Genomic DNA, 60,948 nt, shown 5'->3' with positions numbered 1-60,948 from the left:
AAATAGCTCGAACTAATTCCACATCATAACCTACACAGATATATAATTTTTTTCTATGATATATTTATATATAAGCAACAAATGTACCATTATACAGTGAGAATATATAACAAACACTCATTGAACTCATTGACAAACATCATCACATCAGTTGACAGATACAAGAGGAGGACTGAGCTTGGCCAAAGTCTGTTTACAAACTAATAATAGTATTGCACAGTGCAGGAGCTGGAGGTGTCCCCTTGTGGCTGTAACGCTTGTTTCTGCAGGCTGTATGATGTACTAGGAAGTGCTTGTCCCCGCCTCCCTGTTTTATATACAGCCAGGGATGGCTCAGTGACAATAAAAGTATCAGCCAGAGGAATCGCTCTCAGAGAACGTTATACACAGGTTCCATATACAGTGCAGGTTCCACTATGGATCTTAAAGGGGATGTGTCCTTGCTGGTGTGGTTGGCTGCAGCCGTGGGACTGCTGACATTTGTGGCAATATCCACCCTTCCACTGCTGACCGAGTACATCAGGAAATGGAGGATTATGTTACCAATTCCAGGGGTGGGCACCAACTTCCCCCTGATTGGGAACGCTCTCCTGCTGAAACCAGGCGGTGGAGGTAAGTACCCGGGGTGTTGTAGTAGGTATAATGTCAGTGCGTGCTCTGTCAGAGAGTGCAGTGTAACCTTTATTATGAACCAGAGCCAGACATAACACAACAGCCAAGTGCTACTTCCTATTGTGACCTGCAGCTGTTTACAGTACCTGTTCACAGGAGCTTGCATTCATTGCTACTGAACCTGAACTTTATTTGTAAACATTTAATGTCCTGGTTGCACCATAACACGCCCTGTCTGTTGTGTTATTGGCTCCTATGAATGTTTTGTTTGTGTTGTCAGCATCCTTAGTTGTATGTATTAAAATAGCTCATAGTAACACGTGACATTTTGGACAGTGCAGTAGTGTAGTTGCAGCAAAAATGGGGTAGTTATTACCACGAAAACCTTATTAGTATTATATAAAATGTATCTAAAACATTATTATTATATAATATTATTATATAATAATAAAGAATGAAATATATTATAATGTAATAATTATATAAGGCATTGTGGATAACACACCCCTGTCTTTACCTCTTAGTTGTATGTTTTGTGCTGTGTAAGAAACAAGCATTTCTGTTTCCTGAGATGTTGCCATGATTTCTGATTTATTTATTTTATGTGTACTACCTTACCCTCCTCACGATATTTGTTGTGTTTTTGTAGCACATTTAAAGCAAGCTCTTGGGATCAGGAAAGAACACATTTTGTAAAGTTAGACTCTGACATAAACTCAGCAAGGTAGCCTCCATATGTTTTATTAGAAACAGTCCTTACATTATTATTACTATTATTATTCTAATTATAATGCTATATTATTATTATTATTATTATTATTATTATTATTATACTTCTTATAGAAAAGCATTTGATTGTACCAGGATCATCAAAACTGATGATTTTGTGGCTGCAGCTTGGAGACTGTCCTGACACTGAATTACAGGAAAGTTTAAATGTTTTTTATTTATTTATTTGTCTTTTCTCAGAAAAGGCAGTCAGTCTTTACACTGTTGAGATGGCACAGACAGTCTCTTGGACCAAAACCGCAACATTGAACTGTAGTGGTTTTGGTACTTCTAGTGTTTCTTTAAATGGGTCTACACAAAACAGGACAATAGTACTTAAAAAGGGCTCTCTGTATGGGCTGCCCTGCAGGGGCTCTGAACAGACTGGTTTGAGGGGTATATGTCTTGGCCAACCCCATCCTACTTTGCTGCTCTGTCTTTAATTGTCAGGGTTCAGGTTTGTCCTTGTCCAGTCCTGGTCCCAAGTTTGCAAAACCACACCTTCCCAGAAAATAAATGATTTTACATTACAAGATCAACTAAAGAGATTGGGTTAACCTGTTCTAGTTGGAAGAACCATTGCACATAAATGGTTAAGAATCTGGAATATGAGATCGAAACCTGTATGGGCCAAAGAGTACAGAACCTGGATGTTTGAGAGGTGATAGTCAAACTTAAAATTTTTAATATTTTGTCCTGCTGCCAGCTGTTATAAGATACTGTACAGGAGAGCACTTAAGATCAGCAGGTGTGGTTTCTTCTAGACTTGTAAATTCATTTTTGGACACATTTAACGCAGTTAGTTCATTCGCACAAAACACGAATGACTTAATTGCAATTTTACCAAAATGACCTAAAAAAAAAAAGTGATTGTTGATGTTAATGTACTTGTTCATTTGTCATTCTTTCAATTAAAAAGGGAAGCTACCACCTTTATAACAAAAACAGGGCATATAAGAAGTCTGAGCAGTCGGGCAAAGGCTCAGGGAAACCACAATAGCTTGCTCTTCTGTTAGTCCCTGCTCAGGTCTCAGGGAACCCTTGGTTTGGTCTTTATTTTGCCGGTTTGGTCTTTACTTTTGCACGTTACTGCTTTTCTAACAGTCTGCTGTAACTGCAGATTTGTCAGAGTGCAGATAGCCATATAACTAATACGATGGCTATTGAATTAGGCCACAAAAACCTTGAGCAGTCTGTCAGTAGCACCCTTGACAGTTACAGCTAAGCAATCATTCTGCTCACACTGCCGTTGTCTGCAGTAACATATTGTTTTATAAAAGTAGCAGCTAGCTATCACTAGACTTTTGCACAAATGCTTTTTACCGGTAATTGTTGCAAACAAATTAAATTCCTGATACTCTACGGCCAGACAAATCGAGTGACAATTGATTAGTTTGGTAGTAGATTAACAGGAATTTGATTCATTCATCGCAGGTGAAAAGGATTTGTGCACAAGTGTAGCTATCACTCAAAACTCACACCGCTGCTCTCTTTTTTTCCAAGCCTGTAGGTTTTATGAAGCAAGGACGCTGAATAAAGTTTGCTAACATTGAAATTCACAGATATTTCAGCTTAATTATAGACCATTGCATTGGACCAGAAAAAAGTATATATTTCAACCTCTACATCTTAGTACAGTGTATTGGTTTAACATAAACCTTCCTGACAGTGAACCGTCATCCACATAGCTTGTGCAGGTTATTTTTAAAGGTCAATTTAGTGTGTGACATACTTTCAATAAACAAATCCCCACTAATACTTAGATAACAAGGTTGTAGTCCAAAGTACATAGTAAGTGTGCTCCTGGTACCTACAAAGAAGAAATATATCTGACAGAACATTGTGTGGAAAAATGATTTGTTGCCGTAACCACCTCGGCTATGCTGGGCACATATCACTTGAAGGTACTCTACAGGCTCACAAACCACTTTATCTCAATTAAGTGGTCTGAGTGCCATGCCCCTGTCTTTTGTAAGGGAGACTATATTCACCAGAACAACTACAGATTAATGTAGTTATTCTTGTGAGTATAGACAATCCCTGGAGTCATTTTAATTTAAACACTGCCTATTCAGAAAAAAGGCAATGTTTACATTGTTGGCTAGGGACACCTCCAGTGGCAGTCTCTCAGACGGCTCTAGTGACTGTCTTACTGAGTTTAATTAATTGAGTTACTATTGATTGGTGCAGCGTGATGTTTTGCTGCACATGTACACTAAGCTCCCAATGTTTTCCAATTGGGAAATATCGGATTGGCTGAGATCATCAATCTTGATAATCTTGTCAGCCAAGGAGGCAGAGCTTCGGCACAAAGACCAGCAGATAGTTGGATATAAGGCCGAACTCACCTTAAATGGGACAACTACATAGTGGACACTTACATATGTAGAGGAACACCATAGTTTGTATTGCAAACACTATAGTGTTCCTTTAAACATGCTGATTGGTGTGCATACAAAGTATTGTCCTGTAGTATGAATTTATAAGCTGCTGTATGAAATCAAAAGGACATTATTATGTTTTTTTTTCTAACTTTCATTATGCACTTTATAAATTATTAAATATATAATCCACTCAATTACAATTTGCCATTATTTATATGTATTACCTGTTCTTCCCTGAGCCAGTTCTCAATATCTGGATGCCTCAATTTGTTCTCCTCTGTCCATGAAGTCTGCAGCTTGCTCTCCTACGGGATTCTCTTGACTGATGGATTGTGGGTAAATTAGCTTAGTAACTTAAATGCAACTTTGCATAAGCTCTGTCCCTAACTCTTTCTCTAAATATGTATACATTAAGGTTATTATAAAAAAAAAAAAAATGAGGAAGTACAGGGACAGAAAAAGGATTACAAAACCAGCAAAGTGACAGAACTACTTTAAAGAGGGTCTGTCACTTCCCAGGGTTTTTAACATCTTGTATTTTATATTTTACCTAGATTTAACAAGTTTTTGTAAGGTGTGAAAAATAACACCTCTTTATCTTATAACTGGGCATCTTCATCTTAGCACTCTCTCAATCATTGTTGCAAACTCTGTCCTTTGCATCTAGCAGTCTTCTTAGAGAAAGCATACAAAGACAAGGGGGAATTAAATTAGGTTTCTATTTCTCCTCGTTGTTTGCGATGTTTGCACTAGCTATGCAGTCTGCACTGGCTCATGATATTGGTTGCTACATCTTTAATATAAATTCAAAGGAAAATGAGGCATTTCATGCAAAAGGCTAGCTCAATGAAGCAGTTTTTTGTGTATAGATCATGTCCCTGCGGTCTCACTACTTATTTTTTTGCCATTTAGGAGTTAAGTCACTTTGGTTATGCAGCCCTTGTCACACCTCCCAGTGTATGGCTTGCACAGCCTTCATAAACATTTCCTGTAAAGATTCATCTAAAGTTTACACTTCCTTTATTGCAAATTCTGTTTAATTTAGAATGTCTTATCTCCTGCTAGGTAAATCATTTAAGGACCGCTGATGGTTCAGGACTGTCATCAGAGAAATCCCCTTGAGGGCCGATGATGGTCCCCATAATGGTAATATTTACATACCCAATCACGCTGTTCCCCTGCCGGCGATCAGCGTTGCTCCTGGTCTAGGGGGAATTAGGCCCCAGTGGCCATGTGATCGCTCAAACAGAGCAGTAACATGGCTGCAATAGACGTCCGAGCATCTGCCTGCAGGGGGACTGCCTGAACTGACAGGAAGTCTCCCTGCATGTGTAAAATAATAAAATAAAAATTGTTAATAAATTAAAAAATACAATGTATATATATATATATATATATATATATATATACAGTTGCAAGAAAAAGTATGTGAACCCTTTGGAATGATATGGATTTCTGCACAAATTGGTCATAAAATGTGATCTGATCATCATCTAAGTCACAACAATAGACAATCACGGTCTGCTTAAACTAATAACACACAAAGAATGAAATGTTGCCATGTTTTTATTGAACACACCATGTAAACATTCACAGTGCAGGTGGAAAAAGTATGTGAACCCCTAGACCAGGGATAGGCAACCTTCGGCACTCCAGATGTTATGAACTACATCCCCCATAATGCTCTTACACCCATAATGCTAGCAAAGCATCATGGGAGGTGTAGTCCAAAACATCTGGAGTGCCGAAGGTTGCCTATGTCTGCCCTAGACTAATGACATCTCCAAGAGCTAATTGGAGTGAGATGTCAGCCAACTGGAGTCCCATCAATGAGATGAGATTGGAGGTGTTGGTTACAGCTGTCCTATAAAAAACACACACCAGTTCTGGGTTTGCTTTTCACAAGAAGCATTGCCTGATGTGAATGATGCCTCGCACAAAAGAGCTCTCAGAAGACCTACGATTAAGAATTGTTGACTTGCATAAAGCTGGAAAGGGTTATAAAAGTATCTCCAAAAGCATTGCTGTTCATCAGTTCACGGTAAGACAAATTGTCTATAAATGGAGAAAGTTCAGCACTGCTGCTACTCTCCCTAGGAGTGGCCGTCCTGTAAAGATGACTGCAAGAGCACAGCACAGACTGCTCAATGAGGTGAAGAAGAATCCTAGAGTGGCAGCTAAAGACTTACAAAAGTCACTGGCAAATGCTAACATCCCTGTTAGCGAATCTACAATATGTAAAACACTAAAGAAGAATGGATTTCATGAGAGGATACCACAGAGGAAGCCACTGCTGTCCAAACAAAACATTGCTGCACGTTTACAGTCTGCACAAGAGCACCTGGATGTTCCACAGCAGTACTGGCAAAATATTCTGTGGACAGATGAAACCAAAGTTGAGTTGTTTGGAAGAAACACACAACACTATGTGTGGCGAAAAAGAGGCACAGCACACCAACATCAAAACCTCATCCCAACTGTGAAGTATGGTGGTGGGGGCATCATGGTTTGGGGCTGCTTTGCTACGTCAGGGCTTAGACGGATTGCTATCATTGAAGGAAAAATGAATTCCCAAGTTTATCAAGACATTTTGCAAGAGAACTTAAGGCCATCTGTCTACCAGCTGAAGCTCAACAGAAGATGGGTGTTGCAACAGGACAATGACCCAAAGCATAGAAGTAAATCAACAACAGAATGGCTTAAACAGAAGAAAATACGCCTTCTGAAGTGGCCCAGTCAGAGTCCTGACCTCAACCCGATTGAGATGCTGTGGCATGACCTCAAGAAAGCGATTCACACCAGACCAAGAATATTGCTGAACTGAAACAGTTCTGTAAAGAGGAATGGTCAAGAATTACTCCTGACCGTTGTGCACGTCTGATTTGCAACTACAGGAAACGTTTGGTTGAAGTTATGGCTGCCAAAGGAGGTTCAACCAGTTATTAAATCCACGGGTTCACATACTTTTTCCACCTGCACTGTGAATGTTTACATGGTGTGTTCAATAAAAACATGGCAACATTTCATTCTTTGGGTGTTATTAGTTTTAGCAGACTGTGATTGTCTATTGTTGTGACTTAGATGATGATCAGATCACATTTTATGACCAATTCGTGCAGAAATCCATATCATTCCAAAGGGTTCACATACTTTTTCTTGCAACTGTATATATATATATATATATATATATATATATATAGTCATACTAAGTGTATTTTTATATTAATATATGCATATATTAGTATAAAAATACACTTATAATTAAATTACACATGTATATAATATATATATATATATATATATATATATATATATATATATATATATATACAGTGGGACCTCGGTTTACAAACGCCTCGTTTAACATAATTTTCGGTTAACAAATGAAAATCGATTGAAAATAATGCCTCGGTTTACAAACTTTTTTCGCAATGCAAAGCAAGTTTCCCCAGGATGCATTGCACCTGGGAGGTTTAAAACACTGTCTCCTGCATGCTGGAACCTGTGGGTAGCACGTGGCGTTGAGTGTGGAGGTGTTGGAGCGGCTTTTGCATTGAGTTTTGGAGCCATTCTGGAAATTGTTTGCAGTTGTTTTGGGACTTTTTGGTGCATTTCTCAAGCTGTGGAAAGGTAGGGAGCTGAGCTTTGTCGTTTTATTGTGTGTTCTGCATTGTGGGTTGGTTTCCATGCAAGCTCATTTTGACTTTTTTCTGACCTCCAGAACAGATTAATTGGTTTTCAGTGCATTCCTATGGGAAACTGCGTTTCGGTTTACAAATGTTTCGCAATAAGAAACGTCCCGGAGAACGCATTAAATTCGTAAACTGAGGTCCCACTGTAAATATATAAGACTTTATATATTGTGTGTGTATATATATATATATATATATATATATATATATATATTATAAAATATAAATAATAAGTAAATAAAAATAAATAAAAAAAGAATAGTTTGAAAAAATTATATATATGTAATTTTATTCTAACTGTATTTTGATATTAATATACATATATTTATATCAAAATACACTTAGAATGAATATATATATCTCAAGGACAGTGGCGTACACTTGACTCATGGGGCCCCGGTGTGAAAATTGATCCGTCCCCCCCCCCCCCGTGCTTACTCTGGCGGGCCGGGGCCGCAGAGGTTGCAGGACTGCGACCCCTGCGACCACGGTATGTACGCCAGTGCATGCAGATGCACACACACTTAAAGGACCACTACAGACACCCAGATCACATCAGCTCAATGAAGTGGTCTGGGTGTCAGGTCCCTCTAGTTTTAACCCTGCAGCTGAAAACATAGCAGTTTCAGAGAAACTGCTATGTTTCACTGAGGGTTAATCCAGCCTCTAGTGGCTGTCTCACTGACAGCCGCTAGAGGCGCTTCCGCGATTCTAAGACACTGAACGTCCATAGAAAAGCATTGAGTAATGCTTTCCTATGGGCGGTTTGAATGCGTGCGCGGCTCTTGCCGCGCATGCGCATTCGGAGCTGAGAGGCGGAGGGATCCCCTGCGCCTAGGGAGTCCGGCGCTGGAGAAAGGTAAGTGCTGAAGACACACACACTCTCACGAACAGACGCATACACACTAGCTAACAGACACACACATTTACTGACAGAGACACACTCAGCGACAGACATACATACACACTCACTTACAAAACATACACTCTCACTGACAAACACACACTCACTAACAGACATCAAACAGACTCACTAACACACACACAAACACACTCAGTAACAGACACACACAGTAACACACTCACTGACACTCACTAGCAGACCCACACTCAACAGACATACTCACTGACACTAGCAGACACACACACTCTCACACACACTAACACACACACACTAGCACACACACAAACACACTCAGTAACAGACACACACAGTAACACACTCACTGACACTCACTAGCAGACATACCCTCAACAGAAACACTCACTCACTGACACTCACTAGCAGACACAAACACTCTCACACACACACTCACACTAACACACACACTAACACTCACACTCACACACACTAACACTCACACTAACACACACTAACACTCACACTAACACACACTCACACTAACACTAACACACACACTAACACACACTCACACTAACACACACTCACACTAACACACACTAACACTAACACACACTGACACTAACACGCACTAACACACACTCACACACACACACACTAACACACACTAACACTAACACACACACACACACACACTAACACTAACACACACACACACACACACTCACAATAACACACACACGTTTTTTTTTATTTAATCCCCAAGCCTCCTTACCTTTTGGGATTCCCTGGGGTCCAGTGGTGCTGCTGGGCTCCTGGGTGGCCGGTCACTGGGCGGGCGGGCAGTCAGGCTGGCGGGCGCGCGAGGGAGCATTCTCCCCTGAGTGCTTCCTCTTCAGCTCCCTCGCGCACCGCGTAGGGATGCCGGCGCCGGAAGATGCACGAGGGAGCTAAAGAGGAAGCACTCAGGGGAGAGTGCTCCCTCGCGCGCCCGCAGGACCGGCCGTGGGGTGACAGCAGGGCCAGCCTTGGGGGGCCCTGAGGTGGCCGGCTCCAGGGCCCCCCAGGAGAAGAGGCTGGCCCAGTGGCTACATACCAGGTCCCAGGGGCGGCCGGGCCCCCTAGTGGGCCGGGCCCGGTCGCAGCCGCGACCCCTGCGACCCTGGTATGTACGCCACTGCTCAAGGAAGAGACAAACCAGCTTCTTTCTTGGTTGGCATTTTAACAGAACTCTGACTTAGTTTATTGCAAGCATGTCAAACTCAAAGGCTAACACAGGCCATATAAACAAGGTTTAAGTTTACGTGGGCCGCAAAAAAACGAAAACTTAATTTTTCATAGAAACGTAGGTTTATTTAGAAAAGTACAGTATGAAAAACGTTGCCTAACACCAGACATCCTCACGCTCGTAGGGCTTCAAAGTAAACAAAGGAGTGAATTTGTACGCTGTTGCACAACGATAAAAAACACAAATTATGTTATCTTGTTGATTTTGAAGTCCTATGAGTGTGTTCTAAACTTTGGCTGAGATCATCAAACTTGATAATCTCAGCCAATCCAATGCTTTCCCATAGGATAACATTGGGAGGCTATTGTGCATGTGTTGCAAAAAGCTGCGCAACCAATCAGCATCTCCATAGGGAGCGTTCAGCACCTCCATGCAGACCCAATCTAGTACACTGTCCCCTCCCCCCATTCTAATACAATTCCCACAAATCCAATACATTGACACCAAATCCAACACACTGCCCCCCTTAGTTTCCCTAATTTAACACGCTGTCCCCCTTCCCCAATTTAACATACTGCTCTCTCCCAACACTCTAATACACTGCCACCCCTATCACCACTCTAAAACACTACCCCTCCTACCCCTAATTTAATACACTGGCCCCCTTCCCCAAATTAATACATTGCCCTTCACTTCCTCAAATGAATACACTGCCCCCTCCCCAATGTAATGCACTGGCCCCCTCCCCAATTTAATACACTGGCCCCCTTCCTCCCCCAAATTAATACAGTGCCCCCTCCCTCCCTCTAATTAGTACATTGACCTCCCCCCAATTTAACACACTGCCCCTCCCTCCTACCACTCTAATACACTGCCTCATCCCCACCACTCTAATACACTGCCCCACTCCCTCCCCCAATTTAATACACTGGCCCCCTTCCCCAAATTAATACATTGCCCTTCACTCCCTCAAATGAATACACTGCCCCCTCTCCAATTTAATACACTGGCCCCCTCCCCAATTTAATACACTGGCCCGCTTCCTCCCCCAAATTAATACAGTGCCCCCTCCCTTCCTCTAATTAGTACATTGACCTCCCCCCAATTTAACACACTGTCCCTCCCTCCCTCCCTCCCTCCCTCCAATTAATACACTGCCCTCATCCTAATTTAACATACTGCCCCCCCACCATTTTAATAGACTGCCCCCTCCCTCAAATTAAAATACTGCTTCTCGCCCTCCCTCAAATTAATACACTGCACTGCACCCCCTCCCTCACCACTGCTTACACTAGCCAATTTAATAGACTGCCCCCTCCCTCTCTCCCTTCCTCAAATTAATGCAATGCTCCCCTCCCCAATTTAATACACTGGCTCACTCTGTCCCCCGAATTAAAACAGTGCCCCCTCCTTCTCTCAAATTAATACACTGCCCACTCCCTTCCCCAATTTAAGACACTGCCCCTTCCCTCAAATTAATACACTGGCCCTCTCCCTTCTCAAAATAAATACACCCCCCCCCCCCACAATTTAACACACTACACAGGAAGATCTCCCAAGCAGGAGGTCACTCACAGTGCAGCAATTAACTTGATTAGCCCACAACATACATCTCTCACCTAACTATACTTCATGTCCTCTGTTAAACCACAGCTACATATACAGACACACACACACTGCTCGATGTTTAATACAGGTACACATTACACCTAGGTAAATGAAAAACAGTCACAAAAATGGTGGTGCGAGCTTGTGACTTGCGCCAAAAAAATCAGGCCACCCATCACATATTACTATTACCATAAAGAAATTAGATTTGTGTTGGAAACATGGCAGATAGATATGGCAACGCTACATTATGCAGTGCTTTTGACCCGTTTTGCATTTTGCTTTTTTACTATTCTTTATTTAAGAAGAAAACAAAAAAATTGCTGCACACAGGAATAAAAGTAGCAAGGTACACTGGAACTCTATGGTACAGATCAGCAGTCCCCAAGTAAAAAATTAGAAAATGCCATGCAAATCAAATCAAAAGGTTTATTGGATTATTATGATAAAATCAAAACATAAAGTTTTGGCCACAAGGCCCTACTCATATATATATGTGACGGGATTGTATATTTTGATTTTGTTTTAAAGAAACACTAAATCTTTTGCCTGTAGATTGCCTTTTCTAATTCTTTATTTAAAGGGACACTATAGTTAATATATAATTAAGCTAAAGTTGTTTTGGTGACTATGGTGCTCCTTTAACATGGACAGAGGTGATGATATAGGCATAAAGAAACAACACCAAACTGAATTTTGATAGCACATTTTTCATGATTAAGAGAATGAGAGAGGAAAAGGAAAAAAATAGACAACTACAATATAAATGTTCACTTGTTTTTCTTTTAATATATTTATTATGAAATTAATTGCTACCTGTAATATATTCAGTATCAAGTCAATTGCTGACACTCTACTTATCATAAATCAGAATTGCTTTTCTTTAATGATTAATAACTTTTTAATCGATGCTTAATAATGTACTATGTTCATTGGCTATGTTTCTTGCGGTGTGAGCAGCCTTAAAAATAGATCTGCAACGTTTCAGTCGCAAAGGAGGGATAGTCGAGAGTCCACTTGGACCAGTAGTAGGTTTGCTGTATGTTGCACATGTCCAGCAACTGTGACAAAATAACATGTACTTCTCTCATTAGACCTAATCAACCTATTCAGCATCTGATCTCTAGAGCCCTAAACCCAATACTCCCATTATAAGAAATAGAATATAGTTTAAAGGATTGTCAGCATAACAGTCTTTCTCAAAACAGATAGACAAGAGTTAACATCCTCTCTTGTAACAGAATACAGCCCTCAGTTATAAGTCTTACATCTCCCCTTACATCTTGGTAGAGAGACTGGGAGAGTCAAAACCAAGGCATTTGTGTAAAAAAGGGACTTAAATGACTGTTTATGGTTCACGTCTTTGTGGATGATTTATGTTTACTTGTTTCAGCCAGGAAAAGTTACTATTGCATTAGTAATCAATGCTTTTTTCCACTCTCTGACCAACTCACAACAAACTAGGACAAGCTGATAAAAAAAAATGTTTCTTCACATGGCGAAAATCAAATATATATCATATTTTAATAGCTGAAAAAAATAGTGGCAATTGTTGAACTGTGTATTTTGGAAAATAATAGAATCAATGTTGTGATGGACCACCTGGCACATACAATGACCCCGCATGTCTTATATCCCCAAACAGCCCGGATCTGAGCGCCTAAATTGTCAAAATATCGTTTAGATCCATCAACTACCAGGGCAAAGTTCTGACCCAGAATAGTTCCTGAGCGTTTGGTGCTTTTCCCGGTTAACTTTCGGGAGCTCCTGCAGACAAAATACGGGGTGCTCCGTCTGGCTTTCAGGTAGCGTTTGTTCCCTTTAGTCTCAGGCACCTTCCCTCCAAAACGTGGTTCAAAACACCGGACCAAGTTGCCCAGGAATCGCAAGGTCACCTAGCCAAAAACAGTTTCATAATACTTGCGGCTAAGTACTGCTGAGGTGACCGGGTACCACGAAGTCCTCATGCCAAAATTAGTTCCATAGCGGTCGTGGCTAAGTACTGCTGAGGACCGTTCGTGGGTTGGTTTATGCAAACAGCCACCAGGGAGCTAGCGTTCTGTTCCAATAGTGAGAAGGGAAGGTACCGAAGCAGGGGCACCGAGGGAAAGCTGCTAATGGTGGCTGGGCAACTCCCGAATGGGGTCTCAGACCTGGACCATAGTTGGTGGGCAGGAGTCCAGATTCCACATTCCTCCAGAAGTTCATTGCAAACGTCCGTGGAAAAGAGCGTTTATTACAAATGGTTTTGCGACAATGGGGTTTAGAAACAAAGAAAGAACATATTACTTGTAATGTTGCATACAAGTATTTGAAACATTGCTAAAAAAACTAATTGAATAAGCCAATACTCTAACAACTAATGTGGCATATGAGTCAGAGTTATATTTGTTCCTTTGTCCTTTTTAATAATATCTTCTTTAAAGGAACACCATAGGGACAGGAACATAAATGTTTATCCCTAATCCTATAGTGTTAAAAACACTGTTTAGGTCCCCAGCCCCCCTTAACTTCCTTAAAGATAGTTAAAACTCACCCTATTTCCAGTGCTGCACAGGTCCACTGGCTTAGGCTCTGCTCCGTTCCGCCACCTTGGCTGACATAATCAGAATTGATTCATAATGCTTTCCCATAGTAAATCAGCATCTCCTCATAGAGATGCATTGAATCAATGCATCTCTATGGGGAAAGTTCAGAGTGTCCATGGAGACGCTGAACATCAGTGCCCTAGAAAGCACCTCTAGTGACCGTCTAAGGAGTGGCCACTAGAGGTATTCCTAGGCTTTAATGTAAACACTGCCTTTTCTCTGAAAAGGCAGTGTTTACAGCAAAAAGCTTGCAGGGACATGTTATAATCACCAGAACAAATACATTAAGCTGTAGTTTTTCTGTATAGTCTTTAGTATCCCTTTAATTTACCATTAATTCTAGCATGTAACCCATTTCATTATGAATAACTATGCAATGTATATCAATGCAATTTATATTGACTTTAAAAAATTCTCTCTTCCAGAATTCTTTCTTCAACTTATTGAATATTCAGAGGTATTTAGAAGCCTTCCACTTTTAAAACTTTGGGTTGGTCCAGTCCCTTTCTTAATAGTATATAATCCAGAAACCGTGGAGGTGAGTATTGTTTCTATCACTTTAAAAATAGTTTGAAAAACTCAAACTTAACATATCTGCTTTAATTGTCGCTCTGAGCACCAAATAACTTCACATCATTGCACAGTTTATTATTAACATTTATAGAGCACCAACATATTCTTCAGTGCTTTAAAAATATAGAAAGGGAATGTCTGAAGGCACTTGTCATTGGACACTCTACGAAGATTTGCGGCAGGTGGATATTTATTGTTAGCTGTCTTATCCGAGGACACTTACTGGTAAGGTGGTCTAACCAGGAACCTGAGTTTCCCAATTCTATGCCCGTGACATTACCACTGATCTAACCAGCTAGTATTTGATATAGTTTATAGAGCAGAGACTGCCCTGGTAACTGTCTCCCTGTAACATTGGTGCAAAAGTGCTGATATCTCCCCTTGTAAGCATCACTTGCTAAAAGATTGCCTTTCTTGAACAGTGACCTCAAAGCAGTGCATAGAGTTGTCTTGAGAACTGGCCTGCTAGTGTAGTCAATGTAACTAAATTGGAAAAAGAAAGCCTCAAGTCACTTTATAATACTGTGTTGTCATTATGTCACACTGTAAAACATGACACAACTAAAAAAATAACTAAATACTGTATCTTAATGTTGCTGTAATCTTCTTGTTTAAGCCTCTTCTGAACTCTTCTAAACATATGGACAAATCATTTGCTTATAAATTCCTTCATCCATGGCTTGGAACAGGACTTCTAACAAGGTAAGTACTAAGTCTGTGCACTACCTGGAATCCTGGAGTTGATCTGCAGTAGTAATTATGATTTGCAACTGATATGATCTGATGGCCGAACCTGCTACTGCAGATTGTACCTAAACTCCTCTAGGAAACACAGGAGTCTAAAATCCTAAATTAGATATTAAAGGAGCACTATAGGGTCAGGAACACAAAAATATATTCCTGACCCTATAGGGTTAAAACCACCATCTAGCCACCCTGGTCCCCTCATGCCTCTATAAATAAATTAAAATCTTACTTGAATTCAAGCCTGCAGCTGCATAGTTTGTCCCTGTTTCATTTAGACCTGCCCACTGTCTGCTGACATCATCAGAAGTGGTAGCCTGATCCAATCACAGTGCTTCTCCATAGGATTGGCTGAGACTGACAAAGAGGCAGATCAGGGGCAGAGCCAGCACAATTCAAACACAGCCCTGGCCAATCAGCATCTCCTCATAGAGATACATTGAATCAATGCATCTATATGAGAAAAGATCAGTATCTCCATGCAGAGGGAGGAGATACTGAATGTTTAGATGCATATTAGGCAGCCATGACCCAGGAAGGATCTCTAACAGTCATCTGAGAAGTGGCCAGTGAAGTTATCACTAGGCTGTAATGTACACACTGCTTTTTCTCTGAAAAGACAGTGTTTACAGCAAAAAGCCTGAAGGTAATGGTTCTAGCTTTATTAGCCAATTTAGTAACCAAGCTCATGCTGATGATTTGCATTAACAATGAAACAGCTGTCCATGAATGGTTCACTGGCTTTGCATCTTTTGTGTGTGTGTGCAACCTTATTTAATTTAAAATTTTAGTGTAAAGTGGATCACAATTTACTCACATATATTGGACATCCAGTAGTAAGACAATAAAAAATGGTGTGCACATAAAATAGAATAAAACAAAACACATATTGAGTAGTATTGTTAGATATAATAATGTATAAGTGCAGGTCTAATGCAACTCACAAGCCAAGAGCAGGTAAGTATGCTCACACTACAAACTCTTTTCTCCATCTCCAATACACTGTAAGGATGATAGGAAGACCAAGTAATGAATAGACAGAGCAGCCAGAGTAACCTTCAGTCTTACAAACTCCTTACTCGAGTCTGCTTTTTAGGCAAAAGATTTTCTAATAAGCAATTTATCTATTAATCAGCCAGGATTTATTGATCGCAAGTCTTTACTGATATACACATCCCTACTGCAGCCCCCAGTTAATATGGCTGAACTCCATGGAACAACATAACCACTAATACAGATGATGGTTTTCCCAAATTAATTGCAGAGAGTCTCAAGCATTTTTAATAAAACAAATTATTTCAATTTATATTTAAGGGACACTATAGTCACCAAAATTAATTACACTTAATTAAAGGATTACTATAGTGTCAGGAAAACAAAGCGGTTAAAACCCCTCAGCCACTTACCTTAATCCAGCGCCGGGCTCCCTCGGCACTGGTGATCTCTCCTCCCCGTCCAATGTCAGCTCCCCCGTCCGACATCACTGGAGCCGAATGCGCATGCGCGGCAAGTGATGCGCGCGCATTCAAAGTTTCCATAGGAAAGCATTTCACAATGCTTTCCTATGGACGCTCTGCGCGATGGAGGCGAAATTCAGAAGACAGCCACCAGAGGCTGGATTAACCCCAAATGTAAACATAGCAGTTTCTCTGAAACTGTTATGTTTACATGTGAAGGGTTAAAACCTGAGGGACCTAGCACCCAGACCACTTCATTGAGCTGAAGTGGTCTGGGTGACTATAGTGTCCCTTTAAGCAATTTTGGTGTATAGATCATGCCCTTTAGTCTCATTGCTCAATTCTTTTCCATTTAGGAGTTATATCACTTTGTTTATGCACCCTTGTCATACCTACCTGCATGCAACCTACAGAGCCTTTCTAAACGCTTCATGTGAAGAGTAATCTAGTGTTTACACTTCCTTTATTGCAAATTCTATTTAATTTAGAATTTCTAATCTCCTGCTCTGTTAATAGATTGCTATTTGCTAGACCCCGCAGGAGTCTCTGTTTGTAATTAAAGTGGAACCGTCATGGCCGCATCCGTTTATTTTTAACCCCTCTCCCAACTCCACTACATCTTATTTCCCCCCTAGTCAGCCCCATATGCCCCTAGTCCCACCATATTACCTTTTCTAAAATCTTTATTTTGTGCCCAGACCTAGATCCTGGGTGCCACCATGTTTGTGTGGGTAGATGAAGGCCTTGTAGGACACGTCATCTGCCCACACTAGATAGTGCTGTGAAATTAAGCCACAGGCTGCTCACTGTTTACTAAACATGCCCCTACTCATGATATAGTGAGTAGGGAAAGATTAATTACTAATACTAATTAATCTTTACTTAGTATTAGTAAAGTTGGCTGAAAGACCAATCTTGGTCTTTCAGCCTTTTGGTAGATAGCTCCCTAATACCGTGGGAATTAGGGAGTTATCTACTAAGCGGCTGCAAGATGCAGCCTCAGCACAGATCGGAATTTTATTCATTCAAATGAAATTTCGAACCGACCTAAAGTACTGATTGTCGTCCTAACATTAATGAACAAACTGTTCTCATTCTGTTAGGGCGCAATTCAGTAGTTTCGACGGCATTCTGTCTAAGTGACAGGACGTTCAGGAATAATGACAGGAAGCATCGCGAGATCACGGAGGAAAGGTGAGAATTGAGAATTTCCTCCGCTGGTTAGGTGTAGGAAATATACATAAGACAAAATTGTCCCTACGTTGTCTTATGTTTTAAAGAAAACTAGAGCAGACAGGAAGAAATGAAGAACAGATCCTGAGAGAGGAAGAGAAGAGGAATCGATTATGGGAAGGTAAGTTCGGCATGATAGTGCCACTTTAAAGTTCAATTTACAGAGCAGGAGATAAAAACTTTTAAAATAAGTTACATGGGATTGAAAATGAATCCATTTTGTTTGCATGCAGCCTGTGCCAGTGACAGACAGGGGAGGTGTGGTTACGGCTGCTTAAACAGAACCAAAAGTGATTTAACTCTAAAATCGCAGTGAATTGAGCAGTGAAACTTCAGAGGCGTGGTCTATACACCAAAACTGCTTCATTAAGCTAAAGTTGTTTAGGTGACTATAGCGTCCCTTTAAACATGATTGCAAGATGAAAACACCTATATAGTCATCTTAAATGATCTAAAGATTGTAAGCCTGTGCAGTAGCTTTATAATATAAATTTATCAGTGTCTTCTACTTGGACTAATATTTTATGTAGATTCATAACTTTTTTTAAATTAAGAATGCATGAGACTACCTCTAATGAATTTGCAAGTACAATTTGTTTGCACTTTTTTTTTAAATAAAGACAATAGTGCATAGATGTCTACTCTACCATTATTTGCACTAGTGGTGAAAAAGAAAGTGAGATTAACAAATACTAATAATAAGAATAAGAATACCACTGAGTACTAAAAACAAAATAAACAAAACATCTGCACATTATTTTCGGAGAGACTAACTTAAATAGGCTCTACAGCCGGTATAGAACCCAAAGCTCAGCCAATGCCCACCAAGCAATAAACTGTGCCTCAACCCAGAAAGGGTTACCTTACTAGCCCCATACTCGAGACAGGGGGATATGATAGAAACATTTAAATACATAAAGGGAATCAACACAGTAAAGGAGGAGACCATATTTAAAAGAAGGAGAACTACCACAACAAGAGTACATAATCTTAAAGCGGCACTGTCATGCTGAACTTACCTTTCCTCAATATCTTCCTCTTTTCCCCCTCTCTCAGGATCTGTTCTTCTTTTCTTCCTGTCTTCCTTAGTTTTCTTTAAAATCATAAGACAGAGTAGGGACTCTTTGCCTTATGGAGGTTTCCTCCGCTTGACCAGCTCTGACCAGCGGAGAAGCAAAGTGTGCTTCATTTCCGCTGGTCAGAGCAATTTTCCCACAATCCTTAGCTTTCCTCTGTGTTCCCGCGATGCTTCCTGTCACGGTTTCCAAATTTATGGGACTTTCCTTATTTTTATCAAGTTTGTTTTTAATCAGTTTATAATAAAGTTTGTGTGCAATTTTCAACCTGCGTTCCTGTTCTTGGCACCAATCTTGGGAAGATACCCATCAAGAAATTTCCTGTTCCAGTCCTTAGGATTATTTCTGTTCAAGGCGCTTAGCTTGAGCCAGCTTCAAATTGGCTCCGTGTATGTGAGTGCAATTAATCCATTTTTATTTTTGTTTATTTGACGTTATTACCCTATATTATGTTTTCTTTTTTACAGTGTTATCCTCAAAGTGGGTAATATTTTCCTTTATAGAGTGCTCTCACTAATTTGTTTTTAATCACCTGTGTTTATTTTAGTGGTTTATTGTGGCCCACTAAGGTGATTGTAGCACCAGTACCTGTTCACTATTTTTTCACCGTGTGTTTTGTATTTTATTACAGAACAACCAATCAATCCGTACAATACAGACAGACACTCCCACACAAAATCCTCCCCTCTGCCTGTGATATGATTACTGAACACAATGGGTAAACTCATTATTACAGGCAGAGGAATACAGTTTTTACACAATATTTATAACTTCTAAAATATACATGTCACAAACATAAAACATACATTTTCATAAGCAACATACTCCAAATACAAACACATGTCAAAATCATCCAAATTGGTCCATTGGTTCAAAAGATAGATCGAAGTCCTTTGTGACCAAATGAAGCATGGCTTTTCTGCCCAAAACCAGTTCCACAGAGTCTTCTATCCTGGAGATAATTGAGAAGTAATCCAATTATCTCCAAGGATAGAGGCAAAACTCCATTAGCCACATGGCAGACAAATGACAATAAAATACAATAAAATACACAAGGTTACATTTATTACATAAAATACAGACATTCTACCTATCCCCAGATAGCTGAGATCTGAGCGCACATTATTACCGGATGGCGCTCAGATCCCATATATACAGTTCAATCGCCATGGAGACAAAGTCTTTCAAACAGTATTTCAGTATACGGCTGGGCTTCATGGCATAGCTATCTGGGGTAGCATGGCTTTAACAGTCCACAGAAAGGCACAAACCAGCCTTTCTGCAGGGAAAAAGAACAGGGGCCATAGTCTAAAGGCAAGAGGCGGGCAAGCAGCCCCCTCCAAGGACACGTAGCGAGGTCGGTTTTGCCACACGGACGATCTCCCGATCCTGGGATGCCCAGGAGCAGCTACTTCCCGGTAGGAGCTCCGTTACCCCCCCCCCCCCTCGGACCGGTGGGGGTTATCCCGGTCCACCCCAGAGAGGCTGTCTGGAGCTAATGTATGCACAGAGCACAGCCGCCCAGGCTGACATACTCATCTGTGACTCTCCCAATATGGCGGCAGCCGCGTGTCCTCCTGGTACCGGCAAAGCATGGCAGGATATTGAGTTTAAGCTGGACAGACTCTTTAATCAATTTTGGAAGCAAATAACAAGCAGGAAGCCCCAACAAGCTCCACCACAGCCCCAACAAGCTCCACCACAGCTAAGCGAAGCAGTCCCCATTAAAATCCACCAACGCAAAAGGTGTCGAAGACGGGACCGGAGGCACAAACAGAAATGCAGAGCCTGCCCCACGTCAAGCACTCGCCTCCACCTTAAGCCACCACAATCCCGCACCGGACGTGAAGCACCACCGGGACAGATCCGACCACCCGACAAAACAAGCTTCCACCACCTCAAGCCGCGAACCCGGCACTCAGCCAGAGACTTGCCTTTGTTGTTCCAGGTATCAGGGACTCCCAGGGTCTGCACCTGGCACCCAGAAGGGATCGGATGAGCACAAGCAGTAAACAGCAGCCTGCCAAGCATGTCCCACTATAGCCGATCCTCCACACCATGCCTTTGATCACATGAACTGCTCTCTGCACATTAACTAATCGTAAAGTAGCAAACGTTTAAACATGTCATTATTTCACCTCCTAAATTTTTTATTTATTTATTATTGCTATTTATATAATAAATAAATAAATAAAAAATAAAAAAAGAGTTTATTGTCGTAGTTCCTTACATGCCTTTACCTTAACCGTTCATGTATTATGTTATTCGCTAGTCTCATCTCATGGGGCGACTCACACTTGATTTATAACTAGTGGTTGAAATAAATACACAGTTGATAACATGCAAGCTACTCCCTAAACATGACAGCCATCTTTCACAACAATGTACTGCTATATACTCATACCCTCAGTGCAACTAGCCATGATATACGCACGTTCAGCCTAGCATGCTCAAATATAACACACTTCTGTCTATAAAAAAAAAAAATGAATCTAAAATGGATGCTGTCCAGGAGGTGGGAGGGTCTGGGAGGGAGGGTCTGCTGCTGATTGGCTGGAATGTGTCTGCTGACTGTGAGGTACAGGGTTAAAGTTTACTCAATGATGACGAATAGGGGGTGGACCGAACATCGCATATGTTTGCCATCCGTGACGAACGCGAACAAGCTATGTTTGCCAGGAACTATTCGCCAGCGAACCGTTCGGGACATCTCTATTAGTAAATAATATGCCCCTACTTGCTATACCGCAGACTGTGGCTGCTCACTGTAAAAAATTAAACAAAAGCAAAAAAACATAATAACCAAGGGGCTACTGTCCTCCCCGCTGCCCCCACCCCTGCGCGGTGGGTGGGGCACCTAAATAAAGATGGGGGGACCTACTGTCCTCCCCCCCGGCCCCCACCCCTGAGCGATGGGTGGGGGCCCTAGATACAAATTATGGGGGGGACCTACCGTCCTCCCCCCCGGCCCAAACCCCTGAGTGGTGGGTGGGGGCCCTAAAAAACAATAAGGGGGGACCTACTGTCCTCCCCCCTGGCCCCCACCCCTGAGCGGTGGGTGGGGGCCCTAAATAAAGATAGGGGGGGACTTACTGTCCTCCCCCCGCCCCCACCCCTGAGCGATGGGTGGGGGCTCTAGATAAGAATGGTGGGGGGGACCTACCATCCTCCCCCTGGCCCCCACCCCTGAGCGGTGGGTGGGGGCCCTAAAAAAACAATATGGGGGGACCTACTGTCCTCCCCCCCGGGCCCCCAGCCCTGAGTGGCGGGTGGGGGCCCTAAATTGATTGGCTTAAAGCCACCAATCAGAGTGTTCTTAGCCTAATTGCAGGGCGGGGCAAGGCTTTATAAGCCTTCCCCCGCCCTGCGGAGGTCAGTCTGCGCGGAGCCCTCCATAGGTGAAGATGGATTTTTTTTTGCACTCGGGTTTTTTCTTTTTGTCTGGGGTTTTTTTGGCGCTCGGGTTTTTTATTTTATTTTATGTTCGACGGGTATGATGGTTTTTTATTTGGCCTTTTTTGGGGCTGAAAAATGAAGATTTTAGAAAAAAGAAGACGTTGAATGGTAAGTTTAATTTTACTTTACAGGTTAGTTATTTTATTCCCCCTCACTATTTTTAGGGTGAGGGGGGTAGGTAGGGGCCTTTTTATTTGGGTGGGGGGGGTGGGTGACTAGGGGCTTGGTGTCCCCTAGTCACCTTTGATGGGGGGGGATTTGACTTAGGGCCCCCACCCGCTGCCCAAGGGTGTGGGTGGGGGCAGAGGACAGTAGGTTCGCCCCCCTCATTATCATTATGGCCCCCACCCGCCCCTCTTATTGTAATTTATGGCCCCTACACACCGCGCAGGGGTGGGGGCCGGGATAGTAGGGTTTTTTCTACAGTTCACTGTTTAGTAGACATGCCCCTACCCGCGGTATAGCGAGTAGGGGCATTCGGGAGATTTTAATCTCCCTTGTGCTATTATTATTATTATTGACCCCCATAGAGTGAGAGGGGGACCTAGGGGGATTAGGAAGTGGCGGGGAGTACTGCTCCCTGCCGCTTCTATCTTTACATATTACAAGGAGGGAGCTGCAAGGAGGGGTCAATTGGATGTAGTGGAGGCGGGAGGGGGATTACAAATAAATGAGATTCGGCATGACAGTGCTGCTTTAAATTAGAGGGGCAAAGGTTTAAAAATTATTTCAGAAAGTATTACTTTACTGAGAGGTTAGTGGATGCATGGAATAGCCTTCCAGCTGAAGTGGTAGAAGTTAACACAGTGAGGGAGTTTAAGCATGTGTGGGATATGCATAAGGCTATCCTAGATTTAAGATAAGGCCAGGGAATAATTAAAAGTATTTTTAAATATTGGGCAGACTAGATAGGCCGAATGGTTCTTATCTGCCGTCACATTCTATGGTTCTAATAGGTGTTAACAAGCTCCAGGGTGGTCTCTGTTCAGACTGGACTGTTCTGAACAGAGCCTGTTTGAAGTATATTAGCCAGTTCTATTGCAGGGGCCATAGTCACAGGGTAAAAGGCTGGCAAGCAGTCCCCTCCAAGAACTCGTGGCAAACTCACTTGAAAAGGGGAGTTTGTTACAGACGCGCGGCCTGCAGTGCAGCATGACGACTTCCTGAGGATGTGGTCCATGCATAGGGAGTCTACCTTATTCAAATTGTGGACTACGTTAGTAGTGAAGACGTGTAGAACTTGGCCTGCGATAGTGAAGCGCTTAACACGGCCTCTTCTTCTGCCTCAATACCAGTGATACCGTGTTGGAGTCACAGAGTGCAGGCTGTGTTTTACAGCATCGATGAGAAGATAATGACTGTGAGCTTCTAGTCGATGTAGACCTCACCGCTTGTAGGCATAGCTTGTCTCAGAATTGCGACCACAGTCAATCAAAGGCTTGGTTAAGTCATTCTTTGTGCAATGCCAGGATCATGGGAGCATGGAAAGAGGTATATCCTTATGCGGCAGGATAGAACTGCTTCCAGCATTAGAGTCAATTACCGTATATGACAAGATATAGATTTATATTGTCAAATATATACCAAATTGTGGCTTTTTGTTGAGAAGCACATCTAGTCTGTGTCTTACTCAGTGATCTGTCAAGCCCTGCCATCTTGCAAGTACTATTATCCCATGCACTGTGGGATATGTAAATGCCAGAATCTCTATATATTATGTTTTGATATGTTTCCTAGATATGTTGCCTTCTATTGAATGCTTTGTAAATCTTTAGAAGTAAATCATTTATATGTCTATCTTACCCAATAAGAATTTTGTCACTATATTGAATTGAAGATCTTAGGTACATCAGGGAGTACCTGATAATAAGTCTTAACATTCTTCATTTTAAATATATTACTATATGTATACCCAGTTGGCTTTGATTCTTGCATATTAATGAGGCCAAATCCTATAAAATGCATTAAAGTTGCATTAATGCTCCCTTTAAGTATATTTGATTCCACAAATTAATATAAATTATTTCTGTTCATTTTCCAGCACAGGGGATAAGTGGCGTTCTAGGAGAAAGATGATCACTCCAACCTTCCACTTTGCAATTCTTGCAGAGTTCCTAGAGGTAATGAACGAACAGTCCAAAATACTGATAGAGAAGCTTAAACAACATGATGGTAAAGGAACTTTTAATTGCTTCATGGATGTAACGCTTTGTGCTCTGGATATAATATGTGGTAAGAATTAAATATTTGAGTTATCATATGGTTAACATGTTACAATGCTGCGCCTATATTTACCTGTAGACACATTTCATTTTATAAAGTCACCAGGGTGGCTGGTGACAAAACTTGTAAATTGGAAGGTGGAAATGTATAAATGTGTTAGTTGTTAGGTGAATGTAAAAACATTTGAAATTTAGACTTTAATTAGACTTTAAATTCTGCAGTTCTTTGCCAGCCAAAGGCCTGAGAATGAAAGCTCTTTAGTCCAATGGTGGTGGTGGGAGGGTAGGGGTGCAGTTTGAATCTCTGACCTATAGACTTCCTCGTTTTTAATCAATAAATTATCACTTGGGACAGGAACAAAAAAATCCATCTTCATATCTGCACTCAACCGAATAAGAACTTGTCTGATCTTCTCCTATGCTATAGCGTGATATGTCAGGCTTTCCATAAAGTGATTGTGATCTATGTTCAGTAATGGTTCCGGATAGTGTGTCTAAAGTTTTTCCCTGTTCAGGTCTTCCTGCAAGCCCCTGCAACGTGATCATTGGCTGCAGACAGAGAACAGCGCTGGCAGCATACATACAATCACTGTGTGTGACTAAGGCTACAGAGGGACTTTAAATTATTTGGTGATAACTTGTCACCATGTATCGTAGCAGCAGAGAGGAAAATAAATCCCTCTTGTGCTGATAATCTACAGTGCAGAGTTCTCCACGAGTGCTCTGCACTGTAAAGGACTCTCTCTCTTCTGATGTCAGCTATGGACGCCCTCTGCTGATGTCACCAAGATAATCCCTCTTCTGACTTAATAAAAGGGAATTCCTCTAACATTATTGCTATGGCTAGGATTAGTGTTAAGGTTTGTTAGTATTCGTATTTAGGGTTACATTTTGTATTTAGGATTAGAGTTAGTGTTTAGAGTTAGGGTTATAGTTAGTATTAAGGTTATGATGCCAATCCTAGTTGACTAGCATCAGGACTGGCAATATATACCCAACTTATTATTATTTTATTATGTATATAGCGCCAACAAATTCCGTAGCGCTGTACAATGGGTGGACTAACAGACACATAATTGAGTTCAGACCACTGGACGTACAGGAACAGATGGGGTTGAGGGCCCTGCTTGATGAGCTTACATGCTAGAGGGAGTGGGGTATAGTGACACAAAGGGTTAGAGTACACATAAACAATGTGATTTAACTCTTAAATGAGAGAAATAAGCAGTGAGACGGCATGGGCATGATCTATACACCACAACAGTTTACAAAATCAAACACTAAATAGCCTAAAAATGTTCATGTTACTTTATATAAATATATACTTTTGTGTGGCAATTTTGTTTTCTGCGATGATTACTAAACTTACAAGACAAACATACCAACTTCTAAAATTCTTCCACACTGAAATTATATTTGAGTTCTTGTATTTTGAGATTTATAACTACTAAAAGATCCTATTCACAACATTTTTTCGTGTAAAGCAGGACAATACATGTATTTTATTTTGAATTAGTAGCACTAATTATGTACATATTATCTTTAAAACGTTGTCATTTTTTTTAATCATAAATAAGATTTATATATGTAAATGTTGCATTAAATTAATGTACCTTTTATCCTTTAAAAAATAAAAGGGAAAGATCGAAAGATGAGATTGAACACACGTAGCAAAAATGCCAATCTTGCTCATACCCTTACATGCAAAATAAGTCAACTGAAGCAGTGTCCTTAAGGGCTTAATGATCTTAAACAATGTTTATCTTTAATTTTAGAGACAGCAATGGGTACAAAAATCCACGCCCAGAGAGACAGTGATTCTGACTATATTCGAGCAATTTACGAGTATGTATATTCCTGTAATGAACTAGCTTGGCCAAAAATATTATGTTTGAAACTTGTAAACTTTAGTAGTGCCCATAAAATCATCAAAATAATGTATTCATGAATGTGAATTGCAAACTGTATTCCAAACTTTAGATTAAATTAACCAAGCTGTGACGAGGCAAAGTATTTATTTTTCTTGCAATCTATTTTCTTTTCTAAGCTTCACTGCACTTCACTGTTTAGCAAATAAAGTCTAATTTTACTTAGGTAGCTACAAAGAAGTTTCATCCTTTGCCTGGAATTGTTTTGCACCAGATTTTTATTTCTGTGAAAATTTTAAAGTGAGTCTATGGGGAGATTGGTAAATTAAGGGTTCACTTCTGTTCAATGTGATCTCAAAACAGCCGAAAAAATAACATTTTGGCTGTTTTCTTATTATATTTTCTGGAGGCTGAAGTATTTTCTCACATCCAAGAATTATTTATTTATTTATGTATATGCTCTGTGTCTTGGTTACCATGTAGAAACCAATGGCAATGACTGTAATGAAATCCCCATAGCCAATAGACTGCCAAGGATTTACATGTGAAAAAATGGGTGTTATTATTATAATTAGTAATAATATAAACAGGGCCGGCCTTAGGCCTTTAGGCGCCCTGTGTGAAACATTTTTACAGCGCCCCCCCCCCTCCCCTGTCATCCATGTATAGTGTGTGTGTGTATAGAAGTGTAGTGTTTGTATAGGGGATTTATTAAATTAATAGTGATTTAAAAATAAATATTCATTACACACACATACACACACACACAGAGTTACAGGCAGACAGTCACACAGAAACACACACAACACACAGTTACAGGCAGACAATTACAAACACACACAGGTACAGATGGACAATCATGTACATACAGCCATATATACAGTGTCACACATACACCGTTACATGCAGACAGCCACACACACATAGGCAAACAGCCACAGACAGTCACACACACGGTGTCACATATAGTTACCTCTATTCATTATGAAGGTGAAAGTAGTGCAGCTCCTGGATTCTGGTTGTTGGGGAAGCAGGGACTCCTTCCTGCTTCCCATGCATCAATTACCCAGTACTTCTAGCCCCGCCCCCACTGCATGCTAAGCCCCACCCCCATTGCACGCTAATCCCCGCCGCAATGTATTGGTTTTGTTTTTTTTAATCCCGGGTGGAGAATAATGAAATCCTCCACCAAGGTAGCCGGTAATGTGTGAGCTGTGAGCTGTTCCATGGCGCCCTGTGTGGCCGCACAGCTCGCACACCCCTAAGGCCCTGAATATAATAATTATTATTTTGTGATTTCTTGGATTTGGGCAGGACTAGGTCCCAATAATCTGTCAGCACCATTAAATCACAGCTATTTCACATTACATATTGTAAAAACCTAAATTAAGTAGATTTAACCTTCATATGTAATTCACCTAATCAATATAGTTTTGGGCAAACATAGATGCCCATTTTTTGTAGACCAGGGGTGACCAAAAGGTAGAACCCAGATGTTGTAGTACTGCTTTGCATGTAGTACATGCTTTGCATGTCTTTAGAATCCCTTTAGGATGACAAAGCTTCATGGAAACTTTAGTTTTAAAACATCTGGGGATCTACCTTTTGGGCAGCCCTGGTGTAGACCGACAACAACTTTGTGTCCTGCTAACCTTTATGTATCATTTCAAATGTTATGGTGCTGTTAATACCCTGCACTGCAATTTGTAAATTACAGCCAATTACTGCAGCTGCAACACTGCCCCCTTACTCTCTGATAGGAGACCTATTTTATTTCTTCCTCTGTCACCTATCCTCTGTCAAGTTTGTACATCACTGTTTGCTTGAACAAACATAGACAACATCTGCCCTGTTCTTTAGAGATAATTCAAGCCATATCTGAGTACATATCTGTGTACATGTGTGGATAGCACAGTCTGGGAGAGTGCTACACACAGCTAAATTCACAATATTGTATGATATGATTTTATTCAGTTTATTCATGTGATGAGTAATTTTACATTGTAGAGGTAAAATGCATGTTCCAGAGGCTTATGGGTTAATAAGTAAACAATTCTCATAGATCAGAGAGACTACTGAATGGTGAAGGGGTTTACTTGCAGTAGCACTTCCAAGAATAGATGCTACAAGTTTAGGAAATTTGCAAGTAAGTTTAATTTTTTAGTTTCTTGTTTTATATTGCCCTTTTTTATATATTAAGTCAGATATTTATCAAGACAAAAACAAGTGCAATTCTGGATGAAAGAGCTAAATAATGAGAAATCAACATTAAAAAAAAAACAGAATGTCTCTCAAAATGTTGCACTTTGCACCCAAAATTCCACCTACCTGCTAAAGTTGTTTTGGTGCTTAGTATACATTTAAGGAAATAGTGTGATGGTGTATTAAAAAAATGCAGAATATATATTGAACATGTTATTAAATGTATTTGTGGTTTTATTTTTTTCTTTCCACAGAATGAGTGATTTTGTACACCGTCGCCAGAAAATGCCATGGTTATGGCCAGACATTCTGTTTTCTAATCTAAGCATTGGAAAGAGGCATGATGCAAACCTAAAAATACTTCACACTTTTACTGACAAGGTACCCTAACCATGGGCATTGCTAAGTTAAAACAAAAAAAAGCACCTGGGACTTGAGCCTAAAAATAATTTGGTGACCCCTTACTAAAGCCCCACTTCTGGCCTCACCGCAAAGCCCGCTCCCTGTCCTCCCCAATTTCATTGCTTAACACTCTTCTTGACAGACTTGCAGTTACTTACAGACGCACAAACAAATATACACATTCACACAGACAGACCCAGACATACACACGCACAGATAGGCACAGGCACATGCTGGCAGGTACATATGGGTAGACTTAGACACAGATAGACACATGCAGGCTCTTGCAGGTACACACAGGCACAGAGAAGTTCACACTGGCATACACTGACAGACAGGTACACACAGACACACACATCCAAAGACAGACCCAAACAAGCACACACAGACACAGATAGATACACACAGGCAATACCACACACACACACACACACAATTGGGGGGTTAACTGTTGGCAGGGTGTGTTGGGGGGAGGGTAGGCTGTGTGGCAAAGTGATTTGGGAAGGTGACTTTGTGGCAGGGTGAGTTGGAGGAGAAGATCGTGCATCAATTTGGGGAGGGGGTTACTGTATGCAAGAGTATACATGCCAGCAAACCTCAATGAACTGAAGCAACATTGCAAAGAAGAGTGGGCCAAAATTCCTCCACAACAATGTGAGAGACTGATAAATTCATACAGAAAACAATTACTTCAAGTTATTGCTGCAAAAGGTGGCTCTACAAGCTATTGATTAATAAGGTGTACTTAGTTTTCCACACATGACTTCTCCATTTTGACTTTATTTTTGTTAAATAAACTATGACACTGTGCAATATATCATGCGTTGTTGTTCATCTGAGGTTGTATTTACCTAATTTTAAAGACCTGATACGGAACAGAGGATTGTTATTTTATCCTGGTATGTGACAGATGTGGCAGTAGCTTTGCCCAGTGCCTAGTAGTCTCAGTATTTCTCCTATGCCTGACACTAAGACCCTAATTTGTCTCAGTATATCTCTTGACTGGGTTGGAATTTCAGTGAAATTTCAACCCAGTCAATATGAGTATTTCATAAAGATTCTATCTTTACGAAATACTAATTTCTCTGGAGGGGGTGACAGTGATGCTTTAAATAGGGTGCATTCCAGATCCATGTGATACTATTATAGTAGTAAATAAGATCATGGAACATAACTGTACTCATTCCAAATGTCTGCCAGTGTCATTGTGTTTAATTGTATGGCCTATCGGTTCAAAGCACAAAGGTATTCCGATTTTTATGACTCATTCTTCTATTAAAGCAGCTAATGTTCAAACAGCAAATATAAAATACATATACCTAATGGCTACCATTCTTATGGTCTACCTTTCACCAAAAGGTGATTTGGAAATTAAAAATGGCCCACAATACGCATGTATTCTCAGGTATTTTTGTCTTCTTCACATATGTGCGGACCCATTTTTTAATAATGTAATGGTTGAAAGTATGTTCTTTACCATAGATCAGATATTTTCTGCTGCAGAAATACATTTAAGTCATATTAAACACATGTTCATACATTTATTTTTAATATTTTAGAGCTGATATTCAAATACCTTTGTTTATTAAAAGACTATTGCAGAAAGGGCAGAAGAAATGAAGAAATTAGAATCCAACTCAGGAAACACTGACAACTCTGAGCCACAGAAATGCAAAAAAAGAAGTGCTTTTCTAGATATGCTTCTGAGAGCTAAAGATGACGCAGGCAATGGATTAAGCCACATAGACATTCGTGAGGAAGTGGATACTTTTATGTTTGAGGTACAGTTAAATGTAATTACATGTTAAAATCCAAGAAGCTGTGATAGACCTGATCATTTTGTAGTATAATATACATATTGAACATAATGAAACTGACTATCCAGGATCATTCAAGCTACTGAAATTACTAAATTTGAATACACACTGTATCAGGTAATGTTATATAAAGTTTGCGATGGAATCTGAAGGTATCTGTTATGGAGAGAAAGACATAAATTGGGTAGAGCAATCGGAAAAGGTGTATAAAGTGTGCAACATATTTTGAAAAGATAACTCTGCAATTATATTCATTAACCCCTTAAGGACCAAACTTCTGGAATAAAAGGGAATCATGACGTGTCAGACATTTTATGTGTCCTTAAGGGGTTAAAGGTGTTCTCCAACCCTTTTTAGCGTAAAATAGAATAATGCAAAGTTCCCTTCAAAATAAACGCTCTTAGAGTGTTTTTAAAATAAGTTTTACTTACCTTAACCCAGCCCTGGGTGAAGCTGTCTGGTGCTGATCGGTGTACCTGTGTCTTGTTTGTGTCTAGTGCCTTTCTCCACCACTTAGTGTTTCACACTTAACTTTGTGTAAACAGCGTCCCGCCTGCTGGTGACCTCATACAAAACAAGATAGGTGGAGACACTGGTCAAGATCGGTATTAGCCCTATTTAAGGGAGAGATATTTAAGGGATCGATAGGCTGACTTTTGTTTGAAACAGACTATTTTATTATGTTTTTGTGATATTTGGTCCCTGAGGAAGTTTTTTTATTGAAACGAAATGCGTAGGACCGTAGACTATTAAATCAATATATATTATTAGAATTTTTTTTATTTATGTTTGTTAAGATAGTTTAAAAATACATTTATTATACCTACTTACCTGGATCCTGATTCCTATCTGGAGCTGAGAGGTCGTCAAGGGGTCCTGGTTTTTTAAAGCTTTCTTAAGGCACTTGAAATACTTCGAGTCTGTTAGTGCACTATTTTGCAGGGGCATTGTGATATATAATTGTATAGTCTTGCACATGTTTTGTTTATTTTTTCATATGTTTTGGGTATTCAGCTGTATCCCACATATTTCATATTCTATCTTTTCTGATGAAGTCTGACCTTCGTCTGACGTCACGGGAGCCACGCCAAGGTCCAATCAAAGACTTTTCATAAAGAAGCCAATGATTTGAAAGCGTATGCGCGTGCTCTGGGCCCGCAAGGGGAGGGGGAAAGGTAGGAATTAAATGGTGGAGGAGGGTAGGCATGGGATAACAAAACATTGTGGCGGGGTATGGAGTAGGGCAGGATTTAATTAGTGTGGGTGGGAGTGAGGGGAGACACGAGTTTCCCCATGCAAGTTCTGCCTACAAGGGAGAATCAATTACGTCTGTCAGCAGTGTGCAGTGTTCTGGGCTTCCTAAGTTACGTGCTGGGGGTGCAACTAGCCCCCGGCACACAATTAAAAATATTTCTAACTGTGCAGTATTTGAAGCTGAAACACTGCACATGTAGAATCCTACCACCATGATCACTTTAAATAACTGATGTGGTCAAGGTGGTTGGAGTAACCCTTTAAAATACACGTTCACCAATGAAATTCTAAATTCCGGTAATGAAAATGTGTGTTTAAAAAGACAAAACAAAACAAAAAACAAACAAACATAAGGGGCATGATGTCTGAGACTAATAAAGTGAACCCCATTCCCCAGTTAAATGAGCAGGGTTCTGGCGGTTGCTGGGCAACCAATTTGGAGTGAATGAGTGAACATTGATAATGAATACTGCCTATTTCTGATCCCTTTTTCACATCCTGTGCTGTTATGTATTATTTTGTGATGGTTAACATAATGGATTTTTTTTGGTTCGTATAATCATGTGACATACATTCAATATCTCTATTATAGGGTCACGATACTACAGCTGCAGCCCTCAACTGGTCTTTATTTTTATTGGGATCACATCCAGAGGTTCAGAAAATAGTTCATAAAGAACTGGATGAAACGTTTGGTAAGGCATATTTTATACAAAATACATAGACCCATGGGGTACAGTAACTCTAAGGTGTAGATTTCGCTTGCTGGTCAAAACTTACAATCATTGGATTGCATAGAACCACTCAAAACTAAAGGGTAAAAAAATCAATCTCCATCGCTCATGATCATTGGTTATATTAATGTGTCTCATGAAAACATTAAGCTCTAAATGGTGCTTGATGAAGCATTTATGTTGGATGTGTTTGCTTAAACATGACAAAAACTAGATTGTTTTCTGCATTTTTGGCCGAACATTTTAGTAGAGATCTTTAGTCTGCCGTAATCCATGTTTCACCATGTGGATGTGTTTCAGAACTTCCATTCAGTTTCTTGTTAATGGGGACACACTGAGATAAGATTGGAATAGGTGTTGAGTGAGGTTTTTTTTCGCCCTATTTTAAGAAGTAGAACACGTTTTTGACTTTTGGACAAAGAGAAAAATCGTTTTTAATACAAACAACTTTCTTTTTTAGAGGAATCCAAATTTAGATTGTCTTTGGTAGTAGGCAATTGCATTCTACAACAGATCCATTTCAGTTATATGGGGAAAGAGCAACAAATCTGAGATACAGAAAATCAATGCAAATGTTTCTTGGAAAAAAATGGAAAAAAACAAACAAACCTTGTAAGTGGGCTTGTGAAACATATGGAGATGGAATGTTTAAAACAAGTTTGATATCTGATCATGGTCTTGCTCTTTCTAGGTCAGTCTGACCGTCCTGTTTCAATGGATGATTTAAAGAAACTTCGCTACCTTGAAGCAGTTATAAAAGAAGCATTGAGACTTTTCCCTTCTGTTCCATTTTTTGCACGTACCATTACTGAAGACTGCACAATCCGTAAGTCTAAATTATGTCGTTAAACTTTAGGAGTTGACTAATCTTGCTGTAGTGTAACTTATTCCTGAACTGTAAAGATGGCATGGGTTTAAAGGCAGTAGTCAAATAATTAGAATACAACATTTAATAGAACTGGAATGTGAACAATTACTAATATTAATTGTATGAAAAGGCTGATTATTTATTAACTAAATGGAAAATCATATTTGTAAAGCTAGTACAGAAATATTTATGTAAAGGCACAAACTCTTTTTCCCCTTCATGACAGATGACTTACCATGACTGTTACAATAAAAGGAGATTGTTATGAATATTTTTTCTTAAAGGGAACCCCGGGCACCATAACAACTTCATTGCAATGAAGTTGTTATGGTGCCATGAGGTTCCTGGTACTGGCTTACCTTTAGGAGTTAAATTGTTAACGAATAGTTTAACTCCGAAGTGTTGAATCCATCAACATCTCCACAGCTATTTGTGGTAAAGCAAACACGCAGATTTTAATGAGCAACACCCAAGAGCTTGTACACACACGTGATAGAATTTAGCTTCTTTATTTATGTAGGAAAATGAGACTTGGACCAATATTGAATTAATCTATATTCAGTTGTGTCTATGTAATCAATGGGAAGTAGGGAGATGAGAAGGATAATGTCAAAAGTTTAACACCAGCAACTGTCAGAAGGTTAAAGGACTCTTACCATAGTATAACCACCTGCAGGATGTTTCTAGTTCACTTTACATACACACGATCAGAAAATACAATCGGTAACACTGATTCTGTTCTACATATGCCCTTCTGTATATGACATATACCCCTAGGTAGAACTCCAAATTATTGTACAAAACAGTTGTGTAGACATTTCAAGGAAAGTAGGGTTTGAGTGCATTTGTAATCACTTTATAAAAAGAAACAGTTAGTGAAAATGTCCATTTGTAACATGAATTACCAGTTTTAACATGCTATATTTCCTTATTGTAATAGACACAGCTAACTTTGCATTCTTAACATATCTGTTGTATTGCAGGAGATTTCAAGGTACCAAAAGGAGTGAATGCTGTAATTGTTACTTATGCCTTGCATCGGGATCCAGAATATTTTCCTGAACCAGAAGAATTTAAACCAGAACGTTTTTTACCTGAGAATGCAAGTGGCCGCAACCCATTTGCATATATACCTTTCTCAGCAGGGCTTAGAAACTGCATAGGTATGTACATTAATAAAACAAATATATTTTGTAGCTAAAGTTAAAGAGACACTGTAAGCACTATAACCATTTTGTTTCACGTAACTGGTTATAGTGGAGTTCCTGGAGCACTGGCACTGTCCATCCATTTACCGTTAAAGGACCACTCTAGTGCCAGGAAAACATACTCGTTTTCCTGGCACTAGAGTACCCTGAGGGTGCCCCCACCCTCAGGGACCCCCTCCCGCCGGGCTCTGGAGAGAGGAAGGGGTTAAACTTACCTCTTTTTCCAGCGCCGGGCGGGGAGCTTTCCTCCTCCTCTCCATCTTGATCGCGACGTCATCGGCTGAATGCGCATGCGCGGCAGGAGCCGCGCTCGCATTCAGCCGGTCGCATAGGAAAGCATTTACAATGCTTTCCTATGGACGCTTGCGTGCTCTCACTGTGATTTTCACAGTGAGAAGCACGCAAGCGCCTCTAGCGGCTGTCAATGAGACAGCCACTAGAGGATTTGGAGGCTGGATTAACCCTCATTATAAACATAGCAGTTTCTCTGAAACTGCTATGTTTATAAAAAAAAGGGTTAATCCTAGAGGTACCTGGCACCCAGACCACTTCATTAAGCTGAAGTCGTCTGGGTGCCTAGAGTGGTCCTTTAAACAATTTTTAAACAACACTGAATGAGAGTCCCTGGCTTTCCATTGCACCACCTTCATTGGATTGATTACTAAAGCTGAGATTACATAATTCCTTGTTGTCATTCCAGTTCATACCTCCAGTAGCACTGTGGTAGGGTGAATGCAGTCTGCTCTCACTCTTGGCCAATCACAGCCCAGCTGCTCTGGCTTATGTGTCCTCATTAGCCCAAGCAGTACAGAAGGGTGGGTTGCTGGGAACCCTTGTTAACATTAAAACAATAAAAAAGGTTTAATGCTCAATGGGAGATAAATTGGTGCATACAGTGTCCCCTTAATTATTGTAAATTGGATGAAAAGGTCACTAGGGATGTTCCTATTATGAACAGTTCTTAAAAACCATCATTGCCACTGTTGCCGGTGTGAAAGCTGCAAAACTGTGCAAGTTGAGTGGCCTCTAATTGCTTCATTTGATACTTTGTTACTAGAGAAATCTATAATGTGTGTCACGACCAGAAAAAGACAAGCTTAGAAGTCATACGGTGAGCTATGTGGTGATTATGAACACTTACCCATTGGACAATCAAGCAGAGCTGATCTATTGGCTTGAAGCAAATGCGTGTAAAGCCTTTAGCTCCCTAAGGAGTTAATCGTACGCCAGGACCTTCAATAAAAAATATTTCTAGAGGCCTAATAAAAATTTTGCATGCCATGTGTGACAGAGCTCCTGTAATCTGACCGAGGACCTCAGCCCAGTTCGCTTCCTAGTCGTTTGCCAGGACCCTGGAGTGCTTCATCCCTAGATGCCGAGGGTTGACTGTGGTCTCTTGGGAGCCTTTCCGCCCGACCAGGCTATAGCTATGCTTCCAGGCAGGTATCGACCCACCTGCCTATACCTCTCTGGCTTTCCTTCCAGGCTGATATGCACCGTTGCCTGCAATGTGATTGCTGTTGTCTTTATAAAGACACTTGTGTCTCTGAGGCCTAACTCTCTTTGATTTGCCCCAGGGCAAGGGGTATCATGCAGCCAGCCAAAAGGTACAACAACTTTGTTATTGGGATGCCAAAAACCCACACAGGACAGGCAATTCCTAAAGGAACTAACAAATTCATCTTTATTTTTCACGGGACAAGCCCATAGGCTCATTACATATAACTTATGGTGAAACTCAATAAAAATACAAACAATCAAATCACATTAGACAACATACAGGAACTTATAAAAACATAATGACATATTTATAAAGGGGTGACAATAATTAACACAAAATATCTCTCCTGCCTGCAGAATTGGCAGCAATTTGTAAATCTACCTGAATATGCAAATTAACAAGTATTGCTATTTAGGTAGTACATATAGGTGTTGCTATCAACAGAGGGTGCTGTAAAGGCTCCATAACCAAATTCAACTTGTTAACAGCAAGCATCAACAGGACCAGAGGGCACAAAACCATTTAACCACAACCAAGTATATTATATTATATTACCTGTAATGGGTACAGGGGGACTGAAACATAAGAACAAAACAAAGTAAAGTGTCCTTCTTCTGCAAGTGACAGTGACAACTGTCACACTATGTCTGGTGGTACATTTAAAAACACCAGCTAGATTGTATATCTGACTTCTCCAGTAGCAAAGCGATCATTCTAGAATGGCCACCTGGCATTTATAGTAAATTTGACTATTACATAAACAAGTCATTGTCACCAAACCAAGACAGAGTTAGTCGCTAAAGTGTGAAGTGTGTTGTGAATTTAAAGTGGATTTCAAATTGTAGACCATATTACCCAAACTAAAAAAACATAGATTAGAAAATGTTTCTAGTTTGGCTAATTTTGTCCTGAAGTTTGAAATTCACTTTGAATTCTCTCTGAATTCCTGACAATTCACACTTTAGTGAATAAACTGACAACTTTAAGGGCCGAACAAAAAAATAAATATAATGCTTCAGAGCAGGAATTCCCAATAATAAGGCCTCTTGTTTGTCCTTTTTTGTGATAACTTCGGCAAGAAATATGATCCTGTGAGAATTCCATCAGAAAGCTCTTGTAATTCCCAACCCAATACTCAAAACACATCACTAGGTCACTAGGAGTTCGACATCCCCAGTTCAGTTTCTGTGGAGCTACTGACAAAACCTGGACTGTTGGTATTTCTTAGGTGGGGAACCACTGCTCTATCTTATAGTTATATTAGTTGAAACAGCTAATTTTAGCTTTCCTTCTACTTAACTGGCCATCATTCATGTTATTTTTTTTATTATTCATTTAGTCTATTTGACAGTTTTTTTTTGTTTAGCTATAATCAGCACTGTTGATGTCGATTGTCTGTTAAGAAGACCTTCCTATATTTCACCTATGACTTTATTTAAGATGCAGTATATAAAAATCTGCACTTTTCGCGGGCGGCTCCCTTTATATGGAATAGCCTGCCTACCGCCATCAGACTCTCCTCTAGTCTTGCATCTTTTAAGAAGTGCCTTAAAACCCATCTCTTTAGGAAAGCTTATGGCCTCCTAGACTAACCCCTACCTCACATACCTGTCTCTTGCCCTCTCCTAAAGGGCAGCCCACTTTATTTGACTGCAAATTCCTGTCCTAATGTGTTTTACACCCCACCTCCTATAGAATGTAAGCTCGATTGAGCAGGGTCCTCTTCAACCTATTGTTCCTGTAAGTTTAATTGTAATTATCCTATTTATAGTTAAATCCCCTCTCATAATATTGTAAAGCGCTACGGAATCTGTTGGCGCTATATAAATGGCAATAATAATAATAATAATAATAATAATAATAACTCTTTCATTCTGAAATCCTTTACACTCATTAAACAAAAGACTCACATATTTATCATAAGAGTAAATGCATTGTATTTTATGCAACGTTGACATTTCAAACCCCTATAGAAAAACCCTGCAGAAGTCTCTCATCTGAGCCTGTTTTGATTGCTGCTTGTGACGATGCTTTCTTGTCTTAAATGCATCTTGAATGCATTAGCTTTTATTGGTTTACTTTCTAACAAATTAGAACCTGCATACATTTCCATAAGTTTTTCAAGACCTTTTTATTTTCCTCTCCTTCTTCAGCATTATTTTCTAGGTCATTGTATTAAGCTCAGAATAATTAAATGTGCCTGTTAAGCCTAAAACAAATTTATAGAAAATTAAAGGGCATGACATATATAAAATAACAAATATGGTTCTCTCTCTCTCTGTCTTTCTTTTCTTTGTCTTTTTTTTGTTCAATTATATCTTGTTAACTATGGGGCAAGTGGCATTTCACTTTATTACTACAGGTCTAATTGCCAATGCATTTGCGTTTTGTCTCGAAAGAATTTAAAAAAATTAATATGGGTAACATCTTTTAGCTGTAAATTGTTTTTAAAATAACATTTAAGATTTCGAAAAATGTAAAATTGAAACAATAGGCATATACTTATAAATTCGCTAGCTGTTTCTGTAAATGGCAATAATTCTTAGCAGAATAATATTACACAATGCCCTTACGGTTTGACATGGAAGATAAATGGCAGATGATACATCAAACATTTTTTGTCTTATTAAAGCATTAGCAGTGTCAGCAGGGAAATAAAACAGAAAAATAAACACGATTGTGCTGTGATGACACGGACAAGAGAAGGTGATTTGACAGAAAGATAATGATGGTAGTAAAGCAAATCCTACAGAATGAAATGTGGACTTACAGTTCTGATAAAATTAGGCTTATTTAATAGACCTTGAATTGTAAGAAATTCACAGTTAAGGACTAAATGACCTAATCTGAAAACATAGCTGTGAAAAATGTCCACGATTTTAATATTTTGCCATAAAATTCACAATACCCTTCTGAACTCCCAACAAACTTGCAAAATTGAGGGTGAATGTGCACAGTTAAGAGTAAAATTAAAGTGAATTTCACATTTCAGGCACAATACATGAGGTGAGGTAGAGGCAAACAATATGCCTACAAAATAACAGTCGGACAAAAAAAGGTTAAACCTGTGCTGCAGGAGCTCCACACTCACTGTAGTCCCAGTAATGTAATATACAAACAATAAAGGAAAAGGAGTCCTGCACATCCAATATAAGTGTGCACACCCAGGTGCTACCACAGTTTATTTGAGGCCAAAGTACAAACAGCTAGCTCTGGCCATTTTAACGCCTCCAGTCACTTCCTGGATCGGCAAATAGGTGCGTGATGACGTCAAACGTCACGTGCGTTGCGCGTGACCTGATCACGTTCCATGCTAGGCGACGGGTAAACAATTATACAATCGTCTGAAAGGAATGGCAAAACAACATTTTAAACCTTCAAAGTATTTCAAGAAATATTATAGTTCAATAAGATACAAAAAATTAGCAGTAATACTTACGCACATATAAGTTCACTAGAATGTGGAGCATATTTATAAAGATAAACTTAAAGCTGTATTCAAATATACAGAGCACACAAACTTGTATAAAGACATAAAACATATATATGTGCAAAGCCAGGGATGACAGAAATAACCAGACAGATGACCCAACAAGTGAGACATATGATAAAGTATGGAAATAACCATACAACAAATGTAACAAAAATAATGATTAAATGAACAGAGACCACCCTCACTCCCTCGTGAGGGTAAACAGAGTGCCATCCCGGATGGAAAAAAAGAGAGGGATTCACTAAACGGGGGTAATAATAGAATCATGCAACAATGAAATACATCCCCTGAACCAGAAAACATCCTGAAGCGGGCACATAAAGGATGCACCTAAAGCAACCAGTGCCACTCAAGCTTCTCGTTTAGACCAGGAGGTGACATGGGTTCCCTGGGTGGAGGGAACAGAGAAAAATACTATTGCAAAAAGAAGTTCGCTGGATGCACCTTCTGGACACTGTCAACTCATGGTCTTAACGAGAAGCTCGAGTGGCACTGGTTCCTTTAGGTGCATCATTTATGTGCCCGCTTCAGGATGTTTCCTGGTTCAGGGGATGTATTTCATTGTTGCATGATTCTATTATTACCCCCGTTTAGTGAATCCCTCTCTTTTGTTCCATCCAGGATGGCTCTCTGTTTACCCTCACGAGGGAGTGAGGGTGGTCTCTGTTCATTTAATCATTATTTTTGTTACATTTGTTTTATGGTTATTTCCATACTTTATCATATGTCTCACTTGTTGGGTCATCTGTCTGGTTATTTCTGTCATCCCTGGCTTTGCACATATATATGTTTTATGTATTTATACAAGTTTGTGTGCTCTGTATATTTGAATACAGCTTTAAATTTATCTTTATAAATATGCTTCACATTCTAGTGAACTTATATGTGCGTAAGTATTACTGCTAATTTTTTGTATCTTGTTGTTGAATATTATTCCTTGAAATACTTTGATGGTTTAAAATGTTTTGCCATTCCTTTCAGACAATTGTATAATTGTTTACCCGTCACCTAGCAACGTAGCGTGATGACGCACGTGACGTCTGTCGTCATCGTGCATGTATCTGCCGATTCAGGAAGTGACTGGAGGCGTTAAACTGGCCAGAGCTATGGAAATTTACCACACATCTGATCTTGTTTGTGTATCTGATTACTGCGGGGTGGCACTCTGGGTCATGTAAGCACTGTGTTTGTGTATATATTGTCTGTATCTTATGTATACTGTAGGACATTAGCATTGAGAAAGGGCTTTCGCCCGAAACGTTTGCTGTTTGTACTTTGTCCTCAAATAAACTGTGGTAGCACCTGGATGTGCACACTTATAGTGGATGCACATGACTCATTTTCCTTTATTGTTTTCACATTTCAGGCAGTAGAAACTGGAATATTTTAGCATTTTTTTAAGTTCGGTTATTTCGACCTAAAATTTTAAATTAACTTTGTATTTACTTCACATTGCAGACAATTAACACTTTATTGATTAACAATGTCTGTGAATGTATTTTGTGAATTTCTGTCCATGTTTACAATCTTAATACTTTTATAGCAGCTTTAGAGGATTGCAGCTGTATACTCTCTGCACGATTTCACAAGTAGCGACAGGGAGTTGCCAGCTACCGCCACTGAAAACCAGTCACTGACTAGCAGCTAATGGCACCTGTGGACCTCTATGGTACCTGCTACCCTCTACCTAGCCATTGATTTCCAACTGGTTTACAACCCTGACACTATTCTTTACTAGTTACCTCTAAACGCAAAGACTTAAATGGTTACAATGACTAGTTCAGTGATTTAAAGTGGTAATGGTGCTTGGAATCTGTATGTTTAGCATTTCACTATGAATTGCTGCACATACAGAAATAAAGCCAGTTGTTATAACTCCATCTCTGGCAGCAGCATTAGAGTGTCAGTTGTCTGCCCAGAATAAGAGCTCTTGACCAGTTAAAGGAACATTATAGGGTTGGGAACACAAACATGTATTCCTAATCGTATTTTGTTAAAGCCACCACCTAGTCATTCTCCCCCTCCCCCCGGTTCTCTCTTGCCTCCTTAACTATACTAAAATCTTACTTGTATTCAAGTCTGCAGCTGCTGGCTCTGCCCCTGTCTGTCTCTGACCGGCCTGCTGTCTGCTGACATCATCAGAAGTGGTGGTCAGAGCCAATCACAATGCTTCCCCATAGGATTGGCTGAGACTGTCAAGAAGGGAGATCACGGGCAGAGACAGCACAAGTCAAAAACAGCCCTGGCCAATCAGCATCTCCTCATAGAGATGCATCTCTACGAGGAAAGTTCCATGTCTGCATGCAGAGGGTTGAGACACTGAATGACAGTGCTGCCCACTGTGCAGCACTTCCTCTGGAAGCACCTCTAGCAGTCATCAGAGAAGTGACTAGTGGAGTTATCAATAGGCTGTAATGTAAACACTGCATTTTCTCTGAAAAGACAGTGTTTACTTCAAAAAGCCTGAGTAGAATTATTATACTCACCAGACCAAATACAATAAGCTGTGGTTGTTCTGGTGATTATAGTGCCCCTTTAATGTCAGTTCTGTGCACATTGGTTGTCTGTTGTCAGCACACACACAGAATGTGGGTGGCAGTTGACCAATGTGGGCCTGGCCTTCACCTCTGTGCTGCCAAAGTTCTCACGTCAGTTTTTCATCCCTGAAATCTTCTACGTCACTGGAGGAGGATAAGGATTGATTTGGATAATTTATCCAAATTAGTTTATGGCCAAAATGAGTCATTTCGCATGTCTACTGCCAGGGTTAAACTTTAAACTGCACCAAAACCTAGTCTAAGTTAGCAAGCTGTGACTACAGAGTTGGAAGAACATCAGTGACAATCATTTGTAAGGTCAAAACAGCTGACCTGGGAACATTCTCTAAGCCAGCTATGCTTTGAGTTCAGCTCTACCCTTGCCTTAAATTTTAAATTCCCTTTGAATGCTCACTTTAGTAAATGAGCCTGTAAATGTTTAGTGAGTTAGCCATACTGTGGGCTAGAATTTATTTGTAAAATGGATGACAAGTTGACAAGAAAATTCTAATTTTAGGCCCAAAATACAAATAGTACTTCAAAGCTATTTACTATGCTTTAGCTTTTGTTTTGTTATTTAATTTGAATGACCTCTTGTGAATTAGTAACTAGGTTCACCACCAAACCCTCTTACAAATCTTTTATAAACACCAGGCAAAGCTCTCTTGTTGGTTTTCTTGCCCTGTTCAAATCTCACATTATTGCTCTCCCCTCAATGGTCCAATCAGATGATTCTCATAGCATTTGAAGCAGAAACGATGCACATACAGATTCCTTCCTGCATGACCACTTTTAAAAGCATAAATGGTCATGTTGGAGTAGCCCTTTAAAGTAAGATCAGTTATTTGTGTATTAGTTATGACGGAACCTGTCTGCTTTTTTGGGTTTATTCACCAAACCAGGCTTTTGTTAGACATGACAAAATAATTTCTCATTTAAGGCCAAACATACTATTTAAAAAATTTATGTTTTCTTGCTTTTTTTTTTTTCAGGCCAAAAATTTGCTTTAATGGAGGAAAAAGTCGTCTTGTCAACCATTCTCAGGAATTTTTCAGTCCAGGCTAGTCAGAAAAGAGAAGAATTACGTCTTGTTGGTGAACTAATTCTCCGTCCACAAGATGGCATGTGGATCCAGCTGAAGAGTAGATGAAATATATTTTGTGCCTTATCTTTCATTTCAGAGCTGTACTTTCACAATAAAATGCCTTTAATTGCAATTGATATGAAGTTGATAAGCATATGCTAATTACAGAATAAAAGGGTATTTGTAATTAAACAGATACTATTTAGAATGAGATTTGCCTTAATGTGAGAGTGGCCAGATGTGTAATTTGGGATACAGAAAAAAACTGCATTCTTTAAATGTATTTCTATTTTATTGTTTTATATCACATTTTGTAATATGTTATATAATTATTTTGTGTATGTCTTACCTTTTTCTTTTCATGCAAAGTTTAATGCAGCTATTATTAATTTAACTACATATAGGCTTTAATTTAATAACATTTCCAAATTATTCAATACTGTTAGAAAAACCTTCCAAATGGTTTATCGACAAAAAAAAAACTCCCATAGACTTTTTTTTTTTCAGATTGTATTTTATTGACATTTCAAATGTTTCAGAAGAAAAAACAAACTGGGATAAAGAAAAGAAAAAGGGTAGGGGTTAAATGTTCAACATACAGAATACATACATAAGAAAGGTCACCTGGGTACATGTCATCAGATTTCACAATCAGTGTCTTTTAATGCACAAAATCTATATACAATCTCTAACTGTCTTTAATGCCTGTGACTCAGGTAAACGGGTTCAATATGCCTATTGAGATACAAGCTGGTCCTACTCGGTAGACCCAATCCCGTTCAGGTAGGATCAACTCCTTTCTTAACCCCTTAAGGACACATGACATGTGTGAGATGTCATGATTCCCTTTTATTCCAGAAGTTTGGTCCTTAAAGGGTTGAATAGTGGCCTGGTTCATGATCCATCCCTTTCGGTATCATAATGTCAGCATTACCCTGACAACACTACACTCCCTATCTATCTGAGTCTCTAACCCCTCTTCCTCCAAATGTCAGGGGAAGTATCCTTTGGAAGGAGTCCCTCTGTTTGTTGATATCGGCGTCAGCCCTCCTATATCTTTATAAACGCATACCCTGATCCTCTAATTCTGAGACATCTCCTCATAATCATGCATTGACTGAGTTTATCCTGAATTAATTTCAGTGGTGGGTTGAGTGATGAGTGGCCTGCTACTCCAATGTGTGCAGCCGTTATAATATGTATTATCAGGAACATAAAGTGCCTAGGAACTTGGCCTGGAAAAACGTCCCAGGATCTAGCGATAGTTCGACATACACTCCCTGAATGCTTCTTCAAAACTGCTCCAAAATTCCTTTAGACTTTAACCCCTTAAGGACCAAACTTCTGAAATAAAAGTGAATCATGACATGTCACACATGTCATGTGTCCTTAAGGGGTTAATGTTGACTTCAGATAAATAATTTGAACAATTTTTCTGACAGTATTGAATCATTTGTAAATCGTATTAAATCAAGGTCATAGTTTGGACTGCATAATATGTTTACTAGACACTCTGCAGTTATTAAAGGGACACTTGCATGTAAATCTGTACTAAATAAGCTTATAATATTTATTTGTGATTAAATGTATCAGTAAAAATGTACAAGCCTTCTCTTCAACCCTTCTATAAACCAAGCACCTTTTGTTTAAAAAATAAAAATAATAAAAGTCATATCATTGGATTGATAAAACATCAATTTTGTGAATAGACTGCTATACAACATATTAAAATGTGTAAATTTGTACAATTTAAATTTGTCATAATTTTTTTTAAAAGTATTTATGGAAGTATTTGGGAGGAAACTTGTTTTAGACACTATATGGTATCCCTTATCATCCAATATTTTACACAGGGTCTGAGGTATTAGTATAGAAAAAAAACTTTTTGTCAGATGTAGTATTTGTAACAAAGATAGGTAGATAAATGATACAATCAGATAAGTAATCAGATTGCTTATGCGTGGCCATGCTAAATAAAACTGTGTTAACCCCCATCCAATTCCACAGATATTTTAATGGCAGTAGACCATTATAGTCTGTTTAAGATGGGTGAACCAGTGCAAATGTTAGAACAATGATCAGGTAACATTTTGGTTTTATAGCATAGGTAATAACATCACACACAAGAAGTTATTAAAATAATTTATCTCTAGAACGAGCATGTTCTTTGGTATCCACATTTTCCCCCAGAACTTAAGCAGCATAAAAATATATCTGTATTCGGTGCATTCTAAATGGACAATTAGTCAAATATGAGCAGACAATACATATTTTTTTTCCAGTGTATCAGCTCCCCCCCCTCTTTTTCACACCTAAATTACTTAAGCTGACTGTTTGCTATATGTTGCATTGATATGAAAACCATTTCCATAACCCATAGCAGTTTTCTTTCCATTTCGATATTGTCCTTTTGGGAAGAGACCACAGATCAGTATTAATTTGACGACCTTCGCCCACATCATTCTCAGTCATCAATTCAGGGTATGTAATATGCTTATATGAGGACTTGACCAAGGAGGACTCTAGAGGAACAATCATATAAAATGTTAATGAAGTGGTACATAACATACTTACTGATAATTGTTGGAAGGACTATGGCGGGAGGGGTATTTTATATTTGACATGATCACAATGGTAGATATATTGCTCTTTAGAACTTTTTATGAATTTACTTCTCATCACTCCTTCTGACAACCATCTTTATGCACCTTCAGTCAGTTTGTCACTTATCTGACCGTACGCTCACTATTTAGCAATTGTCCGTTGCTTTTCAAAATAGCTTGACAGAAAATTCTACAGACAGAAAAAGTGCACTATTTTTAGAGACAATGGACACTTGGGTCAGATTCCTGACAATCCAAACAAAGGTGCCCAAAAATGGCTGTCAGAATGGGTGAGTGAGAAAATTAGGCAAGTGATTCCTTTAACAATTATACTATATACTAATTAAAAAATAATGAGATTTTATATATTAGAAAAATATATTATAATATTAAAAAAGTGAAGACAGAGTTCATTTCAATAGTCTAACAATCCTTGTTGGCACTCTGAATCCTCAGGTGTTCTTCTCAACATGTGTTTTACGCCTTGTACTGGAGTTGGCTGATGGTGATGTGGAAGAAATAGCAGTTGAATGGTGACATTGATATACAGATTAAGGTGACAAAAAAGCTGTGTAAAAATCATATAACACAGTGGGGACATGTTAAAAATATACCTCTACTCTATGGGCCACTTGACAGACTGGCTTAACATTGTCACATTACATTTTCGATCAACCGGCAAAATATGGTTCTGAGCACTCAAAACTAATAATTCCGCTAGTTTATCAGCTTGTTAATTCTGGATAACATTTTGCTTTGCAACTGCCCAGCATTAACTGTGATTGCACAAGGTTGTAAAACTAGATATGTAAATGAGGCCTATTTTGCTTCTACAGGCAGACGGTCTTTAAAGAATAAAATGTGAGGATAACATTATCTTTCATAATTATTTATTTGATTATACTTCCTTCAATTCATCTAAGTGGTTATAACATAACAGTTTCAGGAGCCAGTGGAAACATGTGGAAACATTAGTAAGACCAACAATGACCACTGGTGACGCTGCGGAATATGTTGAAGCTATATAAATGCCTAAAAAATTATACTTCATCTGAATGAAATGTGCCATGTCCCTGTCGTTTTAACCCCTTCGGTGTATATGACATTGCGTTCTGCAAGCAGCAGTTTTTACAGTGAAGGTTTTAAATGCCTCTAGTGGTTGTCACTCTGACAGTCACCAGAGACTCTTCTGCCAAAAAAGCTGAGTGAAACTTGGCTCTTTCAATAAGATGGTATCATAGAAACCAACTGATTGCCAAAAACTGTTTTTTTTTTTTTGCTGCACATGTTAACTAGCCTCCCAATAACAGCATTGGATTGGCTGAGATCATCTCAGCGAAGTAGAAAAGGTAAGCAAAGCTGCTGTTTAACTTCTTTCAGGTGGAACCCGTAGACCTACACTGTTAACAGGGTACCATAGCATTAGGAATAGATGGTTGCATTGCTAACTCTATAAGGTTTCTTTAAGGCAGCAACAATTAACCTAGCCAACAGTCTAGACAGGTAAGGTAAAAAGAGGTTTCATTGTTTCTGTCTGTTGAAAATAAAGCATATCAAATGCTATACATTCAAGCAGGTGAAATAATTTTCCCTAATTTATACATAGCATATAGTGAAGTTTTACCAGACTCAACCATATATTTCCTGGATGCGGTATATTCTCTTTTTAAACCTGGTTTAACCAATAGAGATCCATTTCAGCTTACGTAGTATCTAAACACAAGCATTTGAATCCTTATGCCAGGGGTCCTCAAACTCTGGCCCCCCAGATGTTGCTGAACTACAACTCCCATGATTCTCTTGCTATCTATGTAATTCAAAGAATCATGGGAGTTGTAGTTCAGCAACATCTGGGGGTCCGGAGGTTAAGGACCCCTGCCTTATGCTGTCATAACAATCTGGTCTGTATTCCCTTTCCAATAGTATAGTAACTGCAAAATCAACAATATGTTTCTTCAGTGGCTAGATTCTGAAAACAACAAAAATATTATCGGTCCTTAAAGGATTAATTGAAAGCTCAATCATTTAATTGGAACTGCCCATCCTAATACATGCACACATATATTGGCTATGAATAGTATGATGTCCACTGCTTACATGCAAATCTTCACTGATTCATAGATATGTCCATTCTCGGTCTGTCCGCTCTTCCGGTGACCTTCTCCTGTCCGCTGCCTGCACCCTTACTGCTAACTCACGCGTGCAGGACTTCTCACGGGTGGCTCCCTTCCTTTGGATCAGCCTACCTACCGCCATCAGACTCTCCCCTAGTCTTCAATTGTTTAAAATGTCCCTCAAAACACATCTGTTCAGAAATGTTTATGGCCTCCCAGATTTACTAGTCTATACCTATCCATATCTATCTCTTGCTCTTCACACTCCACTCTCACCTCCAGTTCTGCTACTTTTCCACCTTGTTTGGTGGCTGTCACCCTTGCTGCCCTGCTGTGTATTCAGTGGTGTATCCTGGTTTTGTGCTGCCCTAGGCAGGACAAAACTCAGGCGCCCCCCTTCCCACCCAACCCTTCCCCCCTCCCCGCCTTCTAAATACACACACACACACATTCACTGAACAGATACACATACATTAGCTAACAGAAACACACACACTCACTAACAGACACACTCACTAACAGACACACTCACACTCACTAACAGACATACAAACACTCACACACTAACAGACACACTCACACTCACTGACATACACACTCACACACTAACAGACACACTCACTAACAGACACACACACACACACACACACACACACTCACACACACTAACAGACACTCACACTCACTAACAGACATACACACACACAAACAGACACACACACACTCACTAACATACATACACACACTCACACACTAAAAGACTGACACTCACTAACAGACAGACATATACACACACAGACACACACTCACTCACTAACAGACACACACACTCACACACTAACAGATACACTCACACTCACTAACAGACAGACATATACACACACAGACACACACACACTCACTCACTAACATACACACCCACACACTAACAGACTGACACACTCACACTCACTAACAGTCACACTCACTAACAGACAGACATATACACACACACACTCACTAACTTTAACACATTTTTTAATTTTTTTTTTATTTACCCCCCAGCTTCCTTACCTTTGGGAATGCTGGGTGTTCTCTATCTCCCTGGGGTCTAGTGGGGCTGCCGGGCTGGTTGCAGGGCGGTCGGGCGGCTGGCGAGGGAGCACTTCCTCTGAGCTGTCTGCTCAGCTCCCTCGCGCGCCACAGAGTGAGGCTGGGAGCTGGAAGATGACGTCATATTCCGGCTCCCAGCCTCACTCTGTGGCGCGCGAGGGATCTGAGCAGACAGCTCAGAGGAAGTGCTCCCTCGGCAGCCGCCCGCCAGCGCCGCCTGCCCGACAAGGCTAACAAGACATTTGCCCTGGGCATTTGGGGGCGGCTTTTTTTGCCGTCCTCTGGAAAATGCCGCCCAAGGCCATTTTTGCCTCGCGGCTAAAACGTCACTGTGTGTATTTGTACCCCACCTCATTTAGACTGTAAGATCGTTTGAGCAGGGCCCTCATCTACCTATTGTTCCTGTGTCACTGTGTAATTGTCTCATGTATTGATACATAATATTGTAAAGCGCTTCAGAATTAGTTAGCGCTATATTAATACCTATAATAATAATAATAATAATAATAAAGTATTGGGGCCAGATCAGTAGTTTTTCTTTTAGAATTGCTTTACAAAGAAAGTAAACATGCCTGGGTCAGTGGTTAATGTCCACGTGTTCAAGGTTGAATCTGTTAGTATTTAGCATACTTATCTCCTGTGGGATTAGTTCCATAATTTAGCAGTCCTTTTATTAACCTTTTGTTGGTTGATGCAATGCATGACAAGTGGTTTAAAAAATATAATACAATTACATTAAAAAGTGTAATTATTTAAGTCTGTAAATATATGTGAACTGGATACCTAATGCATACATGATGAAAAAGTAATTTGTTTTATTTACGCAAAGGCTGTTGCTTCTTAAAATACCTCATAGTTCTGTAGCCTTAAAATGGTACTCAGTTAGCGAGCGATCCCTGCCAAAGTATGGTTAGAGAACATCTCTATATTCTGAGAACATCTCTATGTCTGATGAACATGGCAATAAACAAGGGTAAAAGTAGTTCTTACACAAGGTGAAAAATATACCAATCGCATTGCAATGAAAGATGTGCAATTAAGCACAAGGGACGTATATATTTTTGATTTCCAACATTTTTCTTTCACAATAACGTTGTTGTTTTATTGCACAGCAGTTTGCACCTATTCTATTAGGATTTGAATAAGCGTCTAGACTTCTGGATATTAAATTAGTAAAAGTTCTAATTTTGCTATATCAATATAATCTGTTTCCTTATTTGAAGATCATTCATTAGCTGGGAGTGTGAAATGTGTAGTGATTATGGTAACAGTGGACTCCATGTGAATGTTATGCTCTCACATATAACAGCAAATTTTGCAGGCCTGCTTGAACTCCCTCATGGAAACATTAAAGTACTGACACTCAGTCAATGAGGAGTGTCCAGAGAGGGACAAAACTGATATTGCTAAAGCAGAGTAGGCACCTATTCTGACGGATGTTTAATGGGTACCCTGAAAACCCAGGTATGTGTCAAACCACCTTAAAATGGGAAACACCTCCTATGACTAACACTACAGTGGGTGGTGGGGATTATAGTACTTAGACTGTCCCCTTAACCCCCAAAATATTAACAACTATCTACAGCAAGCGTATCAAACTCGCGGCATGCGGCAACAAGGACCATCTTTGCGGCCCGGCGAGCCGCGAGTACATGTTGGTGTTATAGCAGAGTAGGCACCTGCTTTTCCCACATTGCAGGTGCCTACTCTACTAAAACTTACCTGGTCGGAGAGGTGGGCCAGCGAGGGAGCTCAGTGTTCCTGCTCCTCACTGCTCCCTCGCTCGCGCCGTCTGTAGTGAAACCGGGCCCGTGAATGATGTCATATTCCGGCATCACTAAACCGTGCAAGGGAGCAGTGAGGAGCAGGAAGGAGATCTCCAGACAGAAGATCCCCACACCAGCTCCCAAAGGTACGGAGCAATAAATTAAATTATGTGAGTGCAAGAATGTGTAAATGTGTGTGTGTGTGTGTGTATCAGTGTGTGTGTGTCTGTCAGTGAGTATGTGTGTGTGTGTGTGTGTGTCTGTCAGTGAGTATGTGTGTGTCTGTCAGTGAGTATGTGTGTGTCTGTCAGTGTGTGTGTCTGTCAGTGTGTGTGTGTGTGTGTCTGTCAGTGTGTCTGTATTTGTTTGTCTGTCTGTCAGTGAGTATGTGTGTGTGTAAGTCAGTGAGTATGTGTGTGTGTCTTGTGTGTGTGTGTGTGTGTCTGTCAGTGTGTGTGTCTGTCAGTGTGTCTGTATGTGTGTGTCTGTCTGTCAGTGAATATGTGTGCGTGTCTGTCAGTGAGTATGTGTGTGTGTCTTGTGTGTGTGTGTGTTTGTCTGAGTATGTGTGTATGTGTCTGTCAGTGTGTATGTCTGTCAGTGAGCATGTGTGTGTCTGCCTGTGTGTGTGTGTGTGTGTGTCTGTGAGTGAGTGTGTGTATCTGTCTGTGAGTGAGTGTGTGTGTCTGTCTGTGAGTGTGTGTGTTTGTCAGTGAGTGAGTGTGTCTGTTAGTGAGTGTGTGTGTATGTATTGGTCAGTGTTGCATTGGTTGCGACTGGACAGTGAAGTACTTGGAGGTCCATGGAGGCACGCAACGAAACTTGACATTGATGTGCTCCACCTTTACAGCCCATGGAGGGTAGGAGGCTCTATCGTTGAAGAATACATAAAAGAACCCTTTTACATTAATCAACCAAATAAAGTCAAACATGGTCTTTGGTTGTCTGCCTCAATGTAAAATTTCAGAACATTTTATTACCATTAGCATATGATGTTACCCTGTTTACCCAAATGCATGCTCTTTATAAAGAGGCATTACTTTCAAAACCAAATACTCTTTATAGGATGCATTAGATTCTCCCTTGATTCTTACTGTACATCATCAACCTATTCACTACGTTCACTAATTGGTCTTTAAGGTTATGAGCTCAACATCATGCTACATGTGTATTACCGCTACATGTAATGTCAGTTATTTTGCCATTGGACTCTGACCTCTAACAGATTAATTGGATACACAGATAACAAGCTAAATGTCTAATCACAGCATAGTCCTTCTGGAAACCTAACAGAGCTAAGACTCAAACAAGGTTTATTTAGATGATTTCAGCCAAGAATAGATTTTTATAATGTCATCGTTATCTGGTTATTTGCCTGGTTCAAGCATTATTTGAGGCTTGTACTTCTTCCAAAGTCTGCTATTTTATATTTCTAAAAACAGTAAAAAAAAAAAAAAGAAAACAACAACAACCAACCACTATATTTGATTTAAATTTACACTTAATCCTTTATTTTTTGTTAGTTATTAATCAAATGCAACAAACAAAAACTTGCATTAAAATTTGCATAAATATGTTTAGTTTATATCTGTTTATTGTTCAGGTTTAGTTACGATCTCTTTATTTGGAAAATCAATAAACTATGCCATTTGATAAGGGGTGTCAAAAATCTATCTTTTTTCTTAAGAGCTTTCTCATGTCATCAATTCAGTCCTGGCTTCAGAGCACCTGGGTTATTTGGTGAGTGTGGTATCCAGTATGTCACTACTATCAATTCATCCATAACACCCCCAAATTAACATCAGTGTGCCTGTTTTAACTAGCAACCAAAACCAATCTTACCACAAATAAGAAAAGCCATTCAACTATATTTACCTTCACACAGCTCCATTTAAATATGTGTAGACCAGGATATCACTTACTCAACAAACACAGCGCATTGTCTACCTGGTGATACATAACTGCCAGTTAATTCCATAAAATAATTCCTCATAGACCTGGGTTCCCCGACTAGTTGACCACTATCTTGCTTCACAAGCAGTAATAATGCTGATCACAGTCTCTTTTTCAGGATTCCGTTCACCGTGACGCATTTTGCCTACCTCCCGGGCTTCTTCCAGATGATTATTTAGCTCATTAAGCACTAGCACTATTTAATTTGACTCCTGCATTGGAATCAGTGTAGGATCCACTGATATTGGGGTAGTTAACGTACGTTAGTGAAGTCATACCTTTGTTAGGGAAATGACGTGCATATACTTACATTCATAAACATATACACATTTATATTTAACCATTAATTAAAAAAACAGACATATTCATCCTATGTAATTTTAGGACTATATCATAGACCTATAACATAAAACTGCAAATGGAATTTCAAATAGTGATATTTAACAAAAGAAAAAAAGTTACTTTTTCTTTGGATGTCTATATTTGTTTTAATTTAGTCATGGAAATTGAATCATGAATCATAGGCCATATTGCATGTAGCAAACTGAAAGTACAAGTTTATTCACATTTCACACTTTGAATAACTCCATATCTTGTCACAGCAGAGAAAAAAAGATGATTTATAAAAAAAATATGCTGAAATAAACTGAAAATATGAAAATGGTGTACATTTTTCTTTGCTTTTCAATTAGGTGAATTGCATAATATGAATTAATTAATTACTGTATTGTTTCTAGAATACAGGAGATTGGCCCCAACACACCACTTACACATACTGGGATCTGATGGACACAACAGACATCATCTTCTCCGATGGAGTTGTAAGACCCACATGGACCCTTTAAAAGGAAAAATTTGGTCTCCGAGTAGCTTCCTAGTCTGTGGGCATGAGGTGTCAGCTCTGCAAGTGGCCTGGGGCTGAAGGGAAGTCTTGACTCGATGTCGTTATGTTGCTCCCACAAGTGAACTTTACAAACATCACTGTAAAATACCTATTCAGGAAGTAAGAGTAAGCTATTCTATCTCAGCTCTCAGTCAGCCTGTCTTTTGGGTGCTGAGCCATTGCCATTATTGTAGTAGCCAATTCTGTCCCCCAGTTTCTTAGTTATCTTCAGTGGCCATAGGATGAAATATCATTCATTCCTTATTTCAGGGAAGAGTAGACAGCAAGTTTTTGCCTGATAAGTTCATCGTAGTTTTACCACGCTAATTTCAAAATCCTTGAATGCCTCAAGAATTGCCTCTAGATGCTTGAAGCCAGTTATTCAAATTGCTTGGAATTAAAATGTACTTATCCTCCTCCTTTCCATGCTATGATAAAGGCAAAAGCAACAATAAATCAACATTTTCTCCTTTCCAAACATTTTCTTTAACATTAAGTGGAATCCTAACGGTGGAGCTTCTTTTATTTTATTTTTTTTACAAAATTCATTCATAAATTCTTCTTTTTTGAACTACTCCTCCCGCTGGACTTCTTTTTTCCTTAAAAACCTTTAGCATTTCAGTCATTGCTGCTAAAGCTTCACTAATCTTAGCTAATTCAGCAGGTTTATTATTTGTTTTTTTAAATTCTTTATTTTATTGTGCTTGTGAATAACAAAGAGGAATGCAATGCCACAACAGCAGTTGCTCGCCTGCCAATTCAACATTTGTAAACATGTATTAGGCATCTATTGGAAAAGCATAAGCATAAGTCAAGCATAAGTCAACAGCTGCATGGCAGTTATAGTAAAGCACATTTTTTATAATTTATAAAACAAGCTGAATACAGGCTGACTATGTATGTCTATCTTGGTGGGTCTCGTTGGGATCAGCAGGCGTACGACAAGAAACATACAATGCTTAACATACATCATACTTAAGTATGAAAAAGTGAGTAAAGGCTTTCAAGTAGTGTCTAGCTATCTGGATCTCGCTTGAGTTGCCAAAGCTGAAGTTTATCAAGACTTTTTGACTTGGTATTAAATGAGTAGGTAAAGGCTTATTAGGCATCGATAGCCCCTGCGGCTGCAGTTCGAAAAGTATTGTCCTGCTGGAAATCATAAGCGGTAAACAAACAAAATTTGCATAGGGGGCACTGTTTCGATAGTGCTGCTCATGTTATATAGATTAAGCTTTACTTGTGTTAGGTGCTTATGATAGTACAGTGTGAAATACCATAGATAAATGTAGGATAATAAAAGAGCAAGTCGGTTGTGGTGTGCCGGAACCGACGATGAGGTAGGCCTGAGAAAGAAGAGGGCAAAATTGAAATAAACAAGTTTATTTACAGACAACCAATATATATACATTTTATCAACCAGACATATTTTTGAAAGCATCCCTTAATTCTTGTACTGGGTTAGGTATGTACCGTGAGTAAGCGGATGACTTCCAGCGCCCCAGTGTTTTGATAACATGAGTTGGGATGTTTACACTGGAGGCTGTGGACGCAGCTCCTATACGAAAGGAGTGCCCTGAGTAGTTGGCTGCGTTGAGGCCCAGTTGTGTGAGCAAAGACCTGACGTAGGTCATGAAAGTTGTAGTGGTGAGTACTGAACCTTGAAGCTGTAGTAATGGTTGTGAGGGTAGTAAGTTATGATGCTGTATGTAGGCATCAAGAACCCTGACTGGACACCATCTGTTGTGCGTGGGATAGTACGGAATGTTTACGGGTATGTGCTGACTGGTTTTGGAGTGAGGTAAAGTCAGGATGTAATGATCCATATGTTTTGTCAAGTGGGAATAGAGGAGGAAAGGAGTAGTTTGGGTCGTGGAGGTTGTAGTGAATTCTCTCGGTCTTAGAAATCCATAGAAAGCTATGTATATTGCTGTTTTGATGATAGAGTTTGTATTGGTGTCAAACGGTTTTAAGTCAAGCAGGTTAGACCATGCTTTAAAGATATGGTTATCTATGGGTAGCCTCTGGGCTGTATGTGTGGGTTCTGATTTCTGAATACCTCTGAGTATGGTCTAACTTTGGTGAGAGGCCATGACACTGTTGTTATTTGGGTGTAAGATTAGCATGTGGTGTTGAATGCCAGTGAGATAGAGTTTGATGGTGTTATATGACATTTTAAGTTTAAGGTGGCAAAAGGAAGCAAACCCCCAAAAAGATGTCATTACAAATGGTTGCATGATGTTATGTTCCAGAAGGAATCTTTTGAATAGTGTGAAAGCTCTGTTGTATGTTTTGTGTGTATTGTTTGAAAGTGCCAATTGGGACAATGTCCTGCTATGCTGCATGATGGTTTCTAGTCCAGTATGAGTTGTTGAAATGTTGGAGTGATGGTGGCTGTGGGCACTGCTGACGGGAGTGCTTGATGAAACGCCTGAAATTTAAAGCGAGACAAATTGTCAGCAGCTGTGTTACATACACCTGGAACATGGAAACAACATGGGAAAAAATTATGTCAAGCTGCCAACCAAGTGAGTTTCCTCAGAATTCTCATGATCGTAAGGGATTTGGAACGACCTTTGTTGATGATGTGACAGGTTGCCTGGTTATCTGAGTAGCAACGAACTGGCATGTTTGCCCATAAATGACCCCATGCTACGGCAGCCGCCACGATGGGATGGATCTCAAAAAGAGCTGAGGTAGTGGAAAACCTTCCAAATCCTGAACTGCTGAAGGTCAGCTGCCCCAAAGCCAATTCGTTCCCAAAAATTGCTGCAAAACCAGTGGTAGATGCCGCATCTGACCAAATGGTGGGAGATGAGTCAGTCAATTGAGGGAGGAACATACTTTTACCATTCCAAGTGGATAAAAATCTCTTCCACATGTTTAGATCTGCCGTAGCTTGGGTATCTAAGGACAACCTGTGCGTGTCATGTAGGAAAAGTGGAAAAAGATGCAATAGTCGTTATATAAAGGAGCGGCCTTGAGGTATGATGCGCATAGCAAAATTTAGTGATCCCAGCAGAGACTGTAGCTCTTTGCGGTTGCAAGTACCGAGCTGAAGGTAGCTGTTTATGTAAGTGAGAATATTCACTTATCTTATCGTGTGGTAGGCTCGCTTGCATTGTGGCGGAGTCTAATTGGATACCCAGAAAAGTGAAAACCGTGTCTGGCCCCTCTGTTTTCTTAGGGGAGATAGGTACACCTAGTTGCTCAAATAGCTTAGTGGTAGCTTTGAGACTAGTAGGAGGGGAAGTGTTCTCCTCGACCAGTAGGAAATCGTCCAGGTATTGTAATACCGTAGGGCATCTGGCTATGTTCAATAGTAACCAGCATAATGCTTCGGCAAATGTGTCAAAAATAGCTGGGCTACTTTTGGATCCAAAGGTTAACCGGGAGAAAAAAATAGTAGTTCCCGAACCACTTGATGCCATGCAGGTGCCACAGTGTGGGTTGGATTGGTAGTAATTTAAAGGCGTTGGTAATGCCAGTCTTACTGAGCCAGGCTCCAACCCCTGCTTGTATGATAGCGGTAATGGCGTGATCTATGGTGGTGTATTGCAGGGAGAATTCCTCAGAGGGGATGAGGGAATTAAGACTGGGGTTGGCCGATGAGTGGGGTGCCGATAAGTCAATGAGTCTCTGTTTTTGGGAAGATTTCCCTGTGACAATACCAATGGGGTTAGTGCACCATTCTGTGAATGGGGGAGTTTTGAAAGGCCCCAATACGAAGCCTTCAGCCACTTCTTGAGCTATGAGGGTGTCAACCGCTGTGGGGTTGTGTTGGGTGGATTGTAGATTAGGGCATTCCAGAGTTCCGACTGGTAAGTGTAGGATACCTGTATGGAAGCCTTCTGTTAAACCAGAGATAAGAAAGTCTATTAGGTGTCTAGATGGGTGCTGAGACATAAATACAGTGAATACTGGCATATTAATGGACGTTAGGTAAGGCTTGCAATACATTTTATTTGGACACATGGTCTTTGCATGTGCCCTAAAACATTTTGAACAGACATGCAATAGTCTACATCCACTGTAATTACAAGACCCAACATTAAAATTATTACATATCTGGGACTTGCCCAGAAACTTGATTGGGCGTCCCAGTTTGTCTCATGACAACTTCTCTGGAACCCCAGAGGAACTAGCTCCTTGCGTGCAGGCATGTTCGTCCGCCGTGTTGGGACAAAAGTTTGTAGTATGGGCTGTGGAGGAGCAGCATGCACAAGCCGGTGTTCTTAGGCCTGCAAAGTGTCTGCAAAAATGACGGTATCAATCCTTCCCCAGTTGGATCGTGTTCCGTACTGGGAGAAGGCTCCAGACACTTTTGCAGAAAAAGACCTATTGTAGTCATAGAAGGCTGAACCACCATATTTGTTGCCCAGGTCTACCAGCTTGTGCATATAGAGATCAAACTCCTCTCTTCTGTTGGGATAGACCGCACAGATGACATCCCTGTAAATACCAAAAGCTAGTACAAATTCAGGGATAGTCAGTTTCCTGTTTAGGCGGGCATCCCTAGACCTGACAACAACAGATACATCATCATAAGCATACGTTTTATTCTCAACAATATCCTGGGAGGCAATCAACAGGGAAGCCAGGTTGACGTCTTTACCTTCCAGGATATCCCTTTTTATATGCTCAGGTATCATATGAGCCGGGCTAACTTTCTGGTCATCCAGGGTGATGGCTGGAGCAACTAATGGCAAGTTTGCTGGTGCTTGTGAAGCAGCAGCGGGTGGCCCTGCTAGAGTAAGGGCCGTGGTGACCGACTCAAGTTTCTCCAGCCTGGAGTTGACCTTGCTCATGGACGCCATGAGTGAGGATAACATGGCATGTATATCTCCTGGGTTGGACTGGCTAGGTCCTTCCCCGGCATCCATGTTATTTGTAGATGTGCGTAGCAGTTTGAAAAGTTCTGCTTTCCTTGCTGTAGCGGGGTAGGGGATTTGTCGTCTCCTCAATTCTGTGGTTATAAGTGGGATCGTCCAGGATCTGATCGATGCTGGACTGGCTAGCTCTCCTCCTTGTGTGGGAGTGACAGCTCTAGCCGGGGTGCTAGGCAGGGAGAAATCCTCTACCCCTTCCTGAGACATACTATAAACAAAACAATTAATTAGTATAGGAAACCACCAAATTGTACTGGCAGGCTAGCTAGGCCGGATGGCGAAAACATTATACTTGTTTGGTGACAGATGAGGCCCTGCTAATTGCCAAGCGGCTTGAGAGGCTCTATCTATGCGTTGGCGCGAGGGGTTATTGAGGCAACTCGTCGTAGTGGCAGGAGTTTTAGGCCTCTCGGTGACTGTAAGACAGAAAACAGGGGAAGGGAGTGACAGGTGAGGCCCTCTCTATGCAACATGCGAGGCGGCAAGCTAACGTGTGGCTCGATGGGCGTTTGCCTCTGAAACGTTTGAGGCGGGGTGTTGGCCTCGCGGGACCACTAACTGATGGCGATTGCCAAGAAGGGGTAAATACCTATTGGGATGCCTGTGACCCTATTGCCAGCACTCTAACCTAGGGGGAGGAAAGGAAATGTATGGTAGAAATACCTTATGAGCAGGTGTACGTACCTGGTAGTATGACAAATTCACAGAAAAAACCCGTGTGGAGCAAATATATATACGCTTGACAGCCTGAAATGGGTAAAAGAAAGAAGTATGATGAGTGTGGATTGTTGGAAAGAAAACAGACTTATAGCCTGTAGCAGCAATGTTTTAAGGTTTGCTTGCGTATGATTGCAAATAAAATGCTGATACTATGCAATAGATATGTGTTACTCAGAAATGTTGGCATGGCTTTAATAAGATATCTGAGGGAGGCCGTGGCCTATGTACCAACAACATATGTGTTATATAATAATGGTGAATAAGGGGAACATAACATTTAAGTTATATATATATGTATATTACTGTGCAGGAAACGTATGATTGGTTGGATCAGTACGTGTGATTCAACCCGAGTATGCATGAAAAGGAATTAAATCCTTATGTGTCATGGTTAACAACAAAGAAATAAGGCCTGTAACGTAGGCTGATTTAATTGTAATTTATAAAAAAAATAAAAAATAACTCCAATAAGCGTGGGAGTCCAATGGTCTATACAGAAATGTTAGCTGGTTTCATACCCTTGATGTAGCATGAAAATGGTCTGTCTATTTAACCAAGCAACTTTTTAACCAAATGTAAATACATGAAATGATGAAATGTAACTCACGAAAAAGATCTATGTGAATACATAGCAGAATAACCGAATCTTAGTATGAAGGGAAACAGAAGTTAGCATGAATAGCTTAACCGTATGCATTTTAATGCGAACAGCAATCGTGCATAGAATATACTATGAATAAGTGCCAACCAGAAAACACAAACCGAAATGACAATCGTTTAACCCCTTAAGGACCAAACTTCTGGAATAAAAGGGAATCATGACATGTCACACATGTCATGTGTCCTTAAGGGGTTAAAGGAAGCAAGGGAAAAACAGTTTGTGCGAATTGATCGCTTCTCTAATACGCATAATTTAGCCGAACAATTTGTAAGAAATGAAGCCGCGAAAAAGGCTTTGAAATGCGACTAAGAACACCCCAAGACCCCAGCGACAGGCATTTGAGTTCCAGTGCCCCTAGCTGGGGTATGAGGCATGTTGCTGTACACACAGTGTGACCATTGAAGTTACTTTCAGTCATATTTACTCAGGGACCCCAGTGTGGAGGCTGGAAAGTCCCCCTGTGGTGTAGAGTGCGCCTCAGCTGCTGTCCTCTAGCTCAAAGAAAAAAAGAGAACATACAAGATAATAGTGTAGTATATCGAATACAACGAATATGTGAATGAATAATTTAGAAAATCCTCACTCACATCTCCCAGAGCTAACAAGGAGCTCTGCCGTTGGTGCGCATGGATGGAACAATCCCCGTCTTAGGATATATATGGCGTGATAGGTATCTTGAACGTCTCAGATGAATTAGTATGTAAAAGAGCAAAAAATTCCAAATGGTGCAGTATGTACTGGTAAATTGAGTGAATAAAATAATAAGAATTTGATACTCACATTTACTAGAGCAGAACTT

The 60,948-nt window shown here is 40.1% G+C and overlaps 1 protein-coding gene across 1 annotated transcript; it reads left to right on the top strand.

Moving 5' to 3' along the window:
* The first annotated feature begins 272 nt into the window (after positions 1 to 272).
* LOC134614382 (cytochrome P450 4V2) lies at positions 273 to 44,790 on the top strand. Its single transcript, XM_063458092.1, has 11 exons — positions 273 to 612; positions 14,168 to 14,280; positions 14,932 to 15,017; positions 24,323 to 24,513; positions 26,279 to 26,348; positions 28,828 to 28,954; positions 30,568 to 30,756; positions 32,639 to 32,741; positions 33,472 to 33,606; positions 34,632 to 34,811; positions 43,380 to 44,790. Exons 1-11 carry the CDS (start codon positions 417 to 419, stop codon positions 43,535 to 43,537), a joined length of 1,548 nt encoding a protein of 515 aa, XP_063314162.1. The 5' UTR covers positions 273 to 416; the 3' UTR covers positions 43,538 to 44,790.
* Positions 44,791 to 60,948: the final 16,158 nt, after the last annotated feature.

The sequence above is a fragment of the Pelobates fuscus genome, chromosome 6, assembly GCF_036172605.1.
Source record: "Pelobates fuscus isolate aPelFus1 chromosome 6, aPelFus1.pri, whole genome shotgun sequence".
NCBI classification, from domain to species: domain Eukaryota; kingdom Metazoa; phylum Chordata; class Amphibia; order Anura; family Pelobatidae; genus Pelobates; species Pelobates fuscus.
This window is presented reverse-complemented; position numbering and strand designations above follow the sequence as displayed.

Coding starts and splice junctions, on each gene's coding strand:
- LOC134614382 (XM_063458092.1), top strand. CDS start 417: ATGGATCTTAAAGGGGATGTGTCCTTGCTGGTGTGGTTGGCTGCAGCC. Junction 33,607..34,631: donor TACTGAAGACTGCACAATCC/GTAAGTCTAAAT, acceptor GTTGTATTGCAG/GAGATTTCAAGGTACCAAAA. Junction 34,812..43,379: donor AGGGCTTAGAAACTGCATAG/GTATGTACATTA, acceptor TTTTTTTTTCAG/GCCAAAAATTTGCTTTAATG.